The sequence below is a fragment of the Pyrus communis genome, chromosome 9 (genome assembly GCF_041283825.1).
Source record: "Pyrus communis isolate YQ-2024b chromosome 9, ASM4128382v1, whole genome shotgun sequence".
Taxonomy (NCBI): domain Eukaryota; kingdom Viridiplantae; phylum Streptophyta; class Magnoliopsida; order Rosales; family Rosaceae; genus Pyrus; species Pyrus communis.
The window spans coordinates 21,457,235-21,529,323 of record NC_142573.1 but is presented as its reverse complement, the minus strand read 5'-3'; the positions used below and the strand labels follow the sequence as shown (position 1 = coordinate 21,529,323).

The 72,089-nt window shown below is 38.8% G+C and overlaps 1 protein-coding gene, 1 long non-coding RNA gene and 3 pseudogenes across 2 annotated transcripts; 2 read left to right on the top strand and 3 right to left on the bottom strand.

The window, feature by feature from the left end:
* The first annotated feature begins 24,246 nt into the window (after positions 1–24,246).
* Positions 24,247–26,462, top strand: LOC148694397 (phosphatidyl-N-methylethanolamine N-methyltransferase-like; annotated as a pseudogene).
* A 9,416-nt stretch (positions 26,463–35,878) lies between these two features.
* On the bottom strand, positions 35,879–36,469 carry LOC148694396 (uncharacterized). The gene is made up of 2 exons (XR_015966987.1): positions 36,425–36,469; positions 35,879–36,215 (listed from the first exon to the last, which is right to left on the bottom strand). It is a non-coding gene; the product is annotated as an uncharacterized LOC148694396 (long non-coding RNA).
* A 2,093-nt stretch (positions 36,470–38,562) lies between these two features.
* Positions 38,563–46,934, top strand: LOC148694395 (uncharacterized). Its single transcript, XM_088700696.1, has 5 exons — positions 38,563–39,050; positions 39,178–39,796; positions 39,933–40,104; positions 40,200–40,222; positions 46,857–46,934. The coding sequence occupies exons 1-5, from the start codon at positions 38,563–38,565 to the stop codon at positions 46,932–46,934; spliced, it is 1,380 nt and encodes a 459-aa protein (XP_088556822.1).
* A 72-nt stretch (positions 46,935–47,006) lies between these two features.
* Positions 47,007–48,474, bottom strand: LOC137744444 (putative aspartyl aminopeptidase pseudogene; annotated as a pseudogene).
* Positions 48,475–48,514: 40 nt separating this feature from the next.
* LOC148694394 (guanine nucleotide-binding protein subunit gamma 2 pseudogene) lies at positions 48,515–49,145 on the bottom strand (annotated as a pseudogene).
* Between the last annotated feature and the right edge of the window lie 22,944 nt (positions 49,146–72,089).

Sequence of the window (72,089 nt, the reverse complement as noted above, 5' to 3'; positions counted from 1 at the left end):
TTCATGATATCAGGTTAAACTAAGTTGAAAATATTTGTCATCAATGAGGAAACTTAGTTGGGAGAGACATTAACTAAAATCATACTACAAGGTAGCAGAGCAATAAACATTGAGGATCACTTCGATCGATTGAGGATTGGTTTTGAAGAACACTTTTGGATTGAGCTGAACGGCTTTTGAGAGTTTGGTTCAGCTCCGATTTGAATTTGTAGATTTGGTGTTTGAGCTTCGATTTGGACCCGTGATACTTTTTCAACAACAGAACTACGCCATGGTCCAAACTCACCACTATGATGTGACATAAGATGGATTTTGGCCATCCATAGTCGTTTTAGTCTCCAAAACGTAGTTTAAAGTTTCGTAATAAAAATTGGACCTTCGGCTTCCGTTCGATTAATGTTGTTTTTGTTGTAGTCCTATTAGATTATGAATGTGATTGTGTAAATCCTAGTGTATCTAGGGATATCATATATTATTTTATTAGAGTTGTAATCTTATTAGGGCAATGAATTAACCTTCCCTACTACTATAAATAAAGGCACCATGAGGTGGAAAAGAACACACCTTACAATAACACATCTCTCTCTTTTTCTCTACTGTGCCGCACCCCCTCTCTCTCTGTCCTTTATATGATTAAGTAAATTAGGCCTACAACATGTTATCAACACGCTTTTGACGCTGCGCTAAAGAGAGTTTGATCTTCAATCAGGGGAGTATTAAGTTTTAATCATTCTTTTTATGATTAATTTATTATTTTATTGAATTGATTTACATGCTATTGATTCAATTTAATTTTTCTTTGTTGAACGTGATACGGCGCATTGAAGATGCAATTCCAGCTTTCAGAGAAATTCAAAGGCTCAGTTGTTTTCTACCAATCAGGTTCCTTTAAAATAAATTAAAATATTTGAAAAAACCTTGAAGCATGAAAACATTCCCCATGATGCATGAACCCCCTATATTCATATTTTCCTTCCAATTATACATATTGTATATGTGTTCATATATTTTGTCAATATATATACTTGTTCATGCAATACAAAATTATGCTATGTGGAATTTGTGAGTCAAAGCATCAAAATTAATTTATAAGCAATTAGGGTTTTTAACCCTAGAGTTTGAAAATATATATATATATATGGGATTTTTTTTGCTGCCAAGCCACGGCTCCATGCTGTGCCGCCGTTGGCACCGAGCCGAGTTGGCAGGCTTGCAGTCATGCCACCACCTTGGGACAACGTCGTTTAACGTCCTGGACCTCTGCAACAGCCCTTTGAGCTTTGCTTCACGCACTAGACAGCTAGGGCGAAGGCCTGATTTGGGTTTATAAAACGGGCCTGCAACCCTAGCCCACTCCAGCACATCCCGAAGCTTTGTTGGGCTTGTCCCTAAGCCCTAGGCCTATAACCAGCATGCCTGAAGCCTGATGGGCTCATTCCATTGCCCTGGCCCTTCTGCAGCAGCTTTCATGGCTGCTGGGCTCGCCATGTCACGTCCCGACCACAAAGCCAACTTCGACTAGGCTTTGTAGCGCCGCAACCCAACCAGCGAATGTTGGGCTTGTTGGTGCTCCAACTCGAGACCACAACAAGCCAGCCCTTGTGATTAGGCTTGCCCAAAAAATGCCCATGACCTGCAGCCATGATTGGGTTGCCCCGCAGCAGCCCGTGGACTACTAAGCCCTTTTAAGGCCTTGCCCTACACATGACACCCAAACCCACATATATTGGGCAATGGTTTTTCGAATCCAATGCTATTTTTGGCATTCTCTATAATTTTAACTTGAATGTTATTATTCTTTTTGCTTCTACAATCAAACCTAAATCGTTACGATCTACTGATTTAATTAAAGTGACCAGCAATCCATTAATCTGACAATTAATCCAAAATTATTAGCTTGAAGTTCACTTTTTGGCAATTAATGATTCAATAAATTATTTCATTTCTTTGAATCGTTGACCACCTTTCATAGTCTCGAAGCACTCACACTTGAGTTCCTGAATCAACCCAAATCCACTGCACTGTATATTGTATTCTGTGTTCTTACAGGTACCTCCTTTTATGAATCGAAAGTTCATAACTAAACTCGAACCTGTAGTTTCGAATTTAGTGCCTTTGAAACCCAAAGTTTTCTTAAAACAATACACCCATGTAAACCTGACGATTTTCATGTAAACCATGTCTTAGAACCCGAATGTTCTAACTTTGATGCTTATGGATATCTTATTTTCATAGCACCAATTACAATATTGTTCCCTCCATTTAGTGGGTTGTCGAACCATAACAAGTTTGATTTCACTCATTTGGACCATTCTTGACCTAAACCACTTTATGTTGGTACAAGACATGAATCTCCACTTGACTATCAAGAAGCTGAGAAACCATTGTAGCCAAGAGTTGAATAAGCCTCTGCCATGATCTTCATGTGAAGACTTATGCCCGAAGCATTATAAATGGAAATACCTCCCAAATGAGGATTCCATGGCTCTTTGGCTCGCTTCTACGACCTATTTAATCATGAAAGATATTGCTTGAAGCACACCATAATTACGTCCATGAATGAGTACAATTCCGAAGTTTATAAATCCGATAGAATTTCGACCCGAGAATAATTTTTCTCGTCTTTCCATGTTTCTAACTCGCTTCTGAAGCAGCAGTGTAAAGAGTGGAAGTTTACCAAATTCTCGAATCTAATTACTACCACACTTGTGAGAGAAAGGTACCCCAGCAATTCGTCTGAGAGGTACCGAACGGTATAGACCTAGTTTTGGCTAGAGTCTACTAAATGGTGGTGCCCTGCTTAGGCAAGGATGCACCGAGGAACATGCTCTACTTCGGCAAAGGTTCATCAAATGGTATTGCTTTACTTCAATAGAGGCCTACCAAACAGACCCCTCCAACTTCGGCTGGAGCCTACATAACCTAAATCTAGGTTTGTCTCTCTCACGATCCAATTTCAAGTTTATTTTTACAACCTATGGTAGAATTAGGTCCTGGCAAGGTGTGGCATCATGCTCGAAGCGTGATCCTTGGCACCTAAGACCTAAAACTTCAAGAATAAGGGATAATATTTCTAAACCTTAACCTTGCAGAATCTACTTCCGTCTCAACAAAATAGATCATTGGTTAAACACTTGTTTGTGCCCCTACCAATGTCGTTAAGGAGTACCATTCTAGTAGTCAATATGTGAGACGAATTTTTCTTTATCAAACATCGTTGGAAAAGCAAAATTTTGACATGGATGGCCACGTTGGCCGAATCCCCTCAGTAAACCATTTAGTTTGTGAACATTTTTCTATGTTCTTGGATTCAAGTTTGGTGTATGTTTTAGTTATGGATAATCTTATTGATATCATCCTCGAATATGAGTTAATTGAATCATGTTTCTTGTATACATGTGATTGAATTTAATTAAACACATGATTAGGTATGAATGTTGGAAGGTTTCTTGTCTAGATGAATGCAATACTACGCACACTAACTTTATACCTAAATCACATCTCTAACAACGACTTCAGGTCAATCCAACCTGATTAAGAGCATTGGCACGCTCCTCGTTGTATGAATGGTACTAAATTACCATTTAAGAGAGACCTTATATTTTCCCTATTCTGGAAGAACGTCGTTGAGTTTTAAGGATATTTGAGAGAATAATGATCATGAATAAAACCATTAAAGAAAATAAAGTGGAATATCTTTGCATCACCTCCAAAAATGAGCCTAAAGCTTTACTTTGCGGCAAATAGGTTGCCTCCCAACTGGTAACACACCATATGTAGCCGGGTGATTCGAGCAGTTTACTTGCTTTGGCATGACCTTTTGGGACACTTAAGTTGAACAATGATGCCACGACGTATCTCCTTACCCGAAGTAAAGATCTTGTGCCTACAAGCACACTTTGCCAAGCCTGCTCATTAGGGAATTTTATTTTCTAAATTATCTCTCACAAAGATATGAAATCACCCATTTTCACAATGGATTTAAGGGAATATATGTGGATTAATCCAACCAAAATGCAAACCATATAATACTGACGATTTTGGTTGATGAATCGACAAACTGGTCATATGTTCGTCCACACACAATGCTGCTAAACCTCTTGGCCGATTTTAAGGGTTTACCACCGTACTTATCCCATAAAGTCTGGAAGACTGGATAATACCAGAGAGTTTATAATGACAGTTTTTTATAAGTATTGCATGTTTTTTGGGTTTATAATTGAGCATCGAATTCCCATGTTCACCCCAAATAGCCTTGCAGAGTGATCATCAAGCACAACTTCAATGATCGCCTGGACCTTGGTGAACTCACCAAGCTTTCGATTTCTTCCTAGGGCTATGCAATCTTGTACGCAGTTATGTTGGTCCGCCTTGAGGCCTATTGCCACCTAACCATTTTCGATGTTACAACTGGTTACTAGTACTAACCTGACGTTTTGTATTTACGCATTTGGGTATGCATTCCATGTGCCAAGTTACGCCGCCCTAATGTGCCAATATGGGTCGTCAAAAGAAGGATGTGAATCTTTGTCAATTACGATTCTCCTTCACACTAGTTCTCTTAGAGCCCTTGCATGCGATCTCTTTACCGCTTATTTACGGATTGTCACTTTAATGAGATAGTCTTCTTGCCGTTAGGGGAAGATAAGAACGTCAACGTTCCTGTAGGAACACTGCCTCATTAAAGTGACAATCCTCGTACCGCATAAGTGTGCTAAGTAAGTGCGATGAATTCTAACTTTTAGAATGTTGCTTCAGATGCATTCTTTGATCTAGCTAAAGTGACGAGATCATATACCAATTACGAACATGCTTTCAAGGATAGACTTACTTAATGAACATCGAATCAATATCCCCAAAGGATGTGCCTCCCCTATTGAACGGTTTAGCACCCCCTGTTGGACAGTTCGGTGCACCGACGGATAGCCAGTCAATCTGTCTCGGCCTGAAGCATGACAGATCACTCAGTTCATAGGATTCACTTCCCTAGAAAAGGAAAGTCACGACACAAAATGAATCTGTACTCGATCGCTGTCTCAAATCATTTCTATCTCATGAGATTAATCTTGGATTACTCCCGAGACTTGAAGTTCTTGGTCCAGTATACTAGTTTGGCTGAGATAATGGAATTGGAATAAAATTATCATCAATGATATTTTCACTTATATGGTAGCAACTGACATAAATGAAAAGCAACGATATCGAACCATGTTCTGTTAGGGATATTGCAATATCTTGGACGTCCACGATATAACCTTAATTTCGGAATCGTTGAATCATTTCCAAGACTCACCTCACTTCATTACGCCACAAGTGGGACATGGTTAGAAGTTCTTGTTAAGTATATTCGAAGTACTTGTTGTTTTCATCCATCGTTGAGTCCCAACGACGATCCAAGAAGACTATGCTGCATATATCAACCCAACCAAGACATGATACATCAACGAAGTCAACACCAAGATATATTGCGTCTACATCTACATTAGCAAAGCATCAGCATATTGAAGTCATGCAAGCCAATCTCAAACAACCTTACCGACCTCTGCACGACGTCGCTATTGAAGTTAACCTTGTAGAAGCTTGTCTGAGGAATTGGTATGCCTAACTATTCATTTGCAATGCTTGTAGTTCTCATTTGGAAGTTCTGTCAAACTTAGGGGGAGTATCCAGAAGTATACTCACTTGATCTTAATGTACTCTTTTTCCCTACAATTAGGAGCATTTTTTCCATTGGGTTTTTGCTACCTAACTAGGTTTTGACGAGGCACCCATCTTAGGCTGATCATACCCCTGTGAGCTCTTGTACTTGTGTCCAGAAGACGTATAGTTTTGACTTAATGCAACTTCTCACTTTTCTCCTTAGTCTATGAGTTTTTTCTCCCACCTTGGGTTTTACTATAACGAGGTTTTGTGAGTTTTACCTTTTATGGATTCTTCTGTTGATCTGAGACTCACATTTACTCATTGTGTCGATGACTTCATCAACTGTACTTACTTAATCGTTGAAGACCTGATGCGCGATTTAGTTGAGTATTTACACACTCAAGGGGGAGTGTTGCAGTCCTATTAGATTAGGAATGTGAATGTGTAGATCCTAGTGTATCTAGGGATATCTTGGAATATTTTCTAGGGTTAGATATTATCCAATTAGATTTGTAATCTTATTAGGGTAAGGAATTAACCTTCCCTACTACTATAAATAAAGGCACAATGAGGTGGAATAGAACACACCTCACAATTACACATCTCCCTTTTTCTCTCTACTGTGCCGCACCCCCTCTCTATGTCCTTTATATGATTCAGTAAATTAGGCCCACAACAGTTTTTAATTTTTTTGGTCAAATGTTGTTTTAATTATCAAGGTCTTTTGAGTTATTCCAAACGGTTGTAATATTTTATATATCATTGGAAGTAACAATTGTAATCATTCAATCATTATTCAATTTCATCCCTTTGGGACTCCAAACTTTGTTTCGAGGTATTACATTGGTAACCCTTTTAATTGCTTCGTACTACAGAAAAAAAATTCATTTTTTATCAGTTAAGAAACCTGGAAATAAATCAAACCCTACTTTGAGTTTTTAGCCTCCCCCGTCCTCCTTTTTATCTTTCCATTATAGATTTCAAACCCTGCTTAACAATTCAATTCCCACCATCGATCAGACTTCAATCAATAACATGAGTCGCCAATGTGAACAATTGACATGAAAAATTGTTACTAACATGAAAATTGGTTCTGAGTTCAGACCCATACGCCAAGAATTTTCATAGTTTCTTTGTTGTCCATGCCTTTGAAAATCATACTCAAAACCCTAGATCTAGTTGAAAATTTTTGTTGCAAGAGTGCTTTTTGGAAGTTCAGACATGGAAAGAAACGGTGTTAGGAGTTTCAATTCACACAAAAAAAAAAAAAAAAAAAAAAAAAAAAAGGGTTCTTTGGTTTGATTTACTTGAATAAATTTCTCTTCTTCCGGCGAGTTGTGGGAGTCGGTTGTTCATTGGGAGGAGGGCAAAGTATCCTTCGTTCGATGGGTGCGTTGTTAAGAGGGGTCTAGAAAGTGGGTGGAGGTGAGGTTTTTTTTTTTTTTTTTTTTTTGTTTTTTTTAAAGTAATAATGAATAAACACTATTGACTTCTCTTAAAAAAAAAATAAAAGAGTCATAAAATAAATAAAAGAACATAACACATTTGGCGGTACAGTACATGGTAAGCCTAACATTACACTTTTAGCATTGGATGAGAATCACCCTGCTCTTAGCCTTGTCGATGGGTTTTTTTAGAACTTTAATTATCAAGGGGAGGGAAGAGAGCTCAAACAGAAGTTCGAACTCGAAAGGTAAAGATAGAAATTCAATACCTTATTCACTAAGATATTGTACCAAATATTGTTGGCTGACATGATTTTTGTAACATTGAATGAGCATGAGATTTTTTAGGGCTGGTTGCTCCTACACGGAAGGATCGATGCGTCTGGACGTTGGACTTTGGTCTTACATATGTTAATACAATAACAAGTAATTAAATTTTTGGTCAAAAATTTAATTGCAAGTTGGGTTAACAATATTCTTCTATACTTTACAATACTATTCCACATTATCTAGAAGCAAAGTGAAACAAAAGGTATATAGGAAATGGAACAAATGCTTCGCTATATGTATAAATCTTTAAAGTTGAGAGTGAAATTTTTTTGTAAGTATAAAAAGGAAAATTGTCTTGGAATTGATTCAAGTTTGCTTAATAAAAATGAGCCTTTGCAATATTTAATCGCATGGTTCAGTTCCTTGGTTCTTAAAGGGCATGTTTAGACAAAATCCCAAGAGATAAAATAAATAATTGAATAAAGTAGATTTATTTTACCTTGCTAAGAATTTTTGGAGGATAATTCAGCAAGATTTTGGCCTTTGGAAGCATATGCTATGTGATAAATATCTAGCAGGAGGGGAGGGAATGAACATTGTTTAATATTGTTATATGGAAGGAGGCTTCTAGTATTTGCAAAGGCTTCATTGATGGTGCTCAGTTGTTGAAAAAATGTTTGGTTTGGCATATCAAATTTGGTGAGAAAGTTAGATTTTGGAATTATTGGTTAAATTATAGGCTTCTTTTAAAATTTTCTCTTCAACGACTTCTGCCAACTATGCTTATGTCCTGCGTGGCTGATTTTTATTATAGTGAGAATTGGGATATATATAGAACATTGATCTATTTCCTTCCTAAAGTAATTGTGGAAAACATTGTCACTATTTTTGTGGATAATATTGGTGGCTCGTCGTACAAGTGTACATATAGAGATTAACTAGTGATGTCAACTTTACTGTGAATTCTGCCTATGTGTTGGACCTAGACGCTAAGATGAACTCCTAGTGATGATGAATATTTATCTCAGAGTCGTATCTTCCTCCTTAAGTGCTCTCTTTTCTTTGGATTTTGTTGCTAGACAAAATATTGACCAATGAACACTTAGTTAGACAGGATTGGCTGCGGATTCTTGATGCGGCAGATGTTAGGGTGCTTTTAAATAAAGTATTTATGTCTTCACAAACTGTTTCGCTAAGATTTGGTGAAGTTTTCCTATTCTTGATTAGTTTTTCATTGATGCATGGAGTAAAAAATAATCCCAAAAATTCAGAAGGAGACACATGGACTTCTTCTCAAGAAAGATAAAATTGCCATCATTAAATGGGAAGGCTATCAAATATTTCCACATGTAGCTCAGCATCCTTGGAAGTTCAAACAACGAACACCATCATTAAATCAAATATTTCCACATGTAGCTCAGCATCCTTAGAAGTTCAAACAATGAACACGACTATTCAAAGCTCCCCAGCTCATGACATGGAAAAGTCAAGGACATTAAAGATAGGATTAATTATTAAATCCTATCTTTAATACATTCCCAATTGAAGGTCAACTTAATCAAGTAAGTTCACGTGCGAAATTATGTCAGATCCCATTTAAGATCAAACAACTCCATCTAATTGAATAAGATTGTATGTGTGATAGCATCTACTATATCAGGAATATCAATGAATCCTTATCACAATCAATCAATCAACGATATCTCCATCATCCTACGGATGACATAACCTTGGCCAATGGGAACATCGCCACGTGTAGGGAAAAACCCTACACCTAGGCCAGCCACCTCCCTATAAATATTTCATCTCCACCAAACTTTGGTAAGCTCTTTCTACTCATACAAACCCTAAACACTTACTAGTTTCAAAGATATTGACTTAGGCATCAAAGATCCATTGGCCAACCACCCCCCCCCCCCCCCCCCAACCCCCCACCCCACCTCCCTCCACCTCGTGGTCATGTGTGGCTTTGGTCTTTGATCAAAGGTGTTAATTGTTTTGTAGGTACAAATTCGTTAAGGCTAAAGACAACAGATTATTACTACCACAAGTTGGTGCTTTCATTGAGAACTTGATTTAAACGCTCGATGAAAGTTCTCGCATTCGTGTTTTGAATTTTTTCATTATATAAGTAAATTTTTCCACACATTCCTATGTCTAGAATTTTTATATGTTCTTTGAATAACTTTGAGGAAGAAATACAATGGCATAAAATTATGAAACCACTGCCAACTATACATCCTACATTCAAGGATATGGACCTGATGATGGAGATTGTGATGTGGCCCCACACCGTCGCTCCTCAAGGCTCACCATGCCGAGGGGAGCAACGTTACTGGTCCAGTGCACCCTTTGGCTGAGCTCAGATTGCTGCCCGTGCAGTGGCATCAAGACATCCTTTCCAAAGCCCAATTCAAGATGCTACAGCAGTAGCTGGGGACCAAGGCCGAGCCCAAGCCCACCCCAAGACCAGGCGCCAAACGAGGCAGCTTAAGCTGCGCTAGGAGAAACCAAAGCCCAAGCCTAGCTATAGGCCCCCATGCTCGAGCCTAGCTTGCCCAACCTACTCCAGCAGCCTAGCCTGTATTCTAGACCAGTCTTAGACAAGCTTAACTGACCTAGCTCCAAGTTCCCAGACCGGCCGGACAAGCCATCTGGCCTGCGATTAAGCGAGATGTATTTTCTCCATTTGTTTTTTTGGAAGATTTGACCCGTCCCAGCTCGAATTTTGTACTCGAAGTCTATTACACTTCCACTTTTTATTGAGATGTTACCATCTAATATTTTTGACCCCGAATGGCGAACAACACATGTCTTAATAAGTTGCACATTTGACAAGCGCCCTCGTGCAACAGATAACCTTGGTGAATCAGCTCTTGAAGCACATCGAGACTCAGCGCACTCTTGACGATGTATCCCAAAGTGGGACAAGGGTAGGTGACCACGTTTTGTTCCACCAACATCTCAATAAGCAGCCACGAACTTAGCGTTCTGACAGTGTGCACTCTCGCTTGGGCCCTTGAGTTAACATCTTGCCTTAGCCTACAAATAACCATTCACTCTCGACTAGGTCCATGGGTGAATGTGTATTCATGGGTAGGTGCACACTTTGATGACCATCCCAGGAAAAATTTCAAGCAAAACGTTGGTTCGCAGCTTGGCCCGCAAGGAGCATCCTCTGAAATTGTTACGAAGTGGAATAACCTACAATTTAAAATCTATATATGTACTTGCCTGATGAGTCAGCAACACTCATTAACTAAGATTAGATATGTTAGTTTACTCACAGCAAAAATAATCAATTCAAGACTCAGTTTACTAAAGTGTTCCTGGTTAACTAAGATCCAATTCATTGCACATTTTAACTCTGACAATCTAAGTTACATGGACTCATCTATTTGCTAATAATGATGAATATATATATCACAATCAAAGAGTAAGATAAGTAAACTTGAAAAGCGATAAATTGCACGGGAGGTTTTTGGCCGGAAAAACCCACCTCTTGGTTAAAAAACCGAGGACTTTCCACTAAGTCCAATCCACTAATGTAAACAAGGTTTATACAAAGACCACACAAGCTCAATTCCTAGATCCCTATTTACGGAGCAGCTTTATCTTTGTGCAACCTTACTGATGCGTGATTTATACGCACACAAATTAAACCCTCTTTTCGTCAAATTATAGTATATGTATAAGTAGGGATCGTTCTGGACCGGGGATTAGGAGGGATTGTTAATCACTTGGATTTGACTCAAAAACATAAAAACACAATATAAAACACTAAACTAGACTCAAAGAATTCAAAAATACTTTAAAACATAAACTAAACAGATTCTAAGCATTAAAGAACAAGAAAGTAAAGGGGGGTTTAGGTTTTACGAAAATTGAAATAACGAAACAAGTTAATAAACTAGACAGAATGTAAATATGAATGTGATGGAATTGAATGGATGAATGCTAGCTAAGGGGTTCATCTCCATACATGTTATACTTGCATAATAAAACGATTTCCAATTGCATTTCAATAAATCATTAATTCTCAACACTCCAAGTTAATTAGGTCCGCTTAAATTAACCGTCAAGTTTTCCTTAAGTTAATGAATTGGATGGGTTAGCGCAACGCAATTCACAACATTCTCCAAAAGTCCTTTACGTGAACAGCACAATAAAGATACAATCAAAGATCATTAAGCATTATGAAAACTATAAGTGTTGACGAGGCATTCGTTACTATGATGAGCATGAAACTCGTGCCAAGAATTCATTTAACGCGATTGTTTATAAGCAACCTCCACTACTTGTGAATATAAGTACATAACGATTAGGTGAAAATCACTTATATTCTAGCGTCATATTCATGCATGAAAATTAAGCGCGCATTCTTAATAAACATACATAAATAAGTTATCAATCAAACGGTTAAACAAATTGAATCAACAACTTATGAAATGCAATTAGAAGTAATCAAATCAAAATGCAAGCATAAACATATATTTCGAATCACCCCTTAGCTAAGGGGGGGTTTAGTTCCTCATACAAAACAAAGAGAATTAAAATTAAACATTGAAATCAAAGAAACACCTAAACATTCCAACAACTCAAACTTGAATTGTATGAACGTTTAGGCCCTCTTCTCTTCCTCTTTATTGTAGCATAAGGTCTAAGGATAGTTGGTTTGGGGGAATGGAAGTGTGGAATGGAGTGAGGAGTGATGGAAATGGAAAGATGGTTTTTGGATTCTAAGGGAGACTCACGGCTAAGAGAGAAAGGGATGTGTTTGTGGTGTGTTGTGTATGAAAATGAGATGTTGGATGAATGAATGCAAGGGTATTTATAGGAGTAGTGGAGGGAACATATGGCTATGTCATTTGTAGGTGAAGTAGGTGGATGTTGTAGGTGAAGTAGGTGGATGTTGTAGGTGAATTAGGTGGATGTTGTAGGTGAAGTAGGTGGATGTTGTAGGTGAATTAGGTGGATGTTGTAGGTGAAGTAGGTGGATGTTGTAGGTAAATTAGGTGGATGTTGTAGGTGAAGTAGGTGGATGTTGTAGGTAGATGTTGTAGGTGATTAGGAGTGATAAGTGTATGATATGTTAAGTGATAAGTGAATGATTATGATAAGTGATAAATGAATATATGATATGATAAGTGGTGAATGATAAGTGATAAGTAATGAGTGGTGATGATAAGTATGGAGCATGTGAATTAACTAATGAAGGAAATGCATGTGCAATGACAATGTGTTAGAATGGATGTGTGTTATGCATGGCATGATTGGGATTAGGAAAGGTTTTAAATGTCCTAAAGCTAAAGAGAACAAGGTTCCAACACTTTGGTCTTCAATTAGGTCTTCAATTTCGTCCAACACTTTGGCTCCAAGCATAAGCTATCCATCCTTAGCCCAAAAGTGCTCCAAAAGTCTCCAAAATGCATCTTTTTGCTCCTTTAGCCCTTTGGACCTATAAACACACGAAAATAGCTTAAAGTACTAAAATAACTAAAGAAACATAACGTAAATGCACGAGAACAAGCCATTTAAGTCGCATGAATATGCTCCTATCAAATACCCCCACACTTATCTTTTGCTAGTCCTCGAGCAAAACAAAACAACAAAAGAACACGAAACTAGACAAAACGAACAAAACACAACCTACACCTTCCAACAATCGTATCAGGGACTTCCAATGCACATGACAAATTAAAAATCATTATTCTCACAGATTTGAGCCATCTTTACACTTAAGTACATTCTTACTCATAGTTACCACATACTAGTTCACAATTAAGCATTTAAAACCATGTTTTGAATGTAGTAACATGCCTTAGAGAATTCCCTCAATTTCTTACTAGATGTACTCTCGTTTTTCACACAGATTTTCTGACTACACATCCTACACTAGGTATATGTGAGAAGATTGATGTAAACATGTAGACGAACACTCACATATGTTATAATAAGGAAAGCATTTTCTGGAGTTAATAAGCATGTTTAGATATGATCTCATGAATGGAATGCTACTACTTAGACGCGAGAACCAGTGACACCATAAGCCCATACCAAGTTCAAACTCCACAAATTGAAATACACAACACTCAAGATAGAAGTCAAGGGTTGTAACGGGGCTTGGGGTATGTGGATAACAAAGAAGGGATATGGAAAACAAAGGTTTTTAAAGAAATAGTGAGCAAAACATTTGAATCAACTTAGAATTCACTTTTGAATGAAAACTCAACTTTTGAACAAAAAGGGAGAGTTTAGACAAATTACACCCAGAATTGGTGTTTTGGAACCTTTCTTCAATCACTTATTCTTTCATTTTTTTCTTTTCTCTTTTTTTTTTTTTTTTTTTTTTTTTTTCTTTTGAATCTCAAAACATCAACACTTAAACATTCTCTCCCCCACACTTATTTTTTTTCATAATGTAACTCAAAAGGAATTCAATTAAGTCATGCTCACTATCTTTTAAGAACAAGGGTGGGGATTGTCCTAAACTAGGCTAGGTGAGGAAAATGTGGGTAAACAAAGAATAAAGGCTAAACAAGGCTCAACGGGGTTAAAACTTACAACATATAAGAAGTATGGGAAGTAAGGCTATTTGGCTATGGTGGTGGTCACTACACAACTTCTTCTTGAATATGTGTTATGCAAATCAATAACATGCTTTGAATGAAATGGGCATGAGTTCTAGCATTTGGAACTATATGATGAAACGCCTTCTAAGTAGTAACCAAGCAAAGAATAATGAGATCATGCAACGACTTTAGAAAACAAGAAATCACAGATTAAACTCTCCAAAGAACGTTATAGGCTCAAGTCTCTCAGGGTTGTAGCGTTTGTTTGAGTTCCTTCCTTCAAGCATGTTACAAAAACGAATTTTTTTCTTCTTTTATGATTGCATGTGAAGTCATACATTATAACCATAACCAAGCATATACCAAGAGTAAATCATACTTTTCTCTATGTTTATAACTCTTTCTAACCGTCATGCAATTATAAACCAAATCCTTGTCATTGTGTTGGAAGGTATCCTAAGACACAAACACACAAAAACGACTCAAAACACTCTTTTTAGGCTTTTCAAAACAATTTTTTTTTCAAATTTTTATGGTATTTTCGGAGTTATAAAAACAAAACATACTAAAATACTCTAAAACAACTTAAAAACGCCTTAAAACAGTAAGGAACAACATTTGAAGTTATGGGTGATAAAATCTCACGAATTTGTATCAACAACATTAGTTACCCCCCCCACACTTAAATCAAACATTGTCCTCAATGTTTTAAGCTTAAAATCACACCAAACAAAAGTAAACATAAAAACAGCAACTAAACATACTAAACATGGCAGAATGTAAATAACAAAGAGAAGAGTTTAGAGACGCAAATCTGGTTGTGGAATGTAAATTCCATCTTCTCCTTGTTGATTTCATTGAGGCTTGATGTTGTTGATTCCACAGGGGTTCCTCCCATCGTTGATTTTCCTTTGTGCTACTCTTGAACTGGGCAGCAGGATTCTTTTGGTCTCCCCCGGAGGTCTGAGCTTTCCCCTTTTATCTGTTTCTTTGTTCAATCTTTGCAGGAGTGGTCCCTTCTCTGGAAGTGTATCAACCGTTGAAGATGACTACTCGAGAGCAACGCTAGGTAAGCAATCAGGAATAAATTCCAGGCAGTCGGATCCAGATCGGAAGACTGACTCCAAGTGCCGGCTGATTGCTTCTTTCACTTTGCCATGCGAGTAAGAACAAGGACAAAGAAAAAGACAGGGAAAGAGCATGATATGAGATACTTTTGCTTTTGACCTTGATGATATGAGATACCTTTGCTTTTGAAGAAACGGCGAATGAAGCAGCACATGTATTTGTTGTGGTTGTCTCCAAATGCTTCGATTGACCGTTTTTTTTTGCCTCATCTGTACTCCCGGTATCTGGTATCTTCTTTGGGGGAGAAAAAATCGAGTATTTCAAAAGGCGTTGCTGGGAGAGCACCCTCAGAGGTGCGGAAGAGTTGGACATTTTCTTCAGGTTTGCCTTGCCATAAAAGACGAAGGTCGACATATATAGAGATAATATCAAGTGGTGGTACTGTTCTTTTACCCTTGTCGACAAACGTTTTGATCCCGCAAATCCGGCTTTTTGAAATAGTGGCGCCTCTTCGATTTCTGAGCGACGCCCCTTCGATTTCTGAACGACACCCCTTTGCTTTCTGAACGACACGTAGTAGTGCGGATGCGGCTCCTTTTGACAAAGCTGCACGCGGTTTCTGAAAAGCAGAGAAAGCGTCGCCGAACTTTGACAAAGTTGAACGCGTCTTCTGAAAAGCTGAGAAAGCGTCGCCTAAATTACGCCGGAAATTCCGGCTTTTTGAATCGGTGGACGCGTCGCCTTGGCTTCTTATTGAGGTATCGATCACCGCCACAAACACACTCTGAAGATTTCCCATTCTTGAAAATCGTCTCCGGCCCTTCGAAATTTAACTCCATCCACCCATTCTCTTTGAACACTTTTGAAAAAAATGGCAAACTCATCGAACCTTAGCTTAGATTTGAGTCTCAGCAGCGATCCGGTTGCGCCCCGTCAAGGTAATGTATGGCGCCCTTCTTTTTTTTTCTTCTAACGGTCCTCTTTCAGGTGAAGACTCTGTGATGCAGGACGCCACAACAGCTACAATAGTAGCTAGGAACCTCCTTACTCCAAAAGATAGTAGGCTGCTGTCAGGACGGTCCGATGAGTTGGCCGTTCAAGAATCCCTCGCACTTAGTGTTCAGTGTGCGAGCTCTGTGTCCAATATGGGCCAACGCCTGCTTGCCCGCTCCCGTCAGGTGGAATCATTGATGGCAGAGGTGGAAAGTCTCAAGCAGGAGATCAAACTGCTTAAGCACGAGAATAGAAGTTTGCACGTGCTTGCCAACAACTATTCGACGGGTATGAAGAGGAAGCTTGATGAGCTACAAGAATCCAATGGTCGGATGCAAAGTGACCGTCAAACTGACCGTCAAAGGCTTGCGGCTTACTTCCAGAGGCACATTTTTCCTGGCTCGTCCAGCGTTTGGCCAAGTATTGGGGCCTGGAATGCTCCCGCTCCGATGCCTTCCGCTCCGATGCCTTCTGCTCCGATGGCTTCCGCTCCGATGCCTCCCGCTTCTATGCCTTCCACTTCTATGCCTTCCGCTCCGACGCCTCGTAGTGGGGCTTCACGTAAACAACCTTTTTGAAGCTCCATCTTTCTCCATGTTTATTTTTATTCTTTTTTTTTTTTTTTTTTTTTTTTTTTTTTTTTTTTTTTTTTTTTTTTGTTTCAAACGGCATGGAATTGATCTTTGAATGGAAGGTGATACTTGAAATGATCCGGTAATGGTTTAAATTCTAGAGTGGATGCCTGAATCATTAACAACATATTAGTATAAAAGAAAATTGAAATTCGGGGAGGCGGCTTACCTTTGTGCTCCGAAATGAACTTAAGAATAAACACCCCTTCGAAAGTTATGACATGTCCCGTGTCATAAAATCCAACTTCTTTGGGAATTGTTGTCTCAAGTATATCCTCTTTGATGAATTCATGAAATTCCATACTTTGCACCTTTGGAAGGGCTTCCAAGATGTCTTCTTCACTTTCTTCTTCCTTGGAATTCATGAACCTGCAAGGAATAGGGATATTTGTTGGAACGGGGTTAGAAATAATGCAATTTGGAACAACCTTACCTGAATTAGATGGCGTAGGAGCGATAGGTGCCTGCGGTAAAGGTGTTTCCACCCTTTCCGTGGGTTGGGTGTATTCCTCTTCCTTGTGATTTGATTTTGATGGTTGAGGGTCCGTTCCAACCTCCTTGTCACTTCTCAACATGATAGCATTGGTGGTTTCAAATTCTCCCTTCTGATTTGCAATGGTTGAACTAGGGAGTTCGCCTTGGTCGCAAAATTGTCCTTCGAACTCCGCTATCTGCCCAATTTGCTTTTCCAGAGTAGTAAGTAATTGAAAAATCGTATCATTATCATTTGAATTACCTACATTACTTTGGGCAGGTTGTGGTGGCTGCATAGGCGTTGAATAGAACTCCTCATACGGCTGCCAATATCCTTCTTGTTGAGCCTCATTGTCTTGATTTTGTAAGCCCTGCACCAAACAAATTAATTCATCAAGCTTTTGATTATAATCTATTGACGAACTTAAATTTGGTTGGGCATATTGAATATGAGGTTGTGGTGGCTGCATAGGCGTTGTATAGAACTCCTCATATGGTTGCCAATATTCTCCTTGTTGAGTCTCCTCGACTTGGTTTTGTGAGCCCTGCACCAAACAAAGTAATTCATTAAGCTTTTGATTATAATCTATTGACGAACTTGAGTTTGGTTGGGCATATTGAATATGAGGTTGTGGTGGATGCATAGACGTTGAATAGAACTCCTCATAAGGCTGCCAATATCCTTCTTGTTGAATATGTTGAGGTTCCCACCATATAGAGTTTGAATGATCACTCCAATCGGAATTGTAAGTATTGGAAAACACGTCGTTCCTTGATTGATTATGATCAAATGTACCAACTCTTTGCGTTTGGTACTCTTCCATAAGCTGTGACAAAAGAGAAACACTATCAAGTGCCATGTCTTGCGTCTAAAATAAAACTAAAAATATATATATACACAAACGAAAATAAAACAATCCAAGAGATTAGCAAAGTTGCTAATCCCCGGCAACGGCGCCAAAATTTGATGCGTGATTTATACGCACACAAATTAAACCCTCTTTTCGTCAAATTATAGTATATGTATAAGTAGGGATCGTTCTGGACCGGGGATTAGGAGGGATTGTTAATCACTTGGATTTGACTCAAAAACATAAAAACACAATATAAAACACTAAACTAGACTCAAAGAATTCAAAAATACTTTAAAACATAAACTAAACAGATTCTAAGCATTAAAGAACAAGAAAGTAAAGGGGGGTTTAGGTTTTACGAAAATTGAAATAACGAAACAAGTTAATAAACTAGACAGAATGTAAATATGAATGTGATGGAATTGAATGGATGAATGCTAGCTAAGGGGTTCATCTCCATACATGTTATACTTGCATAATAAAACGATTTCCAATTGCATTTCAATAAATCATTAATTCTCAACACTCCAAGTTAATTAGGTCCGCTTAAATTAACCGTCAAGTTTTCCTTAAGTTAATGAATTGGATGGGTTAGCGCAACGCAATTCACAACATTCTCCAAAAGTCCTTTACGTGAACAGCACAATAAAGATACAATCAAAGATCATTAAGCATTATGAAAACTATAAGTGTTGACGAGGCATTCGTTACTATGATGAGCATGAAACTCGTGCCAAGAATTCATTTAACGCGATTGTTTATAAGCAACCTCCACTACTTGTGAATATAAGTACATAACGATTAGGTGAAAATCACTTATATTCTAGCGTCATATTCATGCATGAAAATTAAGCGCGCATTCTTAATAAACATACATAAATAAGTTATCAATCAAACGGTTAAACAAATTGAATCAACAACTTATGAAATGCAATTAGAAGTAATCAAATCAAAATGCAAGCATAAACATATATTTCGAATCACCCCTTAGCTAAGGGGGGGTTTAGTTCCTCATACAAAACAAAGAGAATTAAAATTAAACATTGAAATCAAAGAAACACCTAAACATTCCAACAACTCAAACTTGAATTGTATGAACGTTTAGGCCCTCTTCTCTTCCTCTTTATTGTAGCATAAGGTCTAAGGATAGTTGGTTTGGGGGAATGGAAGTGTGGAATGGAGTGAGGAGTGATGGAAATGGAAAGATGGTTTTTGGATTCTAAGGGAGACTCACAGCTAAGAGAGAAAGGGATGTGTTTGTGGTGTGTTGTGTATGAAAATGAGATGTTGGATGAATGAATGCAAGGGTATTTATAGGAGTAGTGGAGGGAACATATGGCTATGTCATTTGTAGGTGAAGTAGGTGGATGTTGTAGGTGAAGTAGGTGGATGTTGTAGGTGAATTAGGTGGATGTTGTAGGTGAAGTAGGTGGATGTTGTAGGTGAATTAGGTGGATGTTGTAGGTGAAGTAGGTGGATGTTGTAGGTAAATTAGGTGGATGTTGTAGGTGAAGTAGGTGGATGTTGTAGGTAGATGTTGTAGGTGATTATGAGTGATAAGTGTATGATATGTTAAGTGATAAGTGAATGATTATGATAAGTGATAAATGAATATATGATATGATAAGTGGTGAATGATAAGTGATAAGTAATGAGTGGTGATGATAAGTATGGAGCATGTGAATTAACTAATGAAGGAAATGCATGTGCAATGACAATGTGTTAGAATGGATGTGTGTTATGCATGGCATGATTGGGATTAGGAAAGGTTTTAAATGTCCTAAAGCTAAAGAGAACAAGGTTCCAACACTTTGGTCTTCAATTAGGTCTTCAATTTCGTCCAACACTTTGGCTCCAAGCATAAGCTATCCATCCTTAGCCCAAAAGTGCTCCAAAAGTCTCCAAAATGCATCTTTTTGCTCCTTTAGCCCTTTGGACCTATAAACACACGAAAATAGCTTAAAGTACTAAAATAACTAAAGAAACATAACGTAAATGCACGAGAACAAGCCATTTAAGTCGCATGAATATGCTCCTATCACTTACTTTACAAGAGATGAACTATTTTGGTCTTTACTAAGTGGCAGCTTCTCCTGAGTTCTTCACCTTGTGGCATCAATATCGACTCAAATCTTGAAATGATATGATATGATATGCATATAAAATCTGGATTTAAATAACTAGTCAGATTATCCAGTCAAACAGTTGAAGGAAGAAACTAACTTGAATCCAAAAGCTTGACCTAAAAATGGATTTAAAGCTTAAAACCAGACCAAGAACATAATGCAAAACCTTAAAACAATGCAACCCTAATATACAATGATTGGGTGTTTTATGCATGAAGTTGGTTTTGCAGCTAGGATTCCATAAATGAAGAAGAGGCAAGCTCAAAGCTTTGAAGGTACTCTTTCTCTAAAATAAATTATGAGCCCCCAAATTGAAAACTGAAACCCTAGAGACAAATATACCAAAGGAAATATGATTTTTCATCAACCAACTTGTCCCAAGGCCACTTGTCGACTCCAAAAGAAATCTAGGCAAATTAATAGCCAGAAACTGACTACCATCAGAAATGTGTCAATCAACCCATGTGGGCTGTCTTAATCTATGTGCTCAGATAGCTGAAAGTCAGCGCAGAAAACTGACTAGACAATTAACCTAGATAGAATGCAACACAGATAGAGATATGAGATGGACATGCATGAACAAACCTTAGACGTGAGTTGAGGCACGTCCTTGAATGTTTAATCCCAGTAGCATCATCCCATAATCAGATAATGTAGTCTAGAACTAAATTGAGCATATGGTACACAAATACAATGTTTGACAACGAAAGCCAAACACTTAAAACTAGACTTTACGTCCTCCACCTCACATCGAAGTAGGCAACACACCAGATGGAGAGAAAAAGTAACCCAATCGGGCTCATGTTCAACTAGTAGCCTGCACCAAGCCCAACCACGAGCAGCCCACTTGCCAGCCAAAAATGAATCATGTGCACTGTAGCCTTGGCATAGACGAGCAGAACACGAAGAAGAGCAGCGCAAACCTGCAGATCACCACCAAGGGCAGCTGAAAGCTCTGCTGCCCTAGCAGAGGAAAATTCAGGAAGAAGTAGAGAAATTACTAGCTGAATGATTGAGGTTTCTAGCTCATCGAAACCACTAATAAGGTTTTCCAAAGATACATAGCTAACATGAGTAGGCAAACTTTTATAGGCGAGATCGAGCAGATGGAGCCCCTGCCTAAGTTTAACATGTTGTATTTCACCATTTTAAGAGTGACGAAGACTTAGATAGGCACTTAAAGCACTACCACAACGTGATAATCATTTATAGGAACAATAACTCTTTCATGTGCAAGACTTTCGCCACTACTCTACAAGGTGAGGCTCGAGACTGGTTTCACACCCTGCCACCACATAAAGAAAAAAAGAAATCGAATGAGATGTTTCTTGACTACGTAAAGAGGTTGAAGGTTGAGAAGGCCGAGATTGTTGGCTGCAAAACTCAATAGCCAATACAACCTTCCAGAAGAGACTCACACCAGACCACTTGTTACTTGAAGAATTGATCATAGGAAAAGACTTGACTTTGGCAAACTTGTTTGCTTTGGTAGAGAAGCATGCACTTTGGGAGAAAGAACGACGAGCCAACAAAGCACCCGAGCAGCCTCAAAAGGAGCCAGAAGTAGCCCCAAAAAAGGTAGACTGGAAGCAGTCTAATGACAAAAACAAGTCATAAGCCAAGCGCAAGGACCATTCCTTGACAAATGGAGGCTCGATGCCCAAGAAATACACATAGTTCTCAATCCCAATCCACTAGATCCTCCACGACCTGAAAAATGAACCATAGTTCTTGTTGCCATGACTAATGAAGAGAGATACCTCCAAGTTGGATCACACTAAATATTGTGTATTCTACCAAGCTCCCGGTCACACAATCGAAACTTGCTTTACGTGGAAAAACTACCTTAAGAAGCTCATGAAAATTGGCAAGTGCGACAGATACTTGAACAAGCTAGCAGTGCAGCCTAGGAAGAACACAGATGCATACGTAAAGTCTCCTGCCAAGACAAGTAAATCCATGGCATCTTTCCCAAATTCGAATACTTGGGGCCCACCAACAAATCCAGAAAGGGAAATATCCAGCAGGCGAGATCAATCTCCTAGGTTAAGGTAATAAGCGCCAAGCTAGGACCAATCATCGGCTTCATTGAGCAGGACGCCAAAGGTGGATTTCCCTTTGACAACGCCCTGGAGATATTTGTCCAACTGGCCTATGTTATAAGCGTTTAGTAGTTCATAAGATGGGCTTGAAAAGTACGATCATAAGCTGAATAGAGGTTCTTACTAAATTCAACGGCTACACTTTGATTGTCGTCGGTAACATCATGCTTGACTTGAGAACCCTTTCAATCGTTTATTCGCGGACATTCACGATCATTGACGACTCATTTCCCTAAATTGGGATTCTAGGTTGGGCCTGGCTAATGAAGTTGGGTGGGGTAACCTCTGTCGAGTATCAGAAAATTTGATTTTGCATCTCGAGAAAAAGAGGATGAGAGATCAAGTCAGACCAAGTTGCATCCCGACGATGCATTATACAAGTCCTGGATGAGTTAAAGAAGAAGTCTTTTACCCTAGTAGAAGCCATTAAGGTGCACAAGGACGTCCCAACTACCAAATAACAATTACAACCAACATATCAAGAAGATGGCATCCATGTCGATGTATCAATAAACAAGACAAGACAAATTCCCTAGGAAGATGCCGAGTACATCATTTGTGATCCCTAGCAATCTAAGAAACTAGCTAGGATTGGCTAACGTCTAAGCCCGACAAAAAATAAGGAACTCACGACTTTCCTTAGGGAAAACCGTGATGTTTTCACATGGTCACATTCTAACATGGCCGACATCGACTCCAAGATCCCAAGATAGCTTGCCACAAGCTCCACGTCGACCCTACTACCAAACCAATGATCTAGAAAAGATGACATTTCGCTCCTGAACATGTGGCAATTATTGAGGTGGAGATTGACAAGCTATTGAAGGTTGGATTCATCGAAGAAGTAGCGCACTCAGCATGGTTGGCAAACGTCGTGCTAGTGATGGAGAAAGAGAAGGGCAAATGGCAAGTTTGCATAGACTATACCGACCTCACCAAAGCATGCCCTAATGATCCTTATCCAGTTACCAGAATCGTCCTACCAGTGGACTTAGCTATAGGGAACAAGCTGCTCAATTTGTTGGACACATACCTAGGCTACAATAAAATTGCCATGTACGAGCCTAACAAGGAGAAGACCGTATTCATGATCTAGAGGGACACCTATTGCTATAGGGTCATGCCCTTTTGGGTCTCAAGAATGCAGGAGCAACTTACCAGCGACTGGTAAACATGATCAATGGCGGAGCCAAGATTTCACGTGAGGAGGGGCCTCTCATAAATGTTAATGGATGTGTGGATTACCTATCCAGAAATCCATTTTTACCTCTCATACACATCTCTCAATTTCTGGCAGTTTAAGAAGAGTGTGTGAGATGTAAAAAAATGTGTGAATAACACTACCCCAAATGTTAAAAATATTAAATCTAAACGGATAGTATCTACAAAAGTACAAACAAAGACAAAATATAATATGATACGAGCCAAAATAACAAATTCATCTATAGTATTACCAATTCACAACCATTACAATTGTACTCGAAGAATTTTCATATTTTAAAACTGTATAATGATAGGCTCGTCATCTATACTATTTAAAATATCTTTATCAATATAAGCAACCAAACAATTATTCGTCCACAAATCACACATTCGATTGTATAGGTTTTGATTATATAGGTTGGTCTTCATAATATAGCAAAAATACTCGCTCATGCTACAGACTCAAAACAAATTTGATAATCAATTAAAAAACTTGCAATTGATCAATTTAACAAAAACAAATTCATAATTTAAACAAATTATTTGCAAGATAGATGACAGAGTAAAATACAAATACTAGTATAAAAACTGGGACGCGAAACGGATTTGTTGGGACCTAGGCGGTGGAATTTGAAAGACTGCGGTATAGAACAAGTATGCTAAAAGTAAAGTGATGATGGGCCTATCCCCACCCTGGTCCCTTCTTCCCTCTGACACTAGACATGACGTTTAAGAAGCAGATTGGAGTAACTATGGAGGTCTACATCGATGACATCATGGGTAAATACATATGAAATTCTCAAATTAAAAAGTGGATCTTTTTGCATGCGAGGTTCAAAACTTTAAATCCCCTTCATCATATGTGCTTCTGAAGATGCGATAGCTCAAAGCCATGCTAAGTATCGGGCTGTAAGCATGGGCCTACCACCTACCTCAGTCCGACATTAAAATCAACTGAAACACATGAGCTCAGATTCACTGAGGCACACATGAAGGAAGAAGGAACCATTTTTCCGAGAAAGTGAGAGAATCAAGTGAAAAAAGAAAAAGAAAAAGAAAAATGGGGATAGCAGCAGCAATAGGAGTGCTTTCACCCTTCCCATTCTACTATTGGTTGTGGAGTTACCCACAAACATGGGTAGAGCTGTGTGGGAAAGGGCGTGACCCGTGCAAAGTGATGGCCTATGTGGCTCCTTTCCTGAAGCTGATTCAATTCCTCTCTCTTTTCTCAGTCTCTACCTTCTCTTGGCCTCCCACTCTTTACTTCTGTCCCCTCATTGCCTTTGGCTAGTTCCTCAACTTCAGATTAGTCCATTTTATTGGTGTTTTTATTTCTTGTTTCAAGACATGGGTAGTTTTCACTTTTCTATTTTATTTGGATGTGTTTTCATGTTATGGAATTTGGGTTCATTGATTAGGTAGTTGGGGAAGCTTTTTCTTTTTGTCTTTTAATGGCAGGAATTAACTGTTTGATTAGTCAATTGATTACATGTTCTGAATCTGTATGACACAGTAGGATTGAGAAATTCTTTCTCATCATGCTTAATTAGTTCGTGTTCATGTTGGTCATAGTTATGTGTCATGCTGCGCAGCTTGCTGCTATGGTTGTTGGGTTGCTCTTGAACTGAATATCCTTTATGGGTTTTTGTGATACGTATATTTTTCATGATCGGATATGGAGATCAGGGTGCATTTTAATCCAAACCAAATGTGGTTCAGCTTGTTGATTGTGATGCTCGAATTGATATAGTGTGTGGGATCTTTCATCATTTCTATGAATATCCTTTTCAAATGCTACTTAAATGTTATGGGGGGACATTGGAAGCCCATCTTTTGTATTCTGTATCTATGGACAGCTCTTTCTAGTTCATGGGAAGGGAAGCGCTTATATGTAGAAATCCTGACAGAGAAAAAAGATTGCATTGAACGTATGAAATCATATAATTCATAGGAGTGAAATTATTTTGCTTCATGGTGTAATGGGAAAGGAAAGAGTGGGATTGGGACAAAAATAATATGTGCTAGAACTGGTGTTTAGTTCATCGCCGTTGACCTCATGTCCAGTTCCTTTTGATGTTCCCTTGGTAATTTCTGCTTGATTGAACCACAAATAATTTGTGTTAAGATCCTTGTTAGTTAGAACTTTAAGTTAAGTTTTATGTTCCCTACCCCAATGGAAAAAAGAAAAGAAAGGGTATGTTTTCTAAGGTAATGCAACAAAGAGGGAAATAAGGAGAAGAGGGCACTGATTTGCTTCTAGTCAAAATTATTCTTGACTATAAAGATTTAATAAACTATTTCAGCATTTTGTTCTAAAATTTCTGTTGATAACAACATGCTTTTGCACTTCAACCAAATAATTGGAGCAAACTGGTGCTGTATGCATTATTGTGCGGTCATCACGCTGAAGATTATCGGCAGCAGTTGAAATAGATGAAGTCTGAAGTGGGAAGAATAATGAGAGTAAACTAGGGCCTTGTAAGATAGTCCCGACGGTGGACTCATTACTATATCCATTGAATTTCAAGTACAATGAAAATTGCTTGATGTAATTGTAGCCTATATTTCAGTTGTATGTGACCAGAACCAAAGGCGCTGAATATTTAAAAGATTAATTAAAACATATAAGAACTTGGTGATCAGAGTACTACCTTAATCATTCAATGTAACTGTGATTTATTGCAGACCAAGAGTTCTGCAGTTGGGGTTTTCTCTTTAAAAAATCGATTGTTTGAGTTATATAACTAATAATTTTCCTGTCAATTTGTAGGGCCTATCAGTTGCTCGGTGAATCTGGTACGTATTATGGAGTACGTTTTGGGAAGAACATTCCCTGGGTGACAAAATTTTCATTTGGGTACATAAAAGATCCTCAGTATGTGGGGAGCATTTTTGAGTGTTTCTGCATGCGTATCGTATGTACCATTTCAATACATTTTGTTGTGGATGTTGGGATATGTTGCAATGATATATGTGGAGTCAAAGGAAGATCCTTCAACTCGTTCAAAACCACTCTCATAATTCAGCATTTGAATTAGACCAGAGAGTCGGAATCAGTCAAGATTGGAACATCAAATATTCTTCAATTGAGATTACAGTAGATTTTGTTGATATGTATGTAGACATCGAAATTTCAGTAAAACAAATGTTCACCAACGCATTAAAGTTTTGACATGTCAGGGCATACATGGCATACGCCATGTGTCGTACAAATTGTACACATGGCATGTGACTCAACAAAATAGGAAGAAATACCCTTGGATGATTAAACAAGTTTTTTCTTCTCAATTTGGGCAATGACAAGGTAAGCACATTTCAATCCATTGAGGATCAAAACAAGTTTTTCTTCTCATGTTGGGCAATGACAAGTGATAGGAGCATATTCATGCGACTTAAATGGCTTGTTCTCGTGCATTTACGTTATGTTTCTTTAGTTATTTTAGTACTTTAAGCTATTTTCGTGTGTTTGTAGGTCCAAAGGGCTAAAGGAGCAAAAAGATGCATTTTGGAGACTTTTGGAGCACTTTTGGGCTAAGGATGGATAGCTTATGCTTGGAGCCAAAGTGTTGGACGAAATTGAAGACCTAATTGAAGACCAAAGTGTTGGAACCTTGTTCCCTTTAGTTTTAGGACATTTAAACCTTTCCTAATCCCAATCATGCCATGCATAACACACATCCATTCTAACACATTGTCATTGCACATGCATTTCCTTCATTAATTAACCCACATGCTCTTATCACTTATCATATCACTTATCACTTATCACTTATCATAACCACATATCATACACTTATCACTTATCACTTAACATGCTTTCCCATTTCATTATTCATTCACCTCTTTCTCCCAAAACATTGCACATGCATTCATCATCACAACCTAGCTGTCATGTTTCCCCTTTCATCATTCCATCACATTCCTTCATTGCAGCCACATTCCACATGCATTTTGCACATGCATTCACTTAACCTAGCTGTCAAAGCACATGCACTCCCATTCTTTAATCCATTGCAGCCACCATTCACCTCTTTCTCCCAAAACATTGCACATGCATTCATCATCATAACCTAGCTGTCATGTTCCCCCCATTTCACCTATAAATAAGCATCCATTGCAGCCACAATAGTCACACACTCATTCATACACATTTCAGTCACACACTCATTCATACACATTTCAGTCACACACACTTCCATTTCAGAAATCCATATCCATTGTACATACCACAAACACTTCCCCCTTTGTGCTGTGAGTTTCCCTATTAATCCAAACACCACTCCCCAAACCATTCACACCACCAAACCTCACCTTAGACCTTGTGCTACAACAACGAGGAAGAGAAGAGTGCCTAAACGTTCATACAATTCAAGTTTGAGTTGTTGGAATGTTTAGGTGTTTCTTTGATTTCAAAGTTTAAATTCAATTCTCTTTGTTTTGTACGTATGAGGAATGGAAGAGAAGAGTGCCTAAACGTTCATACAATTCAAGTTTGAGTTGTTGGAATGTTTAGGTGTTTCTTTGATTTCAAAGTTATGAGGAAATAAACCCCCCTTGGTTAGGGGGTGATTCGAAATATATGTTTATGCTTGCATTTTAATTTGATTACTTCTAATTGCGTTTCATAAGTTGTGATTTCAATTTGTTTAACCGTTTGATTGATAACTTATTTATGTATGTTTATTGAGAGTGCACGCTTAATTTTCATGCATGAATATGACGCTAGAATATAAGTGAGTTTCACCTAATAGTTACGAACTTATATTCACAAGTAGTGGAGGTTGCTTATAAACAATCGCGTTAAACGAATTCTTGGCATAAGTTTCATGCAATCCATAGTAACGAATGCCTCGTCAACACTTATAATTTTCATAGAGCGTAATGATTCTTGCTTGTATCTCTTCTATGCATTCATGTTGAGGACTTGTGGGGAATGTTTTGAATTGTCGCATGCATCATCCAATTCAATAACGTTAGGAAGATTTGAAGGTTAATTAGTGCATCACGGTTAACTTGGGGTGTTGAGAATTCATGGTTTATTGAAATACAATTGGAAATCGTTTTATTATGCAAGTGTAACATGTGTGGAGATGAACCCCTTAGCTAGGTTCCCATCCATTCAATTCCATCAATTTCATCTTTACTATCTGTTTTAACTTAGAATCTGTGCATTTTATTTAATTTCATCAAAAACCAAATCCCCCTTTACTTTATTGTCCATTTTAGTTAGAAAGTGTCTTAGTTTGTGTTTATAAGAGTTTTGATTCATTTTATTTCATAAATTCGTCCAAATTCACCAAAGTGCTCAAAACTGCCCAGAAAGTGATTTTAAGGCAGTTTTGAGTGTTTTGGGTGATGTTTGAGTCTTTTGGTTTGTTTTAATGTTTTAAGTGTTTAGTTTTACATTCTTTGAGTTAGTTTAGTGTTTTATATTGTGTTTTTACGTTCTTGAGTCAAGTTATTACTTAATTTCGTCCAAATTTGTGTTTATGCTCAAATCTGCCCAGAAAGTGATTTTTAGGCAGATTTGAGTGTGTTTGTGTTGTTTTGAGTCTTTTGGTTTGTCTTAGTGTTTTAAAGTTTAGTTTTGCATTCTTTGAGTCTAGTATAGTGTTTCATATCTTTATTTTAAGTTTTTGAGTCAAATCCAAGTGGTTAACAATCCCTCCTAATCCCCGGTCTAGAACGATCCCTACTTATACAAATACTACAATTTGACAAAAAGAGGGTTTAATTTGTGTGCGTATAAATCTCGCATCAAATTTTGGCGCCGTTGCCGGGGATTAGTAAATTTGCTAATTCCTTGGATTGTTTTATTTTCGTTTGTTTTTATTTCAGATTCTTATGTTGTTTTGTTTCTTGTTTTAGGTACTAGTTTATGACTCGGAGTTCTCATCCGATTCGTGAACGTATCTTGGAGTGATTGGGTTCTTCACCGGCTGCAAGACTTAAAAGAAAGCGCTATTTGGGAGGCAACCCAATACATTGAAAAAAAAAAAAAAAAAAAAAGGAAAAAAAAAAAAAAAAAAAAAACATGGCAGAATAATGTAACTTTCACAAAGGTTGTTTGCTTGAAGCCCCACTCCTTGGCAAAACTCTAGAAGCGGGAGTCATCGAGGCGGAAGTCATCGAGGCGGAAGCCATCGGAGCGGAAGGCATAGGAGCGGAAGGCATAGAAGCGGGAGGCATAGAAGCGGGAGGCATCGGAGCGGAAGCCATCGGAGTGGAAGGCATCGGAGCTAGAGCATTCCAGGCCTCAATACTTGGCCAAGCGCTGGATGACCCAGGAAAAATGTGCCTCTGGAAGAAAGCTGCAAGCCTTTGACGGTCACTTTGACGGTCACTTTGCATTCGACCATTGGATTCTTGCAGCTCATCAAGCTTCCTCTTCATGCCCGATGAATAGTTATTTGCAAGCACATGCAAACTTCTATTCTCGTACTTAAGCAGTTTGATCTCTTGCTTAAGACTTTCCACCTCCGCCATCAATGATTCCACCTGACGGGAGCGGGCAAGCAGGCGTTGGCCCATGTTGGACACAGAACTCGCATACTGAACACTAAGTGCGAGGGACTCTTGAACGGCCAACTCATCGGACCGTCCTGACAGCAGCCTACTATCTTTTGGAGTGAGGAGGTTCCTAGCTACTATTGTAGCTGTTGTGGCGTCCTGCATCACGGAGTCTTCACCTGTGAGAGGACCGTTAGAAGATAAGAAAGAAGGGCGCCATACATTACCTTGACGCGGCGCGCCCGTATCACTGCTAAGACTCAATTCTAAGCTAAGGTTCGATGGGTTTGCCATTTTTTTCAAAAGTGTTCAAAGAGATGGGGTGGATGGAGTTAATTCTCAAAGGGCCGGAGTCGATTTTCAAGAATGGGCAATCTTCAGAGTGTGTTTGTTGTGGTGATCGATAGCTCTATAAAAAGCCAAGGCGACGCGTCCACCGATTCAAAAAGCCGGAATTTCCGGCGTAAGTTAGGCGACGCGTTCTCGGCTTTTCAGAAAACGCGTTCAACTTTGTCAAAAGTTCACGTGGAGGTCATCATCGCAGCTACACTTTTGCCGACAAGCGTAAATTTCGGCGACGCTTTCTCTGCTTTTCAGAAAACGCGTGCGACTTTGTCAAAAGAGCTCTGACAGAGCCGCGTACGCACTACTACGTGTCGTTCAGAAATCGAAGGGGCGTCGTGCAGAAATCGAAGAGGCGTCCGTTCAGAAATCGAAGAGACGTTTGTCGACACGGGTAAAAGAACAATACCACCACTTGATATTATCTCTATATATGTCGACCTTCGTCTTTTATGGCAAGGCAAACCTGAAGAAAATGCCCAACTCTCCCTCACCTCTGAGGGTGCACTCCCAGCAAAGCCTTTCGAAATACTCAATTCTTTCTTCTTCCCCAAAGATGATACCAGATGCCTGGAGTACAGATGACCCAGGAGGAAATGGCGGATTGAAGTGTGCTGATTCATTCACCGCTTTTTCAGAAGCAAAGGTATCTCATATCATCAAGGTCAAAAGCAAAAGTATCTCATATCATGCTCTTTCCCTGTCTTTTTCTTTGTCCTTGTTCTTACTCGCATGGCAAAGTGAAAGAAGCAATCAGCCGGCACTTGGAGTCAGTCTTCCGATCTGGATCCGACTGCCTGGAATTTATTCCTGATTGCTTACCTAGCGTTGCTCTCGAGTAGTCATCTTCAACGGTTGATACACTTCCAGAGAAGGGACCACTCCTGCAAAGATTGAACAAAGAAACAGATAAAAGGGGAAAGCTCAGACCTCCAGGGGAGACCAAAAGAATCCTGCTGCCCAGTTCAAGAGTAGCACAAAGGAAAATCAACGATGGGAGGAAACCAGTTCAAGAGTAGCCTGTGGAATCACAAAGATCAAAGCCTCAATGCAATCACCAAGGAGAAGAGGGAATTTACACTCCATAACCAGATTTGCGTCCCTAAACTCTTCTTTTTGTTAGTTACATTCTGCCATGTTTAGTATGTTTAAGTGCTTTTTGTGTGTTTACTTATGCTTTGTGTGAATCTATGCTTAAAACATTGAGGACAATGTTTGATTTAAGTGTGGGGGGGGTAACTAATGTTGTTAATGCAAATTCGTGGGATTTTATCACCCATAACTTCAAATGTTGTTCCTTGCTGTTTTAGGGTGTTTTTAAGTTGTTTTAGAGTGTTTTAGTATGTTTTGTTTTTATAACTCCGAAAATCACTTAAAAATTTGAAAAATATGTTTTGAAAAGCCAAAAAAGAGTGTTTTGAGTCATTTTTGTGTGTTTGTGTCTTAGGGTACCTTCCAACACAATGATAAGGATTTGGTTTGTAATTGCATGACTGTTAAAAAGAGTTATAAACATAGAGAAAAGTTTGATTTACTCTTGGTATATGCTTGGTTATGGTTATAATATATGACTTCACATGCAATCATAAAAGAAAAATTCGTTTTTGTAACATGCTTGAAGGAAGGAACTCAAACAAACGCTACAACCCTGTGAGACTCGAGCCATTACCTTCTTTGGAGAGTTATTTTCTGTGATTTCTTGTTTTCTAAAGTCGTTGCATGATCTCATTATTCTTGCTTGGTTGCTAATTAGAAGGCGTTTCATCACTTAGTTCCAAATGCTAGAACTTGCATCCATTCCATTCAAAGCATGATTGCATAATATATATCAAGATGAAGTGTGTAGTGAAGCCATCAACCAAATAGCCAACCCATGCACTATATATTGTAGGTCATAATCCCCATTGAGCCATTGTTAGCCTTTGTTATTTGTTTATCCATATCATCCCTACCTAGCCTAGATTAGGACCACCCATACCCTTGTTCTTGAAGCATAGTAAGCATGATTTAGAGGGAATCCTTTCGATTATGCAAAACAACAAGTGTGGGGGAATTTGTGTGTGTGTGTTGATATGCCACAAAAAAAAGAAATAAGGCATGAGTGAGAATAAAAAGAAAAAAAGAAATTTCGTGGAAAAAGAAAAAGAAAAGAAAAAGTTGTGAAAAGAAAGAAAAAGAGTGAGAAATAAGTGAAAATAAGCTCACATGTTTGTGGTAGTTGAAGAAAGGGTCCAAAACGTTGAATATGGCCCTAAGAGTTGTGTGAATTTTCCCCTTGTGTGTCTAAGTGAGTTTCTGCAATCACGAGTGATTCTAAGTGTCAAATTTCATTACTTTGCTTGTTATTGCCTAAAGAACGTTTGTTATCCTTACCTTTCATTGTTAGCCAATCACCCTTAACCCGTTACAACCCTTATGCTTCAATCTTGATCATTATGTTTTCAATAATGTGGAGTTTGGAATTGATGTAAGCATATGGTGTCCCTGGTTCTCGCATCTAATTAGTAGCATTCCTTTCATGAGATCATATTCATATACATTCCAGAAAATGCTTTCTTTGATATAACATATGTGAGTGTTAGAATTCATATTTACATCAATCTTCTCACATATAACTAGTGTAGGGTGTGTAGTCAGAAAATCTGTGTGAAAAACGAGTGCATATCTTGTAAGGATTTGAGCAAATTCTCTAAGGCATGTTACTTCATTCAAAACATGGTTTTAAATGCTTAATTGTGAAATAGTATGTGGTAACTATGAGTAAGAATGTACGTAAGTGTAAAGATGGCTAAAATCTGTGGGAATAATGATTTTTAACTTGTCATGTGCATTAGAAATCCATGAGACGATTGTTGGAAGGTGTAGGTTGTGTTTTGTTCGTTTTGTCTAGTTTCGTGTTCTTTTGTTGTTTTGTTTTGCTCGAGGACTAGCAAAAGATAAGTGTGGGGGTATTTGATAGGAGCATATTCATGCGACTTAAATGGCTTGTTCTCGTGCATTTACGTTATGTTTCTTTAGTTATTTTAGTACTTTAAGCTATTTTCGTGTGTTTGTAGGTCCAAAGGGCTAAAGGAGCAAAAAGATGCATTTTGGAGACTTTTGGAGCACTTTTGGGCTAAGGATGGATAGCTTATGCTTGGAGCCAAAGTGTTGGACGAAATTGAAGACCTAATTGAAGACCAAAGTGTTGGAACCTTGTTCCCTTTAGTTTTAGGACATTTAAACCTTTCCTAATCCCAATCATGCCATGCATAACACACATCCATTCTAACACATTGTCATTGCACATGCATTTCCTTCATTAATTAACCCACATGCTCTTATCACTTATCATATCACTTATCATATCACTTATCACTTATCACTTATCATAACCACATATCATACACTTATCACTTATCACTTAACATGCTTTCCCATTTCATTATTCATTCACCTCTTTCTCCCAAAACATTGCACATGCATTCATCATCACAACCTAGCTGTCATGTTTCCCCTTTCATCATTCCATCACATTCCTTCATTGCAGCCACATTCCACATGCATTTTGCACATGCATTCACTTAACCTAGCTGTCAAAGCACATGCACTCCCATTCTTTAATCCATTGCAGCCACCATTCACCTCTTTCTCCCAAAACATTGCACATGCATTCATCATCATAACCTAGCTGTCATGTTCCCCCCATTTCACCTATAAATAAGCATCCATTGCAGCCACAATAGTCACACACTCATTCATACACATTTCAGTCACACACTCATTCATACACATTTCAGTCACACACACTTCCATTTCAGAAATCCATATCCATTGTACATACCACAAACACTTCCCCCTTTGTGCCGTGAGTTTCCCTATTAATCCAAACACCACTCCCCAAACCATTCACACCACCAAACCTCACCTTAGACCTTGTGCTACAACAACGAGGAAGAGAAGAGTGCCTAAACGTTCATACAATTCAAGTTTGAGTTGTTGGAATGTTTAGGTGTTTCTTTGATTTCAAAGTTTAAATTCAATTCTCTTTGTTTTGTACGTATGAGGAATGGAAGAGAAGAGTGCCTAAACGTTCATACAATTCAAGTTTGAGTTGTTGGAATGTTTAGGTGTTTCTTTGATTTCAAAGTTATGAGGAAATAAACCCCCCTTGGTTAGGGGGTGATTCGAAATATATGTTTATGCTTGCATTTTAATTTGATTACTTCTAATTGCGTTTCATAAGTTGTGATTTCAATTTGTTTAACCGTTTGATTGATAACTTATTTATGTATGTTTATTGAGAGTGCACGCTTAATTTTCATGCATGAATATGACGCTAGAATATAAGTGAGTTTCACCTAATAGTTACGAACTTATATTCACAAGTAGTGGAGGTTGCTTATAAACAATCGCGTTAAACGAATTCTTGGCATAAGTTTCATGCAATCCATAGTAACGAATGCCTCGTCAACACTTATAATTTTCATAGAGCGTAATGATTCTTGCTTGTATCTCTTCTATGCATTCATGTTGAGGACTTGTGGGGAATGTTTTGAATTGTCGCATGCATCATCCAATTCAATAACGTTAGGAAGATTTGAAGGTTAATTAGTGCATCACGGTTAACTTGGGGTGTTGAGAATTCATGGTTTATTGAAATACAATTGGAAATCGTTTTATTATGCAAGTGTAACATGTGTGGAGATGAACCCCTTAGCTAGGTTCCCATCCATTCAATTCCATCAATTTCATCTTTACTATCTGTTTTAACTTAGAATCTGTGCATTTTATTTAATTTCATCAAAAACCAAATCCCCCTTTACTTTATTGTCCATTTTAGTTAGAAAGTGTCTTAGTTTGTGTTTATAAGAGTTTTGATTCATTTTATTTCATAAATTCGTCCAAATTCACCAAAGTGCTCAAAACTGCCCAGAAAGTGATTTTAAGGCAGTTTTGAGTGTTTTGGGTGATGTTTGAGTCTTTTGGTTTGTTTTAATGTTTTAAGTGTTTAGTTTTACATTCTTTGAGTTAGTTTAGTGTTTTATATTGTGTTTTTACGTTCTTGAGTCAAGTTATTACTTAATTTCGTCCAAATTTGTGTTTATGCTCAAATCTGCCCAGAAAGTGATTTTTAGGCAGATTTGAGTGTGTTTGTGTTGTTTTGAGTCTTTTGGTTTGTCTTAGTGTTTTAAAGTTTAGTTTTGCATTCTTTGAGTCTAGTATAGTGTTTCATATCTTTATTTTAAGTTTTTGAGTCAAATCCAAGTGGTTAACAATCCCTCCTAATCCCCGGTCTAGAACGATCCCTACTTATACAAATACTACAATTTGACAAAAAGAGGGTTTAATTTGTGTGCGTATAAATCTCGCATCAACAAGGTAAGCACATTTCAATCCATTGAGGATCAAAACAAGTTTTTCTTCTCATGTTGGGCAATGACAAGGCAAGCACACTTCAATCCATTACGGATCAAAGCAAGTTTTTCTCATTTGGGCAATGACAAAGCATACACATTTCAAGTTTAAAATGGTTTTAAGTGGGAAATTAGGCCATAAGTTAGACCACTTCAAGTTTAAAATGGTATTAAGTGGGAAATTAGGCCATAAGTTACACCACTTCAATTTCAATATTGCATTAAGTGGGAAAATTAGGCAATGGTGCTTGGAAAGGAAAAAAATATTTTGTGGTGGTGATTCATTCTCAAAGCCTATAAATAGGCTTCTCCATCAAGGTATCAAGCATCAAGGAATTCACAAATACATTTCTTTACTCCAAAATTAGAAGAGAATTCCCCAAATCCTTGAAGCTTTGAAACTCCAAAGCTTCCAACCATCCAAATTCCCAAGAATTCCGAAGAATCAAGAAAGCTCTCTTCGTTCTTCGTTAAATCCTCTTTCAAGATCAAGCCCCGACGGCCCTTGAAGAAAGTGTTCATCCGTTCATCCTAAGCATAAGCCCCCAACGGCCCTTTGGATCAACAACCTCAACAAATCCACACCTCCAATCGTTCTTCAAGATTAAGCCCAAAAGCCCTTGAAGATCCGCTCATCCATCAACCTTCAAGATCAAGCCCAAAAGCCCTTGAAGAAATCCACACAACCATTCTTCAAGATCAAGCCCCGACGGCCCTTGAAGAAAGTGTTCATCGTTCATCCTAAGATTAAGCCCCAACGGCCCCTTGGATCAACAGCACAAACAAATCCACACATCCAATCGTTCTTCAAGACTAAGCCCAAAAGCCCTTGAAGATCTGCTCATCCATCAACCTTCAAGATCAAGCCCAAAAGCCCCTTGAAGAAATCCATACACTCATTCTTCAAGATCAAGCCCAACGCCCCTTGAAGATCTGTTCATCAACTGTTCATCCTTAGATCAAGCCCCGACGGCCCTTTGGATCAACAACTCATCCACAAACCTACACCCTACGAAGATAGAATCAGAGGACCAAATTTGAGAGAGATCGTAACCCCAAAATCATAAACACAAAAATATTATTTTGTACACGTTATTCTGGTTTCTTGTTTCAAAGAAACTTTCGTGTTCACAATGTAAATTGGTGAACTGATGTGAAGAAGATTACAAGTTTTAATTAGCGCAATGCTTAGCTCATAGGCTAAGCTAGAGATGGGCAACGGATATGGTGGGTGGGTAACTGCGATTATTTACCCATAACCGTTTATGTTCATACTCACATAACTATTTACCCGTTGGGTAATTACATAAACGGTTATACCCATACCCATAACCGTTTATAAACGGTCAACCATACCCATAACCGTGTACCCATTTAACCATAGCCTTTTATCCGTTTTTGAACCCGTTTATCCTTTTTTTACCCATTTACCCTTTTTCACCCGTCTACATTTTTTTTTAACAACTTGAAAATTACAAAAGAAAAATTTGTCATAATTCTCGTTTTCTGACGATTAAACACCATTATAGGTACATTTTAGTATGCATTTTCCTATTTTAATCATTTAAGTCCTCATACAATTCCAATAATTGAAATAATAGTTTATGAACGATATTTTTCTGCTATACCCAAACAAAAGCCAAGTACCAAATCAATTGAGTTAGTATGACCATTCATCAATATGTATAAACAGAAGATTTACATTCCATGATTTTTCACACACCCATATGCATAAATTGAATTAGTATCACCAATAACTCCAAACTAAAAAAACAAAAATAAAGCAATCTAGACAATGCTGGGATTTCTGAAGGGTGCTGTAAAATGAAGATTTAGGGACAGTGTACGATTTCCCGTCTCATTAATTAGTTGTTCATGTAAAGCACATCTAATTTTGGTGTTCTTTCAGCAGCATAGAAAATGCTTCATTGGAGAATGCGTTATCTTCGACCATAGAAATTAGGATAACGTTTCTTTTTTCTAACAAGTGATTTTTCAGTCCAACGTCACATAATGTTATCATTTGGTAATTTTTTGGTACAACAATCATTTGCACTTATGTTCTAATATGTGTCCCAAATCCCGAAGATAACCTCCAAAGCCACATGAGAAATTAACACGATTTGAGTGAAAAGTATAATATAAATTTTGGTTGTCAAATAGAATCCATTCCCTTCACCAACGAGATTTAACAGTATCCCTACTAAAAGCCATCAAACTAATTTCAAATTTAGTGTTTTTTATTTTTTTATTTTTTATTTTTTTAATTTTACATATATTAAATTAAATGGGTAAATGGATACCGGTTATAACCGTAGGTAATACCCATAACCAATGGATACCCATCATAACCATGGGTAATATCCATAACCGTCCATTTAAATTTCACGGATAAATGGTTATACCTATAACCGTTTGTTTGTCTAAACGGTTACCCATAACCATAACTGTAAACTTTAAATGGGTGGGTAATCGCGGTTACCCAAACCCATGGATATTTTGCCCATCCCTAGGCTGAGCTTATGTGATTAAAATGTAATGTGTTAGTTAAGTCTCATAGGGCTTGATATGTGACAAGTGTTCTAATCTCAGTGTATTATAGAATGGATGGCTGAGATTGAACCTTAAGTTGTATATCTCTCGCTCTTTCACTCTCAACAGTATTTTGTCTTGTATGAGGTCATATGCTCAATATGCCGAAATTTTGTCTTTTATTTTTTATCAGAATTCTTCTTCCTCTTTCTTCAAGTTTTCTGAGTATTCTTCCATAATCATCATCAAAATTCTCTGTTTGAATCTAACTCACTAACATGGCCTCAGACCCAGGTTAGGTCTGAATTTTTTGGGTGTCATATATGTGGAGGATTGAGCGCGGATTCACAGCAAAAGCTCATTGCAGTGATTCGAGTTTGTATCTATGGTCTAGTCTAACATGGCTGGATCTGCAAGAGGAGAACTCAGAGCACCAGTCTTCAATGGCGAGAATTTTGATTTCTGGCAAATCAAAATAAAGACCATTTTTCGTTCACATGAACTGTGGAATCTAGTTGAAAAGGGTTATGATACTCCGATGAAGAAGGAGGAGGAGCTCACAGAGGCGAAGAAGAAGCTGATGCAAGAGAATGTAATCAAGGATGCTAGAGCACTTAGAATCATCCAAGGTGCTGTTTCAGATCAAAATTTTCCAAGGATCGCAACTCAGGAAAGTGTAAAGGCTGCGTGGGACATTTTGAAACAAGAATTTTTTGGCGATAAACAAGTAAGATTTGTGAAACTTCAAGGTCTTCGGTGGGATTTTGAGTATACTTATATGAATGAAAATGAATCACTCTCTATGTATATTGCTAAATTGTTTGATCTGATTAACCAAATGAGAAGCTATGGTGAAGATCTGAGTAATCAAAGAATAGTGCAGAAACTGTTAATTAGTTTGCCTAAATTTTATGATAGTATTGCATCAGTGATAAAAAAATACTAAGGATGTGGGGACCATAGCTGCTTAGGATGTAGTTGCTAATCTGAAAGGTTGTGAGTAAAGACTTGATAGGTACGGTGAGAGTAGCACAAAGAAGGCATTTGCTAGCTTGAACAATGCATCTAAACCAAACATGTTTAATGTTCAAGCTAACAATGGCAAATATCAGAAGAATTTTAAGTCAAAAGGAAAACAGTGGAGTAATAAGACTGATCAGAGTAATACGGTTGTTGTTCCTATGAAAAATGATGCAAACAACACTGGGGATAAGTGCAGATTATGTGATAGACTTCACTATGGGGAGTGTTGGGTTAAGAACAAAGTTAAGTGTCACAAGTGCAACAAAATTGGGCATATTGCAAGATACTGCAATGTAAACAAGGTTGTGCGACAAGTAAATTTTGCTAATCAGGTTGAAGAAACTGGTAATCTATTTTATGCTAGTCACTCTAGTGAAGTGAAGAAGATGAATGGTGTGTGGTACATAGATAGTAGATGCAGTAATCATATGACAGCCAGAGAAGATTTACTTGTTGATATTGATAGAAATGTGAAAGCCAAAGTCCAAGTAGGCACTACAGTTTTGGTTGATGTTGCAGGAAATGGAACATTAGTTATTGAGACAATTAAGGGCAGGAGATATATAAGGGAACTAATGCTTGTACCTAGTCTTGCAGGGAACTTGCTTAGTGTAGGCCAAATGACTAAACATAGTTCTTTCTTATGTTTGGAGACTATAGAGTGGATGTGTTTGATGACAGGTCTCTAAGTAATCCGGTGATTAGTGTGAAACAGAAGGGAAATAGGTGTTTTCCTTTGATTTTTAGTACAAACAAGGAGCTTGCATTGAGTACAAGTGTGCAAGATGTGCAAAGATGTGGCACAAGAGATTTGGCCACTTGAATTTCAGGAGCCTCAAGCTATTGCAGAATCAAGGAATTGTGTTGGGACTACCTGAAATCCAAGATAGTGATGATGTATGCCAAGGGTGTGTACTTGGTAAGCATCACAGGGAGTCATTTCCTAAGGAGACTACTTGGAAAGCATAAGAACCATTGGAATTGGTGCATTCTAATGTTTATACACCTATGTAGGTTCCAACCATGAGTGGAAACAGGTATTTCCTTACATTCATTGATGATTATTCAAGAATGTGTTGGATTTACTTTATGAAAAAAATCAAAAATGTTTGGGATATTCAAGAAGTTTGGAGCTATGGTTGAACTGTAATGTGGTTACTCATTGAAGAAACTGAGAACTAATAGGGGTGGAGAATTTACTTCCATTAAGTTTAATGCATTCTCTGAATCAATTGGCATAGAAAGGCAGCTCAATGTGTCCTACACTCCACAACAAAATGGAGTGGCATAAAGGAAGAACAGAACAATAGTGGAAATGGCTAAGAATATGCTGCATAAGAAGAAGTTACCCTATAAGCTATGGGGAGAGGCAGTCAACACTGTAGTCTATTAATTGAATAAATATCCTACAAGTGCATTAGACAATATTACACCATTTGAAGCTTATAGTGGAAGAAGACCTGGGATTAAACATCTCGAGGTATTTGGTGCTGTGTGTTATTCTTTAATATCTAGAAATCTAAGACATAAGTTGGAAGCATCAAGTGCAAAGGAAAGCACCTATTTCCCCTCTGTTTCACAATAACCACCAGATTACTTAGACACTTGTCATCAAACACATCCACTCTATAGTCTCCAAATAGAAGAAAGTAACCATGCTCAATCATTTGGCTTACACTAAGCAAGTTCTTCGCAAGACCAGGTACAAGCATCACTTCCCTTATATATCTCCTGCCTTTCATTGTCTCAATAACCAGTGCAATAATCACAAATGATTTCAACGTGATAAGATGGGATGATGCATCACTTTTCTTTGACGTATTCTCTGAAAATTTTATGCAGTCTTAATAACTTCTGTTTTAGTCTTATGACCTTAAAATGAGCTGAGGAAAAATTTAAACAAACTTCTCGCACGTTTATATTTTAATGCAATGGGAAGTTTAGAAAATCCTTAGTCTGGTCTAAAACGAGGAACACATGATTGGAATCCACCAAACTAATATGTCTCAAATTTGTGATGATAAAACTGAAATTTGAATAATAGAATAGACAACTAGGCTTCAAATGGCCATCATAAACCTATTCCTACTAGAAAACTTAATGATGTACCCACCTTAGCCACTGCCGATATTGGTAATTTCCATGGAATTTCAAGGTCGGCCCTTGTTTAAGAAACTAGAAATATGATTTTAATGTAAAATGACATTAGAAGGCAACTGAAAGCCTTCTAACTTGCAAAAGAGAAGGAATGATGCATATGCTTTATCCACTTGTTTGGGTTGTAGTTCTTGCTGATGCTTGCTATGACATTTGTACTTGTCATGCTCAACATAATGCTACTTTTGCAAGGAACTGTCAAGCATGGAGGAAAATACTGAAAACCTTCAGCACTAGATACTAGTAATCATGGAAGTAAGAAGAACCGTTAATTGTCTCATTGTAACCAGCATTGTTGCTCGGACAGCAAGCTACAGAAGTTGTAAACATCAATTGTGTTCTCAGAGTAACAGGATGCCAGCCTAGTCCTTTTGATTCAAGCTCACTAAACAATGTGATCACGCCAGCAGGAAAAGAACTAGTTCTAATATTTTGTCCTCTCTTAATGTATCCTTGCAGTAGGATTGTCCTTAAATTATATTGGTGTCGAATTCATACTTGTGTATGGAATTCCATTGTCTGTTTAAACGATTTGGGACTATCAGACTATGTTAACACTTAGAACGTCGATAACAGAAAAAATATATCCTACATGTATTAATCAACATTGCCTTAATGGTCCGTTATACAAATTGGGCTTTATATTGGCTTTAGATTGTGTAGTAGTACAAGAACAAATGTAATTAAATCACTAATCAGGGTGAGCTTTAACCCCTCTTAGACTAGAGCTAGGGACACATTGAAATTGGAAGTGCATTTTAACAGCTTCAGTGTCAATATGCTTTAACTTTTTTGTCTTGGATGAAACAATAACACAGTTCTTCTCTTTTGCTTTGGGGACGAATAGTTTCCCCTTGTCTACAGAGCCAAATAATGCAATGCTGCAAAACAATGACATTATGAGTTGAAGGGTATCGATGTGTTTTAGAAGCAACTGATTTGAAAATCAAAATCCAATGGTGAGAAAAATAAATCCCACGATAAAAAGGAAATGCAGTATATACGCATATGTTCAAAGTTCAAACAAGTACTTATCTAACGCAAGCAAAGAAGTATTCACATATGTAATTTACCAGGGTTTTTGGCATGCATTTGCAAGTTGGATAGCTACGGTGTTTGTGGTTATCACACCAGCTGTGTCATTGATAAAGAGCATCAAGTTAAAAAGATAAAAAGGAAAACTATTAGAAGTTGATCACGCTTCATTCATTGACTATTTTGCAGACAAAACCGCAAAAGTCCTTGATAAAATTTAACCATTGCTCTTAATGAAGGAGGATCAAGATCACGAAACAAAAATGATTTCATTTTGGCAGCCGGAGACATCAGGAATCTTTTGTAGAAAGCTACAACTATGCAATGTTTAACAAGAGGAATCTTTTGTAGCGAAAAAATAATCAAGAGCATTCTCAAATCTATAGTAAGCACTTAATAACATAGTTCTAGTTTACTCAAGTATGAAGCCTGCGCCTCACTAAATCCTTAATTGCTCACATGCAACTGTAACCACGAAAAGTTCATGAAACAAGAAACAAGAATACGTGCACAAAATATATTTTTCGTGTTAATGATTTTGGGGTTACAATCTCTTTGTAATTTGATCCTCTGATTCTATCTTCGTAGGGTGCAGGTTTGTGGATGAGCTGTTGATCCAAAGGGCTGTCGGGGCTTGATCTAGGGATGAACAGTTGATGAACGGATCTTCGAGGGCTTTTGGACTTGATCTTGAAGACTGGGTGTATGGATTTCTTCAAGGGCTTTCGGGCCTGATCTTGAAGGTTGATGGATAAGCGGATCTTCAAGGGCTTTTGGGCTTAATCTTGAAGAACAATTGGATGTGTGGATTTGTTGAGGTTGTTGATCCAAAGGGCCGTTGGGGCTTGATCTTTAGGATGAACGGATGATGAACACTTTCTTCAAGGGCCGTCGGGGCTTGATCTTGAATCGGTGAAAGTTCTTCAAGGGTCGTCGGGGCTTGATCTTGAATGAACGGATGATGAACGATGAACACTTTCTTCAAGGGCCGTCGGGGCTTGATCTTGAGTTGGTGGAAGTTCTTCAAGGGCCGTCGGGGCTTGACCTTGAAGGAGGATTTGACGAAGAACGAAGAGTGTTTTCTTGATCCTTCGGGATTTGCTTGAGAGCTTTAGAGTTTCAAAGCTTCAAGGTTTTGGTGTGATGTAAATTTCCTTCTTTTTATCTTCCTTCTTCCTTCCTCTTCTTCCTCCTTTCTCTTCTTCCCCCCCAAAATGAATGCCTTGGCCTCCTATTTATAGAATTCCAAAACTTGATTTTTGGATTTAAATAATCAGATGAAATAAATCATTTCTGCCAGGTATTGACACGTGTCCTATTTGATGACCTTTCCAATTTATTTCGATTTTTCGTTGAGTCATACGCTACATGTAAAATTTATGTGACACGTGAGCGTTGAAATTTTAATTATTGGTTAACATTCATTTCACCGAAATTTCGATGTCTACAAATGCCCCCACTTCAAGGCGCGTCGTTGACATGTGCTTGTCACGTGTAGAAGATGCGTTTTGAAGTCCCTTAATGTAGATGTCAACCCAAGGGCCGTCGGGGCTTGATCTTGAATTGGGCTGGAAATTTCTTCAAGGGCCATCGAGGCTTGATCTTGAGTTCGACTGGAAGATTTTCTGGTTTCCTCTAATCGTTGATTTTCCACAGGCTTAATCTTGAACTGGGCTGGAGGATTCTTTTGGTCTCCTCCGCTCGTTGATTTTCCTTTGTGCTACTCTTGAACTGGGCAGCAGGATTCTTTTGGTCTCCCCCCGAAGGTCTACGAGCGGTTTCAGGATATGGCAGGCAAGTACGAGGTGGAGGTGCTGACCTGTTTCTTTGTTCAATCTTTCCAATTCGTATTGAATACGCATTGGAAAGATTGAAGTTTCCTTGTCCCTTCTCTGGCAGTGTATCAACCGTTGAAGATGACTACTCGAGAGCAATACTAGGTAAGCAATCAGGAATAGATTTCAGGTAGTCGGTTCCAGATCGGAAGACTGACTCCAAGTGCCGCTGACTGCTCTCTTTCACTTTGCCATGCGAGTAATAACAGGGACAAAGGAAAAGACAGGGAAAAAGCATGATATGAGATACCTTCGCTTTCGAAGAAGCAGCGAATGAATCAGCACATATATTTGTTGTGCTTATCTCCACATGCTTTGATGTATCATTTTCACTTGCCTTACTTGCTCCCTTTGCAGAAGTGGTATTTCCTTATGCAGGTTTAGCATCTTCTCTTGTAGTATTTGTCCTCTGATGCAGGAGTTGAATGCAACCTTTGCATTTAAATGGTGCTTCACTTCTTGGTGGCAACTGGTTTGAGTGGAGGTTCCGACATATTGCTTTCTCTGTCCTTGTCTTGGCAGGTGAGAACAAGGGCAAAGGAAAAGATAGGGAAAAAGCATGATATGAGATACCTATGCTTTCGCCCTTGATGATATGAGATACCTTTGCTTTTGAAGAAGCGGTGAATGAATCAGCACATGCTTCAATCTATCGTTTCCTCCTGGGTCATCTGTACTCCAGGCATCTGGTATCTTCAAAGGTTGAATAGGTTTTCTCAAAGGAAGAAGAAGAATTGTGTATTTCGAGAGGCTTTGCTGGGAGTGCGCCCTCAGAGGTGAGGAAGAGTTGGGCATTTTCTTCAGGTCTGCCTTGCCATAAAAGATGAAGGTCGACGTATATAGGGATTTCCAATAGCAAGTGGTGGTACTGTTCTTTTACCCTTGTCGACAAACGTCTCTTCGATTTTTTGAACAAGCGTCTCTTCGATTTCTGAGCGAGCGCCTCTTCGAAAAAGTAGTCACGGGTGCGGCTCTGTCACCACGCTTGTTGGCAAAGGCGCGTAGTTGGGATGATAACCTTCACGGGTTTTCAACTTTGTCAGAGATCTTTTGACAAAGTTGAACGCGTTATCTGAAAAGCCGCGAAAGCGTCGCCGAACTTCACGCAGGAAAACCCGGTTTTTTTTTTTTAATCGGTGGTCGTGTCGCCTTGGCTTTTTATAGCGGTATTGATCACCCCAACATTCACACTCTGAAGATTGCCCATTCTTGAAAAATTGTCTCCGACCCTTTGAAATTTTTTTTTTATCCCTTCTCTTTGAACACCTTTGAAAAATGACTACCTCATCGAACCTTTGCTTAGATTTGAGTCTCAGCAGCGATCCGGTTGTGCCCCGTCAAGGTAATGTATGGCGCCCTTCTTTTTTATCTTCTAACGGTCCTCTTACAGGTGAAGACTTTGTGATGAAGGACGCAACAACAGCTACGATAGTAGCTAGGAACCTCCTCACTCCTGAAGATAGTCGGCTGCTTTCAGGACGGTCCGATGAGTTGGCCGTTCAAGAGTCCCTCGCTCTCAGTGTTCAGTGTGCAGGCTCTGTGTCCAACATGGGCCAACGCCTACTTGCTCGCTCCCGCCAAGTTGAATCCTTGATGGCGGAGGTGGAAAGTCTTAAGCAAGAGATCAAACTGCTTAAGTACGAGAATAGAAGTTTGCATGTGCTTGCAAATAACTATTCGTCGGGCATGAAGAGGAAGCTTGATGAGCTGCAAGAATCCAATGGTCGAATGCAAAGTGACCGTCACAGGCTTGCGACTTTCTTCCAGAGGCACCTTTTTCCTGGGTCATCTAGCGTTCCACCCAGTATTGAGGCCTGGAATGCTCTAGCTTCAATGCCTCCCGCTCCGATGCCTTCTACTCCGATGCCTTCCGCTTCTAGAGTTTTGCCAAGTAATGGGGCTTCACGTGAACATCCTTTGTGAAAGCTCCATCTTTTTTTTTTTTTTTTTTTTTTTTTTTTTGTACACACTTGTAATTTCTTGGAGATTAATGGACATGCTTTATTTTATTCAGTGTATTGTGCTAAATACAGATAAAACATATACATCACCGTCCATCATCATTCCTTTTTATTTTATTTGATTATTTATTATCATTATTATTATTATTATTTTTTTTTTTTTTACTTTTCTTTGCTTTCGGTGGCACCGATCCACCATTCATTTATATATATATATATATATTTCAGATGGTGCCAGAAGCACCATCATTGTTTTTATTTTATATATATATATATATATATATATATATATATATATATATATATATATATTTTTCTTTTTGCACATGGTTCCAGAAGCACCATCATTGTTTTTATTATATATATATATATATATATTTTTTTTGGTGCTGTCCATCTAGATTCCATCATTTTTTTTTTCTTTATATGGTGATCTGCAAGGCTGAGTTTGTGGGTGAAAACCCAGGCCGAGTCCGAGAGAAGACGGAGGAGATCTTTGGGTGTGAGTTGACAAACTTTGATTTTGTCAATCACATTCAAAGGCAGCAGCAGAGGCCAGCAGACGGATGAGATCTTTGGGTGTGAGTTGCCAAACTTTGGTTTTGTCAATCACATTCAAAGGCAGCAGCAGAGGCAAGCAGATGTGAGTTGACAAACTTTGTTTTTGTTAATCACATTCACAGGCAGCAGCCATGGCGGAAGTGCAGAAGCAGCCAGAGCTTGAGGCAGAGTGTAAGGCGTCGAGCTTCACGATCGGCTAGTCGTTTGACAGCGGTCACTGAAGTTCTTCGCCGATTTTGACCACGGTGGCCGGAGTGAGGAGCTTGAGGTAGTTAGGGGATGCTGTTGCTGCGGCTATGGAGTTTGGAGAGCTGAAGCAGCGGAGTTCGGAGAGCTTGAAGATGGAGCACAGCCGTGAGGAGGTCGATGATCGACAGAGGAGTGACCTCTCGGACTTCCCAAGCCACGCCCAGCTTCCTTTGCAGCTCCCAAAGTCGGAGCCTGGTCTCCCAGCGGATGGGGAAGCCCCTCCTCCGTGACCCCAAGTCCTGGACAGGAAGGCTGTGATTCCTTGCTATCTCCCTGAATATTAATGCAGTGACGGCATTGGTTGCGTAGCGTTGATTTGCATTGTGTTTGATCACAAGGCCCCCATGCAACTTGGGTTGGTGATTCTCTTCATGTTTGCCCATATAATTAGGATGTAAGGCATGTGCCATGTCAGCAGATACAAGAAAGCTCATCTGAATAGCTTTCTCGAGCAGCTTAGAATCTGTGGTGGAGGAACTTGTAATTCGTGAAAGAGTATTCAACATGGCTGGAGACCTAGCGCCCTGGGCTGAATCAGATCCGACCTCTTCATGATCAAACAAAGCCACCATTCTAACACCAGACTCATCTTCAAGGTTGCTATCAGAAGATGTTGCGTCTATCAATGCCTTTAGAGAGCAAAATGACATGCAAAGATTATCAAACCTTCCTGAGAACAGAAATTCTTTTGCGGCGCCAGCTACTATGCTTGGTTGAGTATCACATGCTTGCAATTCAAAATCAGATATATGTCCCGGCTCGCATCCAAGCTGATCTGCAAGTAGCTGTAGTAGAAGTGAGTGATGCTTCGAGGCATGACAGCGTTCAGGTGGGAAATGTTTCCGGCGCTGGAAGGCATTGTGGCCATCGACTCCACATGCCGCAGGTGATCGCTTGTCGTAATCAAATTTGGATTATTACGAGGCTTCTTGTTGTTGTTGTTAGCAGCATGATGATCGGCATGATCAGGCGTTGATGATTCCATGTCCCAACCGCAGGATTTAAATCTGAGCGACGCCCACAAAGAAGTCCTCCTTTTTCCTCCTCTTCGTCAAAGGAGAAGAAGACGACTCAGCGAATTGGAATTGGAGTCTGGAATTGACTTTCTTCTTCCGTGGAGAGCGGAAAGGGAATATATGGCTAACGGAGGGGTGTGATGATGAATCTGATGATATGCAAAACCCTGACCCTCAAAAGCACAAATTACAGATAGGCTGAACTCAAATTTACAACCCCAGAGAGCTCAATGCTAAAAACCCCAAAAACAAAAACTCATTTTTTTTCCTGTTTTTTTTTTTTAGTCCAGATTCTGGGTCAAACAGAGACTACCCAAGTACATGCTCAGCCGTTGAAACGAAATCTCTCAGCACCCAAAAGCACTTTTAGCTGCTGCTGATGCGGCTTCCGCTGTTCTGCTAGCTTAATGGCTTTTGTTGTTGCAGAAAAAGCTTTTGCATTTGAAGCAAACAGGCCTCGGGGCTCAAGACCCATTTTTGGAACCATCTTCTTTCTTCATTTCTTCTGTCTGTGTGAACAAAAGACGATGGAAGCCTGGAACTCGGTAAAGACCATCACAATATCCAGCACCTGCAACCTTTCGAGTCTTGGGGGCCTTCGAACCATCGATCCCAGAATGGATTAAGAGGGCCGTGTGTTATTGGGAGTAATGGATCCGGCTTTGTTTCTGCACCCTTCAGTATTTCCTTGCACGCAGATGATGCGTTTTCCATCTTTTCAAGTTGCTCCAGTTCTTCCTCTAAGAATCTAGTTTCTTGCTCGAGCCGCTTCAACTTGGCATGTATCCTGTGCTTCCCTCTCGTATCGGCGGCTGAAAAAGACTGCAGCCGTTGGGTTGTCGGGCTCAATGTTTCCGACCCATCCGATTGCATCGTATCACAGAACCCACTAAAGCTTCAAACTTTATAGCACATACCCAGTTGCAAAAGCCAACATATATCACAAAGAAACAATCTGATCATCGCAGAAACGCCATTGGAGCGGAAACCAACAACGACCCAGAAATCTTCATGGACCCCACAACCAATTTCTCACCAGAAACACGCAAAGGAGCGGATCCAGCAGTGAAGGAGAAAGGGAATGAAAGGGGAAAGGAAGAAAGTTTCTTTCTTCTTTGTATGTTTGGTTGTTTGGTAGTGGAGGGAGTGTTGTAGACGATGAGGTGCAGAAACGGAAGCCAAGAAGCGAGTGGAGTTGTCGAGGCTGTGCCTGGGCCCGGATTTGGGCTTCAACGAGGGTCTGCACCGTCCGTTTTGTCTAGGGCCTTGAGGTCCATCTGCTAAGCCTGGGGCTGCTACTGTATATGTTATTCGGGCCGAGAAGGAATTTATATATATATATATATATACATTTTCTTTTGAAGAAACTTTTTTTTTTTTTTAAATAGTAGAGAATATATATATTTTTTTCTAATACATAGTAACATATGTATTTTTTTTTTTTCTTTTCTTTTGTAATAAAATTGACTTTCTTTAATGAAACATTTATTTATTTATTTTGATGTGACTGTACTTGAAGTTTTGAAGTTTCAAGTTGCCTACGTACTCTTCCAACGAAGAGATCAAGTCATAACGTAGTTCAAATGAGTGATGGTGTTTGATGATGATTTTGCCGTACACAGTTTATGCTCTTGCGGGCCAGGAGCGTTTGTTGTCGCCTTTTATGCTCGTGCGGACAAGGAGCATTGGTGCTATTTGCAGTTTCAGCTCATGCAAGCAAGGAGCGTTTGATGTCGTTTGCAGTTTCAGCTCATGCAGGCAAGGAGCTTTTGGTGTCGCCTTTTATGCTCGTGCAGACCAGGAGCGTTGATGTCGTTTGCAGTTTCAACTCTTGCAGACAAGGAGCTTTTGATGTCACCTTTTAGGCTCGTGCGAACGAGGAGCTTTTGAAATTTGTCAAACGATCTTAGAGAAGCATTCCTTGCAATCTTTATAGCAAGGAGTCTTGACTGAGTGATTGAAGAAGTCTTTGGGGAAGAAATCGCGCATTGTGATGGCAACGGACGATCTTTGTGTCATAACTTCATCATTCTCAACACTTTCATGTAGCTTTGAAGGTTGACGGTAGCTGCTTTGCCCCCTTTCCGATTGGTGAACTTGTGGAGGAGACCTATGTTTCTTGTGCATTTTCTTTGGAGTGACATAAGTTCATCCTTCAACTTCACTTCACTTGACTGACATGGTTTTGGAGCATGCCCCCAGCGGTTGAGGTGAAGATTTTGAGTTCAAAGAGCCAGAAGTGACGGTGGTATAGTTTGACTTCACCACATCATTAAGATCTAGCTCGATGATCCCTTTCTGAGCCAACTTCATGATGAGATCTTTTAGCACAAAGCACTTTTCCGTCGGATGACTAATGAAGCGGTGGAATTTACAGTACCTTGGACTGTCAGTACGGTTCATATCTTCTGGCCGTTTGCACTCAGGTAGGTCGATCACCTTTTTGTCAAGCAAGTCTTTCAACATGGCAACCACGTCAGAGTCGGGGAATGGATAAGTCTTCTCCTCAAGCTCCTTCAAAGTGCGTTTACGTATCTCTTGATCACGAAAAGCTTCGGTTTGAATTGCCTTGCTTCGTGTATGGATTTTGACTGGAGTTGTGTTGATCGTCATTGCTTCCTTGGTGGGTTTCCACGCAGCCTTATCCACCTTTGGCCCCAAAACTTTGTCATTCTTGTAGTCGGTGATCTGTTCTTTCTTCCCATGACGGGTGATGCTTAACTCCATATCATGGGCGCGGGTGGCTAACTCCTCAAATGTTCGTGGTTTGATGCCTTGAAGGATGTAGTGTAGTCCCCACTGCATGCCTTGAACGCACATCTCAATGGCGGAGGTTTTAGAAAGTCGATCTTTGCAATCCAGGCTTAATGAACGCCATCTATTTATGTAGTCGACGACAGGTTCATCTCTCAACTGTTTCGTACTGGTCAGCTCTAGCATGCTTACAGTACGACGAGTGCTGTAGAAACGGTTGAGGAATTCCCTTTCTAGCTGGTCCCAACTGTTGATAGACTCAGGTTCGAGGTCAGTGTACCAGTCAAAAGTGTTACTTTTCAGCGAACGCACGAACTGTTTGACGAGGTAGTCTCCCTCTGTCCCAGCATTGTTGCAAGTTTCAACGAAATGGGCGACATGTTGCTTCGGGTTGCCTTTTCCATCGAACTGCATGAATTTTGGGGGCTGATAACCCCTTGTCATCTTCAAAGCATCAATCTTCTTGGAGTAAGGTTTTGAGTACAGTACGGAGTCATGCGAGCTTCCTTCGTACTGTGTCTTGACAGTGCTTGCGATCATCTTCTGTAGCTGCTGGATAGAGAGAGATCCCATGAATGTCGTTGCTTGGTCTAGCTTCGGCTTCTCTTCAACTTTCTCCGCTGGTGGCTCCTCTTCTTCGTCGTCTTCTTTCTTTATTAGGCCAACACTTGGGTCGACTTTCACGTCGGGCAGCGCATCTAGTTAGTTGACGAGTGCGGCAATCTGCAAGTCCTTCTCTTCCACAGTCCGTGTGAGCTTTGCGATTGCTTCATTCATTCGAGCTAGCTGCTCCTCGATTGAAGTTGCTCCAGTGGTCATGACTTGCATGGTTGTACTGCCGCTCGAATCAGCGTCGGAGAGTAGGGACTCTGAGTATTTCCTCGGGCTTTCGTCTTCTGTACCTTCTTGAACCGTGATGTAGAAAACATCTTGGATCTCCTCTTCAGTGCCGTTCTCTTGGGTTTGTTGGCATGAAGATTTGCCAGTGTGGACGATGATGCGCCTCCTTACCTTCAGTGGTCCTTTTGTGTCGACCTCTAGGATTGCTTGGCGCTTCATCCTTGAAGGAATCGAGCTTCGAGCGTCGTCTTTTTCTCCTAACCCATCGAGCTTTTCTTCCTTTGGTGTTGTCTTCCTCTTTCCAAAAGGCTTACCGTCATCTTCAAATCTTTCTGAAGCTGATCGTCGCAGAGGAGAGATAGTTATGTTGCTTTGTTTCTTAGGCTTTAACAACCTTTCAAAAACAGAGCTTTGGGATGTCGGCGCGTTAAGCCTCTTGAAGACAGAAGTTCGGTCTTGACCACCAATGCGATTAAGCACTGAAGTTCTGGAGCTTGAATGGCTCATCCTATCGAAGAACGACGTCAGAGGGGAGGGTTTAGGCTCTTCTTGGTCTTGTTCAATGCTCACGCTGATGTGTTGAGCGCTAGCTTTCTTCACTTTGCTTGAAATCTTCACGGGTGCATTTGGTGTGAAGCCAAGTCCAGCTTTGTTGTTGTCAACTCCATAATCATGCTCCTTCAACTTCTTTTGAGTCTCGGTGAGGTCGCGATCTTTGTCGTTGACGGTGTTTGAAACCTTCTTTCCAAGATTTGAAGAGGAAGCAAAGTCATGCCCAGCCTTTGACATGAGTTCGTAGGCATTTGGGTTGAAGCCTTCTTCGGTCCTCTTAGTTGGAAGAGAGCTTGGTTTCACTATGACACCATGTTGCGCCTCCAGACGGTTGATGAGTCCGGCGGTTTGCAAGTTTTTCTCCTCTGCAGTCTTTATCAGCCTTGCAATTGTTTCCTTCATCTGAACCAGCTGTTTTTCAATGGAGATAGTGCCGATAGTCATGACTTGTTCTTTGTTTGAATCCATGGACTGTGCTTGAATATCTTGAACGGAGACAGAGATGAGAGGTAGAGATAGTCCCACTGGGCGTGCCAAATTTGTAACCACGAAAAGTTCCTGAAACAAGAAACAAGAATACGTGCACAAAATATATTTTTCGTGTTAATGATTTTGGGGTTACAATCTCTTTGTAATTTGATCCTTTGATTTTATCTTCGTAGGGTGTAGGTTTGTGGATGAGCTGTTGATCCAAAGGGCTGTCGGGGCTTGATCTAGGGATGAACAGTTGATGAACGGATCTTCGAGGGCTTTTGGACTTGATCTTGAAGACTGGGTGTATGGATTTCTTCAAGGGCTTTCGGGCCTGATCTTGAAGGTTGATGGATAAGCAGATCTTCAAGGGCTTTTGGGCTTAATCTTGAAGAACAATTGGATGTGTGGATTTGTTGAGGTTGTTGATCCAAAGGGCCGTTGGGGCTTGATCTTTAGGATGAACGGATGATGAACACTTTCTTCAAGGGCCGTCGGGGCTTGATCTTGAATCGGTGAAAGTTCTTCAAGGGCCGTCGGGGCTTGATCTTGAATGAACGGATGATGAACGATGAACACTTTCTTCAAGGGCCGTCGGGGCTTGATCTTGAGTCGGTGGAAGTTCTTCAAGGGCCGTCGGGGCTTGACCTTGAAGGAGGATTTGACGAAGAACGAAGAGTGTTTTCTTGATCCTTCGGGATTTGCTTGAGAGCTTTAGAGTTTCAAAGCTTCAAGGTTTTGGTGTGATGTAAATTTCCTTCTTTTTATCTTCCTTTTTCCTTCCTCTTCTTCCTCCTTTCTCTTCTTCCCCCCCAAAATGAATGCCTTGGCCTCCTATTTATAGAATTCCAAAACTTGATTTTTGGATTTAAATAATCAGATGAAATAAATCATTTCTGCCAGGTATTGACACGTGTCCTATTTGATGACCTTTCCAATTTATTTCGATTTTTCGTTGAGTCATACGCTACATGTAAAATTTATGTGACACGTGAGCGTTGAAATTTTAATTATTGGTTAACATTCATTTCACCGAAATTTCGATGTCTACAGCAACATTGTAGAAAAGAACCATAAAGATCATTCTTGTCGACAATTTTCTTTGCATTATTATTCTGTGATTCAAGAAGCGGGACTTATTCGGCTACTTTTGAAATCTGGTTGAAAATTTGAAAAAACTGTATCTGCTATCCAAGTAGCAAACCACGTTTAGTATGAGAAACCAAGTACGTAAGGAAGACAGTGAAAGAGAACACCTTCATAAATGACCGAAATTACAATATTTTACCAGACACATTCTTGAGTCTTGAAAATTCAAATCCATTTTCTCATTATCATTTTATAAAATATTCTCCAAAAACGTTACCAGACAGGCCCTAATCCTTTTAAATAACATGGAGGTAAACGAATTGCCTAAATGATTTTAAAGAAAAATAATAGAGATATTTGTGCCAACCAACATTAAGGAGTCCAACTATGTCAATATAGTCAGCAGGCTCAGGAAAATGATCATCAAGATCATAAAAATCAGCCTATCCCACATTCTTATTCAACTCATAAGCTTGTTATTGAATTAATATCTTGTTTTCTCACATTCTTATTCAACTCGTAAGCTTGCTGTTGAATTATAATCTTGTTTGTGGTCCAAGGAGATGATCCAGCACATAGAAAAGCTTATGAATGTGCTACAGAATTCTAGCAAAAGGTGGTCTGTGCATCACACATGCATATAAAAAATGCTACAAAGTTCTAGCAATATTTAAATCAAATGGTGGCAATTAGAAGTATCTAGAACCACAAACTTATGGCTACGATGAATTAGTCCAATTCCACCGACTTAGTAAGTCGGCTGATCATGGCTATAAATCTGAGTAGGTGTGATGCTATGTAAACTAAGTAAGAAGTAAGAAGAGTATTCTTGTGTAATACTGTGAGTGTTCCTCCTTTCTCTTGCCTATCAATTTTCGTTGTGTTACAAACATTCTTCTTTGTGAGATAAACATATCCAAAGTAGCGAAGTCTCTTTAAGCCCCAACAAAGTGGTACTAGAGCTATGGCTAGCAATATTATGGCAGCCTTCCAAGTTCCAGCACCAAACAACAATTTTGATTATTGGAGTATCAAAATGAAGGCCTATTTGGGTGCACACGATGTTTGGGAAGTTGTGGAGAAATGTTACAGTGAGCTAAATGATCAAACTACTCTATCCCAACCCAAGAAGAAGAGTTTGAAAGATTCAAGAAAGGGAGACAAGAATGCTCTCTATCTTATTTCCCAAGCATTGGATGACAACAACTTTAAGAAAATCTCGAGTGCAACCTCCGCCAAGCAAGTATGGGAGAAGCTTTAAATCTCTTACAAATGAGCTAGCCAAGTGAAAAGGTTCATCTTCAAGTATTGGGAGGTGAGTTCGAATCTTTACAAATAAAAGTGTCTGAATCAATCTCCAATTATTTTTCAAGAGTCTTAGCTGTTTCCAATCAATTAAAAAAAAAAAAAGGGTGAAAAGTTGGAAGATGTTAAAATAATGGAGAAGATACTACGCTTGCTGGATCCCAAATTCGAGCACATCGTCGTGACAATTGAAGAAAACAAAAAAATGGAAGAAATGGCTATAGAGTAACTAATGGGTTTCTTGTAGGCATACGAAGAGAAACACAAGAAGAGACAAGGGATTGATGAACAACTCCTCAAGCCGCAACTCCACCAAAAGAAGAAAGAAGAAAGAAGAAAGCTTCGACAATGAGAGAAGCCAAAATGTAAGAAGTCGTGGCCAAGGTTGTTGACGTGGACGTGGTTGGAACTTCAACAACCATAACAACTATGAAAAAGGAGAGAGCTCAACAAGAGGTCGTGGAAGAGGACACTTAAATTTAAGGTATGATAAATCTCAAGTTCAATACTATAATTGTCAGACACTCAAATTTGAGGTATGATAAATCTCAAGTTCAATGCTATAATTGTCAAAGGTTCAGGCATTATGCTTGGGAATGTAGAGTTCTAAACAACAGACTTGATGAGGCAGTCAATTATGTGAAAGAGAAAAAAGAGAATGGCATTGTGCTACTAGCATGCAAGAACAATGATGATGACCAAGAATATACATGGTACCTTGACACCGGTGCCAGCAACCACATGTGTGGAAGAAGAAGCATGTTCATAGAGGTCAATGAATCAGTGAGTGGCAACGTTTCTTTTGGAGATGAATCCAAAATACCCAAACAAGGAAAAGATAACATCCTTATTCCCATGAAAATTGGCAGTCACCAATTAATTTCAAATCTTTGTTACGTGCCAAATATGAAAAACAACATTTTGAGTTTGGGTCAACTCTTAGAAAAAGGTTATGATATTCAAAACAATGTTGCAAAGTGTCTCAAGGCATTTTACAAAGACATAACCTAGCTTTGGCATCTTCGTTTTGGGGATCTTAACTTTGGAGGATTAGAGTTATTATCTAAGAAGGATATGGTGAGAGGCTTACCGTGCATCAATCGCCTTGATCAAATTTGCGAAAGATGTTTACTTGGAAAACAGTTCAGGAAAAACTTTCTAAAGAAGTTGAAGATAAGAGCTTAGAAGCCACTCGAGCTCATTCATACCGATGTGTGCGGTCCAATAAAACCAAGCTTTTTTGGTAAAAAAAAAAAATTATTTCCTTCTCTTCATTGATGATTTTTCAAGGAGAACCTAGGTAAATTTCTTGAAGTAGAAATTAGAGGTCTTTGGAGCATTCAAGAAGTTCAAAGCCGCTGTAGAAAATGAGAGTGGTTGAAAGATCAAAGCCATGAGATCTGATCGAGGAGGAGAATTCACTTTGAAGGAATTTCAAGAATTCTTTGAAGCCAATAAAATTCATTGACCCTTGACAGTTCCAAGATCCCTTCAACAAAATGGAGTGGTAAAAAGAAAAAAAAATCAAACTATCTTCAACATGGCTTGAAGCATGCTCAAAAGCAAGATATTGCCTAAGGAGTTATGGGCGGAAGCTATAGCATGTGTTGTCTACCTATCCAATCAATCTCCAACAAGGAGTGTGTGGGGAAAGACTCTGTAAGAAGCATGGTGGAAGAAAGTCAGGTATTTCCCATCTAAGAGTTTTTGGAAGTATAGCCCATGTACATGTACCAGACAAGAGAAGAACCAAACTCGACGATAAAAGTGAGAAGTTCATCTTTATTGGCTATGAATCAAATTCAAAAGGCTACAAAATGTATAATCCGAATAATGGGAAAAAAATGATCAGTCGAGACGCGACATTCGATGAAGAATAAGAATGAGATTTTGGATCACATGCAAGTGATCTCAACTTCTTTCCTCAATTTGAAGAAAATAATAAACAAACAAAGATGGATCAAGCCAGAGAAGTTCAACAATAATCCACTACTACATCTGCTTCACCAAATCAACCATTCATGGAAACTCACCTGCATCAACATCATTAAGTAGGAGTCTAAATGAAAGAGATGAACCAACAAGAAGTATATGAGATCTTTATGAGGTCATTGAAAGACTTGATAATTCAACATTTTTCTATCTCTTTGCTAACTATGAACCAGTCAACTTCTAAGAAGCAGTGCAAGATATTAAATGGAAAAAAACGATGGACAAAGAAATTGAAGCAATCTAGAAAAATGATACATGGGAACTCCCTCTTTTTCCGAAATGACACAAAGCCATTGGAGTCCAGTGGGTGTACAAGACAAAGAAAAATTTCAAGGGAGAGGTCGAAAGATACAAGGCAAGACTAATGGTGAAAGGTTGTAGTCAAAAAGCTGGAAACAAGGTTCTAAAGCTGAAGAAAGCCCTCTGTGGTTTAAATCAAGTGCCAAGAGCATGGAATAATTGCACTAACAAGTACTTCCAAGAAATAACTTCACCAAGTGCCCTCATGAACATGCTCTCTATGTCAAAGTGAAAGATAGAGATATTTCCATTGTGTGGTTATATGTGGATGATCAAATCTTCACTGAAAGTAATCCAAACATGTTTGAAGAGTTCAAGAGAGTGATGACCAAAGAATTTGAGATGACCGACATTGGGCTAATGGAATTCTACCTAGGCATTGAATTTAAGCAGAAGGAAGAATGATTTTTCATCTCCCAAGAAAGCTACACAAATGAGATGCTGAAAAAGTTCAATATGGATGACTGGAGGTCCATAAGCATGCTAGTGGAGTGCGGAGTCAAACTAACCAGGCAAGGCGAAGGAAAAAGTGTAGATCCAACATTTTTCAAAAGTCTTGTTGGAAGCTTGTGCTACTTGACATGCACAAGACCAAACATTCTCTATGCCATTGGATTAGTCAGTCGCTACATGGAGAATCCCTCAACTACACATTTGAAGACCACCAAAAGAATTCTTCGATACCTTAAAGGTACAGTTAACTTTGGCTTGTTCTATTCAAGTTTTGATAACTACAAACTTGTTGGATATAGAGACAATGATTGGGTAGGAGATTCTGATAAGAGAAAAGTACTACTGGCCTTGTATTTTTCATGGGAGACACTGTTTTCACATGGATGTTGAAGAAGCAACCGATTATCACACTCTCTACATGCGAAGCTGAATATGTAGCTGCTACCTCATGCGCCTGTCATGCAATTTGGCTAAGAAACTTGTTGAAATAATTAAGCATGCCACAGGAACGACCAATTGAGATATATGTCGACATCAAGTATGCAATAGCTCTGGCAAAGAATCCGACTTTCCATGACAACAGCAGACACATAGATACCCGATATCATCACATAAAATAGTATATTACAAGAAAGGATGTGCAAGTGGAATACGTGAAGTCTTAAGACCAAATTGTTGACATATTCACCAAGCCACTCAAATAAGAAGACTTTGTCAGACTGAAGAAATCAATTGGTGTCACAAAATAACATTAAAAGGGGAGGTTGAATTATAATCTTGTTTTTAGTCCAAGGAGATGATCTAGCCCATAGAAAAGCTCATGAATGTGCTAGAGAATTCTAGCAAAAGGTGGTCGGTGCATCATGAGTGCATATCAAAAATGCTGGAACATTCTAGCAATATTTAAATAGGATGGTTGCAATTAGAAGTATCTAGAACCACAAATGTACGGCTAGGATGAATTAGTCCAATTCCACCGACTTTGTAAGTCAGTTGATCACGTCTATAAATGTGTGTGTGTGTTGCTACGTAAACTAAGTAAGAAGTAAGTAGAGTGAGAAGTGAGAAGTAAAACGAAGAGACAAAGCTTCTAAGAGTGTAAGAAAAGTTAGGCAAGTGTCTTCTTGTACTTGTTTGTTGTGTGAGAGTAAAAATTCTTGTGTCATACGTTGATTGTTCCTTTTTTCCCTTGCCTATCAATTTTCACTGCGTTACAAACATTCTTCTTTGTGAGATAAATATCTTCAAAGTATTGAAGTCTCTTTAAGCCCTGACAAGTAATAAAAACAACTATGCATATTCTTATTTTATCATGGTTATTATTATATTTAAATATACTTTATTGCATATTTTACATGTTTTATGTATGTTACCTATTCTCATCGTTTGAGTAGTGGTTATTCGTTATGTTAACGCACATTCCTTTTAGGTTCATTACAATAATATATAGTTGTTGTTGTGCCTAATGAGATGGGCCTAAAGAATGCCCACTAGAGAATGAGAAAGATCATGACTTTGAGCCTATAAGTTAGCCCACAGAACTCAGAAAATAGACCACTATCTCAATAGGCAGACCATGCAAATAGCCATGTGCAAATGTCACTTCTTCCACCGCATCAAATGGATAATTTAGACGTAGCTTATAATCTGTGCTTACATGTTCGATGCATTAAATGACAAAGTGGTGAGAAAATTAAGAACCTAGGACCTTTGGGGCTCACTCGGGACCTATGTAAAGGAACTAACTACCCTTTATAAGCGGCCGATTCCAAGAGAAAAAAAATTACATAATATTATAGAATGTAGAGGGGAAGAGTGGGTCTAAGATTTGTCAATCCCAACTATCAAAATCAATGTTGAAAATCTTCAAAAAGACGGCATTTGAGTTCACAAATACATTGGTGAATAGAAAAGAACTCTCTGGACACTTATGAACAACTCTGCATGTTTGATGAATTTCCCATATATGAAGGGAAACTGCAAATTTGTGACACGACAAGTTTCAGTTCCACTATCATCCTGCTATTCTGGTAATCTCTCCTTTCTTTTACTCTACTTATTCATTCACTTATCAGTTTAAATTAATTTCATATATTTCCTTGTATGTTTGAAATAGTTGTTTGGTGTGATTGAACTTTTTCCAAATAACTCCGGATGATAAATTTATCATATTTTTATAAATTTCTTGTTTGAGTCCCTAATTGCCAAACTAGTCGAGAGTATCTCCGGTTGAATTAATGTAAAGTAAAATGTCATGGTTCTCAAAAAGGATGGTTTTTAAACTGTATTATACTTACTAAACTTGTTTCACACCCATACTGAAGTTTTAACTCAAACCTCATAGTCTAGTCCCTATTAAAAGTTAATCTTTGTAGGATTGTAGAACCAATCAGCAATTTTATGTCAAATGTAATTTATTAACGCTCTATCCTCATTTTTAGCTTTCTAATCCTTTCTATGATGCATCATTCTTTTTCAAATAATATTTGAAACTTTATATGCAATGTAGTAAAGGAAGACCTAAAGACTTGGAAGACTTGGAAAGAGACTCTAAGAAAAGACATGGAGTATATGGAGCTAATGGAAGACTTGGCACAAAACCAAGCGCAGTGGCGTTCTACGATTTATACAGTCCATCCTATTTAGTGGCATAAGGCTTTGTTATTGTTTGTATGCAGTGAAGTGTAGTACATGCTCAAGGAAACTGTTCTAATAATCTTGAGGTATTACCGTTTTGGAAGATTGTGAGATAGAAACAATAGTCATGAAGATGGTGGCTAATGTATCATCAAATTCCTTGCTTTGCTTTGCTCAAGATTTCCATGAAGCTGGTGCCTGGTGGACCAATAAATTATTGTAGCACCAGTTGCTTCCGTTACAAAAGTTTTATGGCATAATCAATTGAAAAAGATTGCAGTTTCGAGTCTAGAACAGTAATCAACAAAGTCTCTAGATATAAGTTAATCCATGGCTGGAAGTCATAGACTGCTCTTCTGTATGTAAATAATATAGCTAAATCAATTTTGTTGACTTATAGTTATACTAGCCTTCATGCACGCACGTTACTTATATTTATACTAGCCTTTGATAGGAGCATATTTATGCGACTTAAGTTGCTTGTTTTCTTGCATTTACAAAGTTAATTTCTACTTATTAGAGTGTTTTAGACTATTTTCGTGTGTTTTTAGGTTCAAATGACAAAGTTGGCAAGAAAGTGCAAATTGGAGCATTTTAGAGCAATTTTGGGCTTGGAATGGATAGGACATGCATGGAGCAAGGTGGATGGACAAAATTGAAGCTCAAGAGAGGCTAGGAATGTGATTAACATCTGGAAGAATTAATTCAAGACTTGGAAGATAAGGAATCAACTATAAAGACGGAAACATTATCCTTGTCCTCCCTGGAATCTGCCGCAAGGATCATTCCTTGTCCTCCCTGGAATCTGATTGAAAGTGTCATTGTTCTTTGTTGATTTGGAGTCCTAATTCCCTCCTTTCTTAGCCTTGCTGTGCCTTCCCTTCTCCTTATAAATACATAGTGCCGCAGCCTTCATTCAACCACCCATCTCTCACCATAATTCACACCACACATTTGTCATACACAGAAATCTCTCATTGTGCCGCATCTTTGCAAGGAGAAAGGAGAGGAGAGCCTTAGCCGTGCCATCACATTCAAGCTTGGAGTGCTGGAACGTTCTTAGGTGTATTCTATCTTTTGCTTTCAATGTTTAATTTAATTTATCTTTGTTTAAGTGCGAACATGAGGAGCTAAACTTGTTTTAGCTAGTGGTGGATTCAAAGCCATGAACATATATGTGATATGAATTGATTTCCTCCAGTTATTGTTTCGTAAAACATGAATGTGATTTACTTATCTGTTTGATTGATAACTTATTCTTGTATGTTGATTAAGGATGCATACTTAGTTTGCATGCATGAATTTGATGCTAAAATATAGGGAATTTCACCTAATACTTATGAACTTATATTTACAAGTAGTGGAGGTTGCTAGTCACAATCGTGTTAAGTGAGTCCATGGCAGGAGTATCATGCAGTTCATAGTTACGAATGTCATGTCAATGCTTATGATTTTCACAAAGCTTAATGAACTTTGATTGTATCTCTATTATGTTGTTCATGTAGGGGACTACTGAAGAATAGTTTGGTTGCCGGTGCGTTGTCCATCCAATTCAATGACTTAAGGAAAATCTGAGAGTTAATTTGTGCAGTTCACGATTAATTTGGACATTGTCATTCATGGTTTATAGGAATAATAACTGGAAATCGATTTGTATGCATATGTTTCATGTGTGGAGATGAACCCTCTAGCTAGCCATTCACCCATATTTCACCCAATTTCATCCAAACTTGTTTAAGTCTTTAATCTACTTGTCTTTACTTTAAATTCGTCAAAAACCCAATCCCCTTTACTTTGTTGTGTCAAATTAGTTAGAATCTGTCCCCATTTAGTATTTTGAGTATTTTTAGTTTAATTTTCGTCCAAATCATTTTCCAGTACCTGTTTTGAGTCAATTTAACTTAGTATTATGCTGTTAGAGTCTGTTTAGTGTGTTTTGAGTTTTTAGTGTCTAGTTGAGTGTTTCTAAGTCTAGTTTTCTGTTTTTGAGTTTAGTTTAGTGTTTTAGAGTTTAAATTGGGTAGATTAGCATCCCTTCTAATCCCTAGCCTAAAACGATCCCTACTTACACATACTACAATTATAGGGTTTAATTTGTGTGCTATCTTTTATCACATCAGCCTTCATGCACGCGTGATGACACACTCCGACCCAGAATGTCCACTAGAACTCTGAATCGTGCTATGCTGGCCGACACCTGGAAGGTGATGAAGTCATAAAGTATAGTGATGTGGAAAATGCAAATAAATTGAAACCTAAAAGTGTCTAAAAACAAGAGTACGCGGTGAGCATGTATGAACCCATTTCACACGTGTTGATTAAGCATAATAAGGTAAGATAAGGATTATACCATCATAAGTAGTCACCTATACCGGATATGCCAATAATCTTCGTCGATACGAACTTTCAGCAGCTAAAACCTGGAGGGGCGAAAAAAAATAAAGGTGAGTGGGCCTAAAAATATAGTTTTAATAAAAACCTTTTGAAAACGTTATAAACCCTCGCCATAAAACCCGTATAGTTTCCAGAAAATAATACTACTACGTAGGTATAAAACCAATACCCAAGAGCAGCGAAAACTGATGTATGCCACGTCATAATATCTCATCAATAATAAATGTAAGCCAGGTGTGAAACCAATATAAAATAGTATGCCAGTTGGAGTCACCTAACATGACCGATACGACTGGACCTGTAGCTCATCAATCTAGGCTAGCATATGAGTTGGAGTCACCTGATGTGACCTATACGACAGGATAGGTATAAATATGTACACCCAAGTGCTACGATCACGTGAAGGCTGTGCCATAAATCACGGGTCACCTACGAGTCGGAACTACCTATTGTGGTTTGTACGACAGGCTAGCACCAGACTTGGATCCAAGGTGAGCGTGCGGTGTGGGAGGTGAACGATCACGTGAAGGCTGGCCCTAATCCCCGGGCGGGAGCACTAATATCGATTGCAGCCATAATGAGCTCTAAATAAATATATGCATTCCAATGCAACACAATGCATTCAATCACATAATACTCACCTGAAGCTTACCTTAGTCTCCGCAGCATCAAACAATATAATTCTTGTTTGATAACAATGTAATACTCAAAATGCAACTCATTTACGACATGGCATTCAAAGCATAGTTCCATATAAAAAAAAACGTTTCTAGAAACCGTAAAGTTTATATATATACACTGTAAAAAGGAAAAAAACCCACTCACCTAGAGTCCGCGCTACAACTCCCTAGCACAAACATTGAGGCGTCACCAATAATTGGTGCCTAGAAAAATTATCAAACCACATCTCAGAATCCTTATCCATAGAACACGTAACTTACATACAACACATCCCCAAGGACGTTCTAGAATGATTTGAGACCCATTGATCAAAAGTCAACCATCAGCCAAAGATCGACGGTAGGGTCCATAACCCATCGTAACTCGATCCTGAAGATTCACATCACAGATTTTTGATCCGTTACTTCCAAAGATCCACATTATGCTTCTAGAATAACATACTAAAATCTTATCACGATCCGACGGTCGGATCTCCGCCACTCACAAATTCATGTGGTGATCAATTAGCCGATCAACTATGAAACTACCTTAAAACATTAGAATTGAACTAAACGGATGTCAAAAATGGATTTAGAACACCGAATTACCCTAAGTTAAATTCTAGGTCAAAACCCAAAAAGAATCAACAAAAGTCAACAATCAATGCAGGGAATATTCCAAAGAATATTACTCTTCTTCAACCTCTCCGGTCATCGGATTCTGCAGATTTTGCAGATTTTCTGGCAATCTTTAGAACTCCATATCTCACTCGTTTATCAACCAAATTCGACCCATAATATACCAAAATGAGAAGTTTAGAACAAGATTATGCCTGCTTGGAGTCCAAACGGTGGTCGGAGGTGGCCGGAAAATGGTCTAAAAGATGGCTGTCCGCGGAAAAACTGGGTTCTCGCCGGAATTTCTAGGCAACCATTAAATGTCCATAACTTTGTCGATACTGAACGAAATTAAGTGATTCAAAAACGAAAATCGTATCTTGGAATGAAATGAACAGATTGGTACCTTTCCCGATGGCTACATAGCCGTGATTTGACCAGAACATGGTTTGGAAGACGGGTTCACCAAAAACTAGGCAAACCTTAAATCGTTATAACTTTCTCATTTTTCAACCAAATCACACGATCCAAACAGAGTTTGAATGAACACTCCAATCTGAATTGTAAGTATTGGAAAACACGTTATTCCTTGATTGAAGATCAAATGTACCAACGCTTTGCATTTGGGACCTTTCCATGAGCTGTGACAAAAGAGAAGCATTATCAAGTGCCATGTTGTGCTTCTCTATTACCTAAAATCAACAAATAAAACACAAATCAGAAACTAAACTAAAATACATAACAGAAACGAACAATCCAAGGGATTAGCAACTTTGCTAATCCCCGGCAACGGCGCCAAAATTTGATGCGAGAATTATACGCACACAAATTAAACCCTATTTGTGACAATTGTAGTAATGATGTAAGTAGGGATCGTTCTAACCGGGGATTAACTAGGGGTGCTAAACACTTGACTCAAATAAATAAAACAAACTTTTAAAACACTTAACTCACTTAACAAGAACTCAAAACAAGTCCACAAGACTCCAAATACTTAAAAACACAAAATAAGATAGATTGTAATGACTAAGACTAAACAAAATATGGGGGGGACTGAGTTTTTGACGAAATTAACTAAAATGCACAAATTGTAATTAAAGGCAGAATGTAAATATGAATGTGATGAAAATATGGATGGAATGCTAGCTAGAAGGTTCTTCTCCACACATGTTACACTTGCATACAAGATTGATTTTCAGTTGGTCTTTCGATAAATTATGAAACTCGACGCTCCGGGTTAATTAGGTCCGCTTAAATTAACCTTCAGATTTCCCTAGAATCATTGAATTGGATGAATATGCATCGCAATCAAATTATTCCTAACAAGTTCTCTATATGAACGGCATGATAAAGATACAAGTTAGAATCATTACGTTCTTTGGAAATCATAAGCATCGACAAGGCATTTGTAACTATCAAAAGCATGATACTCTTGCCAGGAATTCATTTAACGCGATTGTTTATAAGCAACCTCCACTACTTGTGAATATAAGTTCATAACTATTAGGTGAAACTCACTTATATTCTAGCGTCACATTCATGCATGAAAATTAAGCGTGCACTCTCAATAAACATACATAAATAAGTTATCAATCAAACAGTTAAACAAATTGAATCCACAACTTATGAAATTCCAACCAAAGGTAATCAATTCATATTGCAAGCATAAACATGGTTTCGAATCACCCCCTAGCTAAAGGGGGTTTAGTTCCTCATACGTACAAGACAAAGAGAATTGAAATTAAACATTGAAATCAAAGAAACACCTAAACATTCCAACAACTCAAACTTGAATTGTATGAACGTTTAGGCCCTCTTCTCTTCCTCTTTGTTGCGGCACAAGGTCTAAGGATAGGTTTTGAGGTGGTGTGAAGTGTTTTGGAGGGATGGGGAGTGATGGTATGATAGTGTAATGGTGAAGGAAGGTTTGTATATATGCTGGAATGTGGAATGAAGGCACGGCACAAAGGGATTGTTTTTGTGCCGTGTGTTGTGTGATTGAATGGATGGAATGGTGGAGTGAATGGATGAATTTCTGTGGTCTATTTGTGTATGAATGAATCCCCCCCTTGTGGCTGCAATGGATGTTTATTTATAGGTGGATGAATAATTAAAAGAGGGAATATGACAGCTAGGAGGTTGGTGGAAAGCTGGAAATGGGATGGGAGTGCATGTGGGTGAATATGTGGCTGCATGATGAAGTGGACAACCTGGAAAGCTGCAGCAAAGTGTGTGGAGGTGCTGGAATTAAATGGTTATGCACGGCAAATGGATGTTTGGTGCTGGAAATGAATGTGAAAGCATGTGAATTAAAGCTAGGGTGAATGATAATGAATGCATGTGGATTAAAGAGTGAATGGTGGCTGCAATAATGAAATGGAATGCTGGAAAGGGTATGAAATGCACGACAAGGGAGAATGAATATGTGGCTGCATGGTTGAATGATTAAAGGGTGCATGTGGGTTGGAAATGCAAGTGGAGTGGCTTGTATGAAGGGGGAATAATGCACGGCAGAGAAGTGGAATGACAGCTAGGTTTATGATGATGAATGCATGTGGATTAGGTTGGAAAGTGGTGGGTTATGCACGGCAAAGTGTGGAGAAATAATGTGTGGCTGCATGGTTGTGTTGGTGATGAATGTGAACTCTTTGTTCTTCATTTTCATTTCTTCATCTCTTTATTTATTCCTAGCCTCCTTTGGTCTTCAATTTCGTCCATCTACTTGGCTTTAAGCATATGCAATCCATTTAATGCCCCAAACTACTCCAAAATGCACCAAAATGCACTTTCTTGCTCCTTTAGCCCTTTGGACCTACAAACACACGAAAATAGCTTAAAGTACTAAAATTACTAAGTACTAGCAACATAAATGCAAGAAAACAAGCAAACTAAGGCGCATAAATATGCTCCTATCAAATTCCCCCACACTTAGCTTTTGCTAGTCCTTGAGCAAAACAAAACAAAAGAACACGAAACTAGACAAAACGAACAAAACACAACCTACACCTTCCAACATTTGCCTCAGGGATTTCCAATGCACATGACATGTTAAAAATCATCATTCCCACAGATTTTAGTCATCTTCACACTTAAGTACATTCTTAATCATAGTCACCACATACTAGTTCACAATTAAGCATTTAAAACCATGTTTTGAATGTAGTAACATGCCTTAGAGAATTTGCTCAATTCCTTACAAGATATGCACTCAATTTTCACTCCGATTTTCTGACTACACCGTAATCTAGTTACATGTGAGAAGATTGATGTAAACATGAAAACGAACACTCACATATATGTATCTCAAAGGAAGCAATTTCTGGAGTTAATAAGCATGTTTAGGTATGATCTCATGAATGGAATGCTACTACTTAGATGCGAGAACCAGTGACACCATATGCTCATACCAAGTTCAAACTCCACAAATTGAAACACATAACACTCAAGATTGAAGTCACGGGTTGTACTGGGGCTTGGGGTGTTTGGATAACAAAGAAGGGATATGGAAAACAAAGGTTCTTAAAGAAATAGTGAGCAAAGCACTTGAATCAACTTAGAATTCACTTTTGAATGAAAACTCAACTTTTGAACAAAAAGGGAGAATTTAGACAATTTAGGGCCAGATTTGGTGTTTTGGACCCTTTCTTTCTTTCTTTTCTTTTCTGTCTTTCTTTTTCATACGTTTTTCACAATTTTTTTTCTTTTCTTTTGAATCTCAAAACATACATAAACACTTAAGAACAAAACATTCTCTCCCCTACACTCAATTTCTTTCATAATGTAACTCAAAAGGAATTCATTTAAGTCATGCTCACTATTATTTTTTTTTAAGAACAAGGGTGTGGATTGTCCTAAACTAGGCTAGGTGAGGATAATGTGGGTTAACAAAGAATAAAGGCTAAACAAAGCTCAACGGGGTTAAAACTTACAACATATACGAAATATGGGAAGTAAGGCTATTTGGCTATGGTGGCAACTACACAACTTCATCTTGATATATGTTATGCAATTCAATGTCATGCTTTGAATGAAACGGATATAAGTTCTAGCATTTAGTTCTATCATGATACAATTGCATTCTAAGTAGCAACCAAGCAAGGAATAATGAGATCATGCAACAACTTTAGAAAACAAAGAATCACAGATTATAACTCTCCAAAGAAGGTAATGGCTCGAGTCTCACAGGGATGTAGCGTTATTATGAGTTCCTTCCTTCAAGCATGTTACAAAAACGAATTTTTCTTTTATGATTGCATGTGAAGTCATACATTATAACCATAACCAAGCATATACCAAGAGTAAATCAAACTTTTCTCCATGTTTATAACTCTTTTTAACAGTCATGCAATTACAAACCGAATCCTCATCATTGTGTTGGAAGGTACCCTAAGACACAAACACACAAAAACGACTCAAAACACTCTTTTTAGGCTTTTCAAAACAATTTTTTTTTCAAATATTAGGGGATTTTCGGATTTTTAAAACAAAACACACTAAAACACTATAAAATAGTTTAAAAACACCTTAAAACAGCAAGGAACAACACTTGAAGTTATGGGTGATAAAATCCCACGAATTTGCATCAAATATACTTAGTTACCCCCCCCCACACTTAAATCAAACATTGTCCTCAATGTTTTAAGCATAGATTCACACAAAACATAAGTAAACATAAAAACAGCAACTAAACATACTAAGCATGGCAGAATGTAAATAACAAAGAGAAGAGTTTAGGGACGCAAATCTGGTTATGGAGTGTAAATTCCATCTTCTCTTTGGTGATTGCATTGAGGCTTGATCTTGGTGATTCCACAGGCTTATTCTTGAACTGGGCTGGAGGATTCTTTTGGTCTCCCCTGAAGGTCTATGAGCGGTTTCAGGATTCAGACACATGGCAGGCAAGTACGAGGTGGAGGTGCTGACCTGTTTCTTTGTTCAATATTTCCAATTCGTATTGAATACGAATTGGAAAGATTGATGTTTCATTGTCACTCGTCTTAGCTGTTCTCCAAGCAGATGTGGTCCCTTCTCTGGCAGTGTATCAACCGTTGAAGATGACTACTCGAGAGCAATACTAGGTAAGCAACCAGGAATAGATTCCAGGTAGTCGGTTCCAGATCGGAAGACTGACTCCAAGTGCCTCTGATTGCTCTCTTTCTCTTTGCCATGCGAGTAATAACAAGGACAAAGGAAAAGACAGGGAAAAAGCATGATATGAGATACCTTTGCTTTCGCCCTTGATGATATGAGATACTTTTGCTTTTGAAGAAGCAGCGAATGAATCAGCACATATTTTTGTTGCGCTTATCTCCACATGCTTCGATCTACCATTTCCTTCTGCCTCATCTATACTCTAGGCATCTGGTATCTTCAATGGTTGAATAGGTGTTCTCAAGGGAAGAAGAAAAATTGAGTATTTCGAGAGGCTTTGCTGGGAGTGCGCCCTCAGAGGTGAGGAAGAGTTGGGCATTTTCTTCAGGTCTGCCTTGCCATAAAAGATGAAGGTCGACATATATAGGGATTTCCCAATAGCAAGTGGTGGTACGGTTCTTTTACCCTTGTCGACAAAAGTTTTGATCCAGCAAATCCGGCTTTTTGAAATTCAAATAGTGATGACTCTTCGATCTTTGAATAAGCGGCCCAGCTTTTGAGGTTTGGAGGGTGTTACCTCTTCGATTTCTGAATAAACGCCTCTTTGATTTCTGAGCAAGCGCCTCTTCGATTTCTGAGCAAGCGCCTCTTCGATTTCTGAACAAACGCCTCTTTGATTTCTGAATGACAGGTAGTAGTGCGGATGCGGCTCTGTCACCCACGCTTGTCGGCAAAAGTGTGTAGTTGGGATGATGACCTCCACGCGTTTTCAACTTTGTCAGAGATCTTTTGACAAAGTTGCACGCGTTATCTGAAAAGCCGCGAGTGTGTCTGAAAAGTGTGGCGAACTTTACGCAGGAAAATCCGGCTGTTTGAATCGGTGGTTGTGTCGCCTCTCCTTTTATAGTGGTATCGATCACCTCTAACATGCACACTTTGAAAATTGCCCATTCGTGAAAATCTTCTCCGGCCCTTTGAGATTTTACTCCATCCAACCCTTCTCTTTTAACATCTTTGACAATGGCTAACCCATCTACCATTTGCTTAGATTTGAGTCTCAGCAGTGATCCGAGTGCGCCGCGTCAAGTAAATGTATGGTGCCCGTCTTTCTTATCTTCTAATGGCCCTCTTACAGGTGAAGACTCCATGATGAAGGATGCAACAACAGCTACGATAGTAGCTAAGAACCTCCTCACTCCAAAAGATAGTAGGCTGCTTTCAGAACCGTCTGATGAGTTGGCCGTTCAAGAGTCCCTAGCTCTCAGTGTTCAGTGTGCGGGCTCTGTGTCCAACATGGGCCAACGCCTACTTGCTCGATCCTGCCATGTTGAATCATTGATGGCGGAGGTGGAAAATCTTAAGCAAGAGATCAAACAGCTTAAGCACAAGAATAGAAGTTTGCACGTGCTTGCAAATAACTATTCGACCAGCATGAAGAGGAAGCTTGACCAGCTGCAAGAATCTAATGGTCGAATTCAAAGTGACCGTCAAAGGCTTGCGGCTTTCTTCCAGAGGCACCTTTTTCCTGGCTCATCTAGCGTTCCACCAAGTGTTGAGGCCTCGAATGATCCATCTTCGATGTCTCCCGCTCCTGGAGTTTTGCCAAGTAGTGGGGCTTCCCGTAAACAACCTTTGTGGAGGCTCCAGCCTATCTTTTTTTTTTATTTTTTTTTTATTTTTATTTTTTATTTTTATTCAACGGCATGAAATTGATCTTTGAATGGAAGGTGATACTTGAAATGATCCGGTAATAGTTTAAATTCAAGATTGGATGCCTGAATCATTAACAACATATTAGTATAAAACATCTTCCTTGAACGTTTCAGGATCTTTGCCCTTGGACAGATTTGGTATGAGGATTCTTCCTTATCCATAAAATTCAACTTCCTTGGGGTTGTTTGTCTCGAGAACGTCCTCTTTGATGAATTCATGATATTCCCTACTTTTCACCTTTGGAAGGGCTTCCAAGGTGTCTTTTTTACTTTCTTCTTCCTTGGAAATCATGAACCTGCAAGGAATAGGGACATTGGGTGGAATGAGGTTAGAAAGAATTAAATTTGGAGCAATCTTACCTATTGTGGACGAATTAGGGTCTTGAGGTGGTTGCGGCAAAGGTGTTTCCACCCTTTCCGTGGCTTTGTCCAACTCATCTTCCTCAAATTTCAATCTTTCATCTTCCTTGTGATTTGAATTTGATGGTTGAGGGTCCGTTCCAACCTTCTTGCCACTTCTTAACATGATAGCATTCGTGGTTTCAAATACTCCCTTCGGATTTACAATGGTTGAACTAGGGAGTTTGCCTTGGTCGCAAAATTGTCCTACAAACTCCGCTATCTGCCCAATTTGCTTTTCCAAGTGGTCCAACCTTTGATTTTGCATTGCTTTTTCTTGATTCTCTTGCCCCTGAGACACATTGGTGAGTAACTTAGTAAGCATATCATTATAGAAAGATGTACCTGAATTTGTTTGGGCAGGTTGTGGTGGCTGCACAGGTCTTGAATAGAACTCCTCATATGGCAGCCAATATCCTTCTTCTTGAACATGTTGAGGTTCCCACCACATAGAGTTTGAATGATCACTCCAATCTGAATTATAAGTATTGGAAAACACGTTATTCCTTGATTGAAGATCAAATGTACCAACGCTTTGCATTTGGGACCTTTCCATGAGCTGTGACAAAAGAGAAGCATTATCAAGTGCCATGTTGTGCTTCTCTATTACCTAAAATCAACAAACAAAACACAAATCAGAAACTAAACTAAAATACATAACAGAAACGAACAATCCAAGGGATTAGCAACTTTGCTAATCCCCGGCAACGGCGCCAAAATTTGATGCGAGAATTATACGCACACAAATTAAACCCTATTTGTGACAATTGTAGTAATGATGTAAGTAGGGATCGTTCTAACCGGGGATTAACTAGGGGTGCTAA

What these genes read in the sequence shown, in the direction of transcription:
- LOC148694395 (XM_088700696.1), top strand. Translation starts at nt 38,563, where the DNA reads ATGGCTGGATCTGCAAGAGGAGAACTCAGAGCACCAGTCTTCAATGGC. An exon ending in CAAAGAATAGTGCAGAAACT is followed by an intron (nt 39,051 to 39,177) that starts GTTAATTAGTTT and finishes AAGACTTGATAG; the next exon opens with GTACGGTGAGAGTAGCACAA. An exon ending in CCAACCATGAGTGGAAACAG is followed by an intron (nt 40,223 to 46,856) that starts GTATTTCCTTAC and finishes TCACATTCACAG; the next exon opens with GCAGCAGCCATGGCGGAAGT.